General features: G+C 35.9%; 1 protein-coding gene and 3 long non-coding RNA genes across 4 annotated transcripts; all 4 read left to right on the forward strand.

Moving 5' to 3' along the window:
• Nucleotides 1-24732: 24732 nt before the first annotated feature.
• Nucleotides 24733-26398, forward strand: LOC131643017 (uncharacterized). The gene is made up of 4 exons (XR_009296114.1): nucleotides 24733-25464; nucleotides 25680-25805; nucleotides 26024-26083; nucleotides 26287-26398. It is a non-coding gene; the product is annotated as an uncharacterized LOC131643017 (long non-coding RNA).
• A 1344-nt stretch (nucleotides 26399-27742) lies between these two features.
• LOC131643015 (uncharacterized) lies at nucleotides 27743-30382 on the forward strand. The gene is made up of 3 exons (XM_058913166.1): nucleotides 27743-28537; nucleotides 28652-29398; nucleotides 29579-30382. The coding sequence occupies exons 1-3, from the start codon at nucleotides 27743-27745 to the stop codon at nucleotides 30380-30382; spliced, it is 2346 nt and encodes a 781-aa protein (XP_058769149.1).
• A 4289-nt stretch (nucleotides 30383-34671) lies between these two features.
• LOC131643016 (uncharacterized) lies at nucleotides 34672-35673 on the forward strand. The gene is made up of 3 exons (XR_009296113.1): nucleotides 34672-34709; nucleotides 34846-34933; nucleotides 35050-35673. It is a non-coding gene; the product is annotated as an uncharacterized LOC131643016 (long non-coding RNA).
• A 173-nt stretch (nucleotides 35674-35846) lies between these two features.
• On the forward strand, nucleotides 35847-36586 carry LOC131643014 (uncharacterized). Its single transcript, XR_009296112.1, has 3 exons — nucleotides 35847-36001; nucleotides 36105-36203; nucleotides 36289-36586. It is a non-coding gene; the product is annotated as an uncharacterized LOC131643014 (long non-coding RNA).
• Nucleotides 36587-61597: the final 25011 nt, after the last annotated feature.

Here is a 61597-nt window from a genome sequence, read left to right on the forward strand (position 1 = left end):
CGACAAGGTAGATTTTCATCACATTCCTCGCGAAGAAAACAACTTGGCTGATGCATTAGCCACACTGTCTTCCATGATTAGGATAAATCATTGGAATGACATTCCTCGGATCGATGTTATGCGCCTGGATAGGCCCGCTCATGTTTTCACAGTAGAAGCATACATCGACGACAAACCGTGGAATCACGACATCAAGAACTTTCTTCAAAAGCAAGAGTACCCTATTGGGGCGTCAAAGAAAGATAGAAAGACTTAGAGAAGGTTAGCTTGTAGATTCTTCCTGAATGAAGATGTTCTGTACAAGAGAAACTTCGACATGGTTCTGCTCAGATGCGTTGACAGAAAAGAAGCAGAAGTACTCATGAGAGAAATACATGAAGGTTCCTTTGGTACTCACACCAATGGACATACCACGACAAGGAAAATACTGAGAGCAGGATATTATTGGCTGACGATGGAGTCAGATTGCTACCAGTACGCAAAGAGGTGTCACAAATGTCAGATCTACGCCGATAGAATTCATGTGCCACCATCTCTTCTCAACATACTCTCTTCCCCTTGGCCTTTCTCCATGTGGGGAATCGACATGATTAGAATGATCGAGCCAAAAGCGTCCAACGGAAATCGCTTCATCTTGCTAGCTATAGACTATTTCACCAAATGGGTTGAAGCAGCTTCATATGCAAACGTTACAAGACAAGTTGTCGTCAGGTTTATCAAGAATCACATCATCTGTCGCTACGGCATTCCTAGCAAGATAATCACTGACAATGGGTCAAATTTGAATAACAAAATGATGAAAGAGCTTTGTGAAGAATTCAAGATTGAACATCACAACTCATGTCCTTACAGACCAAAGATGAATGGAGTTGTAGAAGCAGCTAACAAAAACATCAAGAAAATCGTTCAGAAGATGGTCATCACTTACAAAGATTGGCATGAAATGCTCCCGTATGCTCTTCACGGTTACCGTACATCAGTGCGTACTTCGACTGGAGCAACTCCTTTCTCCCTTGTATATGGCATGGAGGCAGTCCTACCTATAGAGGTTGAGATTCCATCAATGAGAGTCTTGATGGAAGCAAAATTAACAGAAGCCGAGTGGTGTCAAAGCAGATTCGATGAATTGAACTTGATCGAAGAAAAGCGCATGATAGCTTTATGCCACGGTCAGCTATATCAACAAAGAATGAAGAAAGATTTCGACAAAAAGGTTCGACCTCGCACAATCAAAGAAGGTGACCTTGTACTCAAAAAGATTCAATCTTTTCTCACAGATTCGAGAGGGAAATGGACTCCCAATTATGACGGCCCCTACGTGGTCAAGAGAGCTTTCTCAGGAGGAGCCTTAATACTCACGACTATGGATGGAGAAGAATTCACCCGTCCTGTGAATGTCGACGCAGTCAAGAAATACTTCGCCTAAATAATGAAAAGAACAGCTCGCTAAGTTGAAAACTCGCAGAGAGCAGCTTAGGCAAAAAAGAGCGTCTCAGTGAATCGAAAACCTGAAAGGGCGATTCAGGCAAAAGTTAGAGACATAAAAAATAACAATCAATCCCGGTAGACTTAAAACCCGAAAGGGGTAGTTTACGCAAAAGTTAGGGATATATGGCAAGTAACTGTGTTCAGGACAAACTTGATCATCCAAAAATCCATAGCGGAGTATTCATCAGCAGTAGGTCATCTTCTACGAAGCACGAATACAGCGCAACTCGGAGTGGAAGGGAAAGATAACGGTCGTCACGTTTCATCGTAGCCCTTTTCCCGAAAAATTACCAATTTTCAACTTTGTAAATACTCCATGGAATCAAGCATTTGGCTGATTACCATTCCATATATAATAATTTGAGCCTTGTGCCTTTCTTTGAAAATCGAGTCTTATTCAGTTTCTTGAAATGCATTTTAAGTTTAAACAGTCATTTTTCTTGAAACAAATATTTTCATAAAATAAAATGAGTTTACTTACAAAAATAAAGGTGAAATTTCTTTCTAAGGTTTACAAACAATAGGAAGAATGCAAACAGTTGCTCTGAGAACGGTTGAGACTCCGGGAACAAAGATTTCCCCATGAGGTCGCTTTGCGAACATCTCCCGATGACGGATCTTCACTTCAATTCATATTACTCATTTCGGACAGCGGACAACTGATAACCAGGTATTCCTAACAGAGTTCGAACTACAAGAAGAAGACATCTTCTGATCAACAAGATTCAAGTCGTATCATAGGATTTTACATCCGCGACAATTCTATTCACATTCACTTTACATTTTATATTTTTCATAATATTCATGCATGCATAGTCGAGTCAGGCTTTGATCATGTGAATGCCTGATTAATTAAGGCATGAACTCAAGTTTCCCCTGCAAGTTATGGAGGAACTTTTTCCTTCAAGACGACAGTTCATACGCAAGGATCTCCCCAAGCAAGTCAACAAATAGCAATCTCCTCTAAAGAGATAGTTTGTTCACTTTTGGAGTTCCTCATCCGAGATTCTCCCGCAGGGCGACGCTCGACAATCTTCTTCAAATAAGATAGTCTATTTCGCATTTTGGAATTCCCTACAGGGTCGATGAGCGGTTCTCTTCTCCAAGTAGTGTGGATTCCCTGACATAATTGACAAGTGTTAGTTTTTCCTCCTGGAAAACAGTTTGGTATTTCCCCAGCAGGGTCAAGAGATGCCACTTTTCGTCAAAAGAAAATATTTCAGAATCTCCCAGCAGGTCGACAAATGATTCCCCAGCGGAGTCAGTGAACGGCAGTCTCTTTCGGCAAGAGACAGTTTGCTCACTTTTTCGGGCAAAAATAACGAATAGCAGCCTTCTTCATGAAGACAGTTCGTTTCGCTTAAAGATTCCTCAACAAAGTCAGCAAATGGCAGTCTCTTTCAGCAGAAGACAGTTTGCTCACTTTCTTTCACGACAGGATCAACAAATGGTAGTCTCTCCCAGTAGAAGACAGTTTGTTCCCCTAGCAATTGACAAATGGCAGTCTTTCCCCAAGGAAAGACAGTTTGTCTGTTAAACACTCAAGAGATCGACAAATAGCAGTTTCTTCAAACAGTTTGTCTGTTTCTGGGATGTTTCATCCCCTTCAAAGTTGACAAATGGCAGTTTTCCTCCTAGAAAAAACAGTTTGTTAATTCCCCTCGGAGTCGACAAATGGCAGTTTTCCTCTTAGGAAAACAGTTTGTTGATTCCCCGGCATAAGTCGGTGAATGTTGGTTTTTCACCCCGAAAACAGTTCGTCCGCTTTCAAGCAAAGTCACTAGCCCCTCAAAAGATCATGAGGCCATATGACATTCTTTCAAAGACGTCAAGTCAAAAGGAAAGATGGTGAAGTTTCTCTACTACCATCAAATGGCGTCTCATCTCCAAGTGCTGATGAGAAGTTTGATGAGGAAACAAACCTTTGAAGTTTCTCTACTACCATCAAATGGCGTCTCGTCTCCACGTGCTGATGAGAAGTTTGATGAGGAAACGAACCTTTGAAGTTTCTTTATTACCATCAAATGGCGTCTCATCTCCGAGTGCTGATGAGAAGTTTGATGAGGAAACAAACCTTTGGAAATTTTCTCTTTATCTGAGATATTGTCCAAACACGGCTGAGACCAGTTTCGAGATATGGACATCCGAAACGAGGGGAGGTTGTTTACCTTTTTCTAAGTGTCAACACTTAGTTAAAGAAGATGGATTGCGCATCTTACATTGCCATCCATTCACCAGAGTCCACATCAAGTATTTCTACAGGAGTTTGTCTCCTCATCCCCCGCCAAGTGCGACAACGGGATCAAGTCATGCAAGGATTTTATCAATTACAACATCTCAGGAGCGCCCAAAATTCGGGCATTCTTTGATATTTAAGTCTCTTTCACGCAGGAGAGATCGAGATATCAATCTCTCTCCCTCCAGATAAAAGAAACTTAAATAGGGGCATCTGTCATACCCTAATTTTTGACCCCCCTGAGATGACATATCTTCAGGATTTTCATCAGGTCAAAGCAAGTACCCAGAACAATCACTTCTTCATTTGGCATTTAATCAAGGATGTTCAAAGACAAGAAAACTCAAGCAAAGGATCAATCAGTAGAAGGATTAGTCTCTAACATAATCATAGGACTCAAGAGCTTCATTTTTTTCACCTATGATTGATTAGACACCCAGTCCTCTGAGTACAGGTTTACTCAGGTCACCAGACTAGGGTTTTTGAGCCTATCAAGGACTGAAATCAGGGATCACCTTTGGGAAACCCTAAAAAGCTCCGGGACATCTATTAAAGACTTCAATCATCTTCAAATGATCCATACAATAAGATCCACTGGACATCACACCTCAATTCAAGATCCACAGCCACCAATTTCATCTGGTCGACAATTAGGGTTTTTAACCTAATTCATCTGGATAGTTGACTTTTAATCAGGGCATGGATCCAAAACTCAAGACATGATTCAAGAACCTCTACTACCTCAATATAACCCATTTACATCACTCATTTGAGGAGAAGATCTTGATTCTACACAAAAGTCCAAATTTTCACTTTATCAGAAAAAAGTCAACTATATGGGTTCACCTTTGACTTTTAAGATTTTTGGTCAAACCATGACTTTCAAAGATCAATATCATCAATATATGGATATTAAAGTCATTTGACCAAAGAAATTCAAGAAGAATCTTCAAGGAGCAAAAAGTCGGGAATTAGGGTTTTTGAGGGCATTGTGGGAATTCAAAATTTCACCTACACAACTCAAAAAACGTCCAACATGAAAGTTGTAGATCTTGCAAAATAAAACAACATCTTACAATGGAACTTTTTTCAAAAGATCAATCATTTAAGAGATTTGGGAATTTTGAAGTTTTAGGTCATAAACACTTAGAAAATTTTCTAAGTGTTTTTAACCTAGTTTTCTTCCAACTTTGGCCTCATTTTTCACAAATTTGCCAAAGGATTCTGAAGGAACAATAAACTAATGATTTGAAGTAGATGTTTAGGGCTTTCCAAATTGTGTTCAACCTTCTCCAAATTCATTTTGAGCTAAGAGTTATGCTTGTTCAAAGTTGGCCTCATGAAGTAAAATTATAGGTCATGTACAATTTTAAACTTTGCAATTTTGTGCATTTTGCTTCACTAAGTGATGCTACACGACCTCTAATGCATCTGAAAAACATGCCATGCATCCAAATTCATCATTGCATAAGGATTAGAGAAGAATCCCAAAAACAAAGGCATGTGATTATGTAATGATTGCATTTTTGAATTTATGGCAAATGATGAATCATCAAGGAATCTTGTTCTAAGCAAATTAGAACTCTCCTCTGAATCAGAAATGTTCCCTTAGATCATACAAGATCAATGGTTGGGGAAGCTAGCCCGAAAATGCATCAATGCATTTAGGATCTTTTCAAATTTTCTTCTTGGCTAAGAAACCAAACTCACTACACTAAGCAAGCTTGCTATGTTCAATTGCTCTGAGCCATTTGCCTGTAAATAGAGGGCTCTTTCTCATTCAAAAAACACACCAAAGCAACCATATTCCTTGCTTTCTCTTTCTCTCCTCTTGCTTATTGGTTTTTCAAAGTTCTTTGGCAAGAAGAATCGTTTTCTTCAAACCAGAGCTTTTCTTTGGAAAGTAAGCATTCTAACATCTCAAAGGGGTTCATTTGAGGTGATCCAAGCACCTGGATCACTTCTGTAAGTGGAGGAACACCATTGTTGCTTTCACTTTGGAGCACTTGCAGTTGGAGGACCACAGAGCAATTCAGGAGGTTCCAAGCAAGGTCAAGCATCCAGGCACATTCCTTAGGGTGTAGTGAAGCTAATCAGATGGTCGCAGCTCATCTGTAACTGCATATTCATCATCCTCCATGTTCACTTGAAGCTCAAATCGAGGGAGTCGAGTAGAGCAATTCTGAAGGTTTGAGGCCACAACAAGCATCCAGTTAGCATCACTGAGTCCCAAGGAAGCTTTTAGGATCATTCATACAAACCCAGGTGCTCTCTAACATCCTCACGATCTTCATTTTCAGAGGTAAGTTTCTCAACTCCACTTCTTTAATTCGTGTACCTTTTTAGTTAAAACTCAATACCATTTCATTCAGCATCATCAGAGGATTAAAAACCCTCTATCATTAGTCATTTATACTTCAGTATAGCCATTTAATTTGAATTTTCAAATTTTAGGGTTCTTCACGTATTTTAGATAATTCAGTAGATATAGTTAATATAAATTCATATTAGTTACATATCTGGAATCGTGAGTGAATTTAGAGCAAGTTTGGTCTTTACATCTTTGCAAATGGTTGAGAATTAAGAGAGTTCAGAATTTCAAAAATATGAGAGCTTGAGGTTGAAGATGACAATGGTGGTGGCGCGCAAAATTCAAATTCAAGGCTAAAGTTTATTTTATATTGAATGGTAGTTGTTTCATAAACGACTAAAACGTGATAGCCCAGTGGTAAAGAGTGTTTGTGTGTTGCGCGTGCCCAAGGTCTGGGGTTCGAATCCCCCTCGCCCCAGACCTTTTGATTTTATTTTCTTTTTTTTGCTTCTATACACTTGAATAACATATGTATTGCAACGAAACCATTACATTGTCACCAAGTGCGCGTTGGCTCAGTGGTGTTGTTTTGGGACTGGTAACATAAAGGGCGTGGGTTCAAACCATGGTGAGACCAAAACATTATTTTTACCACTAATTTCCTTCATTTTTCTCACAACTTCACACAATTAATTCACCTATCAAATTAAATCATTTTCACTTCATTTTTCACACACTTGTTATTTAATATACCTATTTCATGAATAATCAAAAAAATCATAAAAATATTATTTATTTCATATATTTTAATTAGGTTTAAAATAGTATGTTTTAAGTGTTTTCTTAAATACTTTAAATATATATTTTCATTTTTGTTTAACCTAATTACTTTGTGAATAATTTTATGATAAAAGCCTAATTATTTAGGTATTAATTAGGTATAGATTTCATCTTTGCCTTAATTAAGTTGACTTTTGTCAATTTGCAAAACTGTTTTCAATCTCCGATCAAACAGACGATTAAGGTTTTCAAACAACAAAACCTTATATCATTCCAATCATTTTCAACTGTTTCTCATAAACAGTAAATCATTTTTTTAACTGGGCCTCTAATAGAGTGTAAGTCCCAACACCTTCTTCTCTTCTTAGCTTGTTTTCAAAACTGTATTTTCAAAATCTTCTTTCTGTTTTCAAAACATTCTTCTGGTATTTGAAGGGCATTATTCCCGGTGAAACTCTTCAGATACCTATGTGACCTATGTCCATCTTCACTTCTTCTGTTTTCAAAAACCATTACTGTTTATCATATATATTCAACTGTTATCCATCAACTGTTGGTGAGGCTTTGTACATACTTCTTCAAAGGCCTCCACTCCATCCAGGTTAGGCTTTACAAGCTTTCAATTTACAGTCTTTTATTTAAATTACTGTCAAATATAAACTGTGCATATATATTAGTTTAGAACTACGTTTGAGCATAAACCTTAGGACAGTTAAACTATATATATATATATTATAGGAATATGACCTAGGATTGAGAATGTCTTCCCGGTGAAGGCTCTTTCCTAATTAGAGATCTGTAGTTCAAACCCCCAAGATGAATTATTCCCGGTGAAACATCTTGGCAAAAACCTTAGAACCCAAAATAGGACACATCCACCCAAAGAGGAATTATTCCCGGTGAAACCTCTTACCCATTTGCTTAATGCCAAAAATAAGTTCAAAACCACATAGCTTTCTCTTGTGCTATAACAAGGACCCTCGATGACCCTCGATGACCCTCGATTAGCCTCCTCTTGGGCTTTGTACAAGGACCCACAGGCTTCTTAAAAGCATTTCCAGCTTCCTCTTGAGCTTGTATACAAGGACCCATCAGGTTTCTTATAAACATAGGAACAAGTCTTTAGTCACCTTTTAACATACCCTGGTGAGTTTCTTCCAATTTAAACCAGACTTTAAACAAGCTAAGTTTGTCTCAATTTTACATTGAGTACACCTTTTGGAATGAGAGACATGGACAGTCTCTGTCACCCTTATCTTCATCAATCTTCCTTAGCAGAGTCTAGGATCCATGTTTGCTTATCCTCAGCAAGTGTCAGCCTTCATCTTGGGCTTTAAACAAGAAGTCTCCACTAGATAATCTTTCTGCCTTTCATCTTAATAAAAACCCCTGGAAAGGGTTAGCCTCCAAATCATTCTTTCATCTTAATAAAAACCCCTGGAAAGGGTTAGCCTCCAAATCATTCTTTCATCTTAATAAAAAACCCCTGGAAAGGGTTAGCCTCCAAAATCACTTCAAAAACCAAAGATTCATTCTCTTAGGAGATAATTTCCCTAAAAGAGTCAAAACCCCTGGAAAGGGTCAGCCTCCAAAAACATGACAAAAATCAGTCTTTTAACAGACAATTTCTCCAGCTGAGTCAAAATCCCTGGAAAGGGTTAGCTTCCAAAAAAAAAATCCGTCTTTTAATAAATAATTCCTTCAATAGAGTCAAAAATCCAACAAAAACAGTTAGCCTCAACCTTGGGCTTCATACAAGGCACCAAAACAATAAAACTCCCCTGTTAATAGTCAGCCTCAACCTTGGGCATTGTACAAGGCAGATAATAGAGTCTCCCCTAGTGAGTCCTTCATTGTTCAGTAGCCACAACCTTGGGCTTTGTACAAGGCAGATAAACCATATGTCGTGTGTCAAAGATTCCTAACATCTAGGATCTTTTCCCATAGAGTCATCCATACTCAATTTATTTAAGAGTCAGCCACAACCTTGGGCTTAATACAAGGCAGAAAATAATATTTCCCCTAGTTAGAGTCAGCCTCAATTCTGGGCCTTGTACAGAACACCAAATAAAACCCATCAAAATAGATTTTCCCTAAGTAAAGTCAGCCTCAATTCTGGGCTTTGTACAGAACATAAAAAAATCCCTTGTAAATTAATCCCCAGTGGAGTTTTCTCCCAGAGTCATAATAACAATCAATCAATCAAAAAGCCTCAAGCTTGGGCCTCATACAAGCCAGCTAAAGTCAAATCTTTTATACAATAGATAGACATAGCTTATCTCTATAGAGAGATATTTTTACTACTCTACCACATTCAAACAAACAAACATTTCAACATTTCAATTTCAATTTCAATTTCAATCAAAGTCTCCCATTTAGGACTCTGAAAGACATGCTCTGGCACATCCCCAGACTTGTACACTTTCCCTAATTTGGACGAGCATCTTTCTTTCATTCAAGAGATACTAGCATACTTGCAAACACACAAGTAAGGTCACTCTCTTAATGAAATGAATCCAGTTATTCTGTCACTCTTTCAAAATGTTTGTGGTGGAATAGTAGAAATACCTCTCTATAAAGATGACTTCATGTCTCTTTACCGTAAACAGAGATTTAATTCAAAGCTTCAACCTTGAGCTTCAAGCAAGGCACCCAAATATAATTAATAATCAATTAGTTCCCCGAACTACATTAAGCTCTGACTTCCATTAGGGATATGTAGGCATGAGGTTCACAAGGAATCTCAGCGAGCTAATAAAATACCAAAAATAGTCAGTCTGTCTGTCTGTCTTTCTTTTATTCAATTCAATTCCTTCTCCTAACACAAAGGAGAAACTTTCCCAATAATCATTAGCAGCACAAACACATTTAGACACAGAGAAGGTTCCTGTAGAGTACTACAGATATGTAGGGTGTTTAAACACTTCCCAATGTATAACCGACCTCCCGGACTCCAGAATTTCTAGTCTAGGTGAATCCCCACACTTAGCAAACTCCTAGGGTTTAGTTGAGATCTTTTTTCCCCTTTCCTACTCGTAGGACAAATAAGAAAGTTCGTGTGATATCGTAGGAAGAACTGAAATAAAATTCATCCCACCACGGGCGCATTCTCCTTCCAAATTTCGCGTGAAGGGTCTAGCGTGCCGTCCTCCCAAGTGAAACGGGGAGGTAAAAAAACGACAACCACAACGTGCCGTTTGTAAAAACGTGACATCAACTTGGCATTTATGGTAAACCTTAAGGAGTCAGGATACCCTTTTGGTGACAATATGCTTTCGAACTAACCATGCTTCAATTAGGACTTTCAAGGGTTGTAACGTGGCTTGGTTCACGGTTTAAGAAACAAAGGATAAAGGCTCAAAATTTGATTGTACCCGCCCCTCTTCGTGATGATCTTCAATCCTAAGCTCAGTTGATTCAGCTTTTGCATTCAGATTCCAAGAGACTTTTGGATTTGCACCTTTGATAATGATGATGGTTCACAAGCGGAGAGAACTTTTGAGATGGCAGTCACTTCTTCCTTTTGGTAGTCACAACTTTGAGTTGTTCAAGAATTTATTGACTTCTTTTTTCATCTTTTTGATATCCCTAACTTTTGCCTGAACTGTCTCTTTTGAGCTTACAGTCAGCGGGACGCCTTGATTTTTGCCTAAGTCTTCTTTTTTATTTTTGACTTAGCAGGCTTTTCTTTGTATATATGTTTCTTCCATTTTTTTCCTTTTTGAAAGATATTGACTGCCTTGTTTGATGATTGATGAACCGTCATTGTCTTTTGATTGACATCTCCAACACTTCTTTGATGTGTGCGGATGAACGCTTGTGATTGAAACCTTTGTTGAAAGGTGTACTGAATGATTCTCTTAAAATAGAATGCACAACCAAATTAACTGAGAACTACCCTGCCCTAGGTTACGATCAAGGGTTTTAATTAGCACAAGAAAGAAACTTCTACTTCTTAGGCTCAAAGGGGTTAACGAGGGATTAACATCCTTATATCTCCACTGTTTAGGAATTGAAACAATGCCTGTACATCGTCAACATAGTCCGTTCAAAAGCATACTGTATAAGGTTGCGGTATCGTTTTCGTCATCCTCCCTTAAAAGGTATACAACTTTAGCAGGAGTTTATTATCATAAAACATATGCAAAGTAAAGATGCAATTTAGATGAGTGATAGCGAAATAATTTATTCAAGACAAACATATGCAATGCACTGATGATGATTATTTAAAACAGATAATGTCTATCATAATTCGAATGTTTAAACAAACAGAAAAGAAACTTGCAAATGAAAGTAGATCTAATGATCCAAAAGTTTGTCCGTCTAGACGCCCATCAGTCTTGTCATGACTAGGCATAGGAGCGGTGATCACCACAAGAGTTTCGGGAGGGTTGAATTTGATTTCCCCATTATCGATTAGATCTTGAATCTTATTCCTCAATGTCCAGCAATTGTTTTTGTAATGTCCAGGAATGTTGGAATGGTACGCGCACCTCGCATTGAGTTTATAGCCAGAGGTGTTAGAATTCTTAGGAGCATCCCTCAGAGTGATCAATCTGATCTTCAAAAGATGTTGTAATGTTTGAGCCGACGACATATTGATTTTGGTGAATTGACGCTTAGGTGCATCTGGCTTGCGTCGTTGTTGTGGAACTGGTGTAGAGATTCAGAGTATCTGAGGTTCGAGCTTCCGGAATGTGTATCTGACAAGAATGTTTCAGATTGTCCGGTGTTCGAGCTTCTGGAATGTATATCCGATTGGAATGTTTCAGAAGGATGTTCATCTGATTGGAACTTTTAGAATGTCCAGGGTTCGAGCTTCCGGAATGTATATCTGATTGGAATGTTTCAGAAGTCTGGGGGTCAAGCTTCCAGAATGTTCATCTGATTGGAACTTTCAGAATGTCCGGGGTTCGAGCTTCCAGAATGTATATCTGATTGGAATGTTTCAGAAGTCTGGGGGTCAAGCTTCCAGAATGTTCATCTGATTGGAACTTTCAGAATGTTCGGGGTTCGAGCTTCCGGAATGTATATCTGATTGGAATGTTTCAGAAGTCTGGGGGTCAAGCTTCCAGAATGTTCATCTGATTGGAACTTTCAGAATGTCTTGGGTTCGAGCTTCCGGAATGTATATCTGATTGGAATGTTTCAGAAGTCTGGGGGTCAAGCTTCCAGAATGTACATCTGATTGGAACTTTCGATATGTTCGGGGTTCGAGCTTCCGGAATGTATATCTGATTGGAATATTTCAGAAGTCTGGGGGTCAAGCTTCCAGAATGTTCATCTGATTAGGATTGATTTGTTGATGGTATTTTTCTGACCAGTTGGTCGACCTGAAAGGAAAAGTTAGTTTTATGAGATGTTATGAATGCAAATGCAATATTTTCAAGGATCTTTAGGAATTTAGTTAGCAACATTAGAAAATAGTTTGGTCGCGTCTTTGTCTGAAGAATTCTGACTTTTGTCTTTGAATGTCTTTCTTTGAGAATCAAGCTCACCATATCCAGTGGGTCATAGCCTCTGATTCGGGATACTTGTACTTTTGAATTTGAAAGCATATGGCTAGAGAAAAATAAATCCTCTTGCCCCTTGATAGGTATCGTGTCCCTGAACTGGAAGGTATACGACCAGAGGAAAATAAATTCTCCTGCCCCTTGATAGGTACTGTGTCTTAGAATTGGAAGACGAATGGCCAGAGGAAAATAAATCCTCTTGCCCCTTGATAGGAATTTAGTCCTTGATAAGGGCACCTGAAATTGTGCGCCCTAAATTCCTAGGATCCTTGAAAGGGTTAGTTAAATCCTGTTATGCTTATGATGTCATGATGTCATGAATGTTATGTGAATGCAGTTCATTAGGCAAAACGTAAGGTGATAAGGACAAACAAGTCCTACAAGAAACCTGCAAGGAAACGAAAGGGTTAGTAGCACACACAAGCAAGTCACACAAGTGTCCTTAGGTTTATGGGCTTGCATGAAGTTCGTAGGTAAGTACCCTCCCCACTGAAGTTTAGTTGGTTCAACCTGTCCTATATAAAGATTGGGTTCTAGGGAGCTCATATCATTGACCTTTCTCGAAGGCGCTTATCTCAGTTTGGCAATCGAATCACCAACCGAGAAGGTCCTGAAAGTCCAGTCCATATGAGTGTAGCTTTGAGTATCAACCAACTTCAGTCGGAACCAAAGCCAGCCATCTCGCTACTTTCTAATAGGCCAAAGTCAAGTTCAACTAGGGTTCTAGGGGCAAATTAGTGCTTAATGACACCACGCAGCAGCCAAGTGTTTCCTCGAGTCGGATCCCAAGGAACACCAGGACAAACCAATGTGTCACACTAACGATGGCCACCATATCAACCACATCAGTATACGCTGTGCAGTCTCCTTGGTCTCATGTCATTTACCTAAGGTTCTCAGATCCGGGTTAGGATCTTTCACACAAGTAAATACCCAAAACAGCCTTTGAAATATAAAGCAGACAAATCAAACAATTAAAGTGATCCTAAACTTTAAGGTAACCCTCTTTTAAATCGAAAGCATCCCCAGCAGAGTCGCCAGTTCTGTAATACGGTGAACTGACTTTATTTGAAATGTTGCGGTAAGCAAGAGTCGCCACCGACTTTTATTTTATCCAATTGGAAAGGCAAAAAGAACAGGAAAGACCTTTTGAAAAGATTTTGAGTTCGGGGGGTAAGTTATACAAAGGGAAGGTGTAAGGCACCCTTTGCATCCATGGTTATCCATGGGCTCTTAATTGCTTAGCTCACTTGTTTGTTTGAATTTGGAAGAGTGTCATGTGTGAATAGTAAAAATTTCGTTAAGGTCTTTAGCTTGTAAATAAGCGTAGCCTTGTTTTGAAATTGTTTTGAAAGGAGGTGTGAAAAGCATTTGAAAGTTTGATTTGAATTTTGAACTGAGCAAGCAATTAAGAACTACCTACCCTAAGTTGTCTTTCTTGTTCTTTAAGTCTTTCGGGCGAAAGGATCTATCCGTACCATGAGAGGGCAGGAAGTCTTTCAATTGGATGTTTAAGGGTCATCGAGATATCGTTCGCCATAAGACTGTCCCTTGCCATAAAGAGGGCAGGCAGTCTAAGGGAAGGATAAAATAGTCATTTAAGGCATCATGCGAGGATACCTTAGCAATGGGGACAATCATCATGTTTTTACCGAGGCAGCTTCGAGGGACAAGATCATTTGTTAAGGCAACTTCGAAGGGACTATGATCTTATGATGATGAAATGAGAGTAACATTTGTTTTGCTTAGGTATCCTCGGAATCGAGGGACTTTGACTATTTAGTACAATCAGAGGCAACAGGTAACAAGGCAACAAAATAAGGCAACAAGAGGGATTACCCTAAAGGTGTGTGGGTGCAACAATCATGTGGTTAAATTCAGATAATATTTATCTTATAGTTATAGTTATCTAATTTTGTTAAAGGCTTGCACTCCCTAAGATTACTAACCACGCAGTTTAAAATTGCAAAAAATTAAAGGCGGAAAGATAAATGTCCTACGCTATTACAATAAACACCTGCGGGGATGGGGGAAATTAAAAGGCAGAAGAAAAAAATATGGCATAATAATTAATACAAAATTCTTGGATGCCTCGGCCTTCCTCGAATCTTCGATTGACTTTGATCATCTGAGAATTAAAAAGAAAAAACAATAGGGGTGAGTGTAGGAGAAGTTCTTTAACAGATGAAGTAAACCCTAATTGAACCTATAAGGCAAAAGTAACAATAAAAAAAAAAATTAAACTTAAATAAGAAAAGGATCAGAACTTAGCTTTTTGATTGCGTGGCGCGTAATCGGAGAATCTTGATTAGTCCTGAAAATTTGAACAAAGAAAGAATTTTAGTGTATCAATTATCTACAAACCTTAAAGATCTATAAACCCTAAAGGGTTTACAAACCCTACCCCTAACATGTTTATTCAAGAAAACTTATTGTGACCTACAGGGTTCGTAAGGCTAAAATATGCGTTAGTGGATAATACCTACCATTGACAGTGATTGGTTATCATGCTAAAATCAGGGTTTTAAGGCATAAAAAAAAATTTTAATTAGCCTAAAATTAAATAATTATTAGCTAAAGAAAATGATTATTTTTAAGGTAATAAGAAAGAATCGGGTTTTCGATTAAATAATCAATAGTTATAATATTTATAAAACTAATTTATTAAAATAAGAAATATAATAAAAAGAGTTTAAAAAGAAAGAAAAAGAACATAAATGAAATTGTTTATAAAAAAAAAAGAATTAAAAATAAATACTTAGCTTGCAATTCAGTGTGGTGAGTCTGCAAAGGTGTATGGTGAAGCTTCTCATCTGGGCCATTGGATCTGTGTCATTAGAGATTTACTGGCAGTGATTTGAAGGCCCATCATGTACCCTCTTAGTACGCACGCACCTGATCTGCTGGCAAGGAAGTTCATAAAAAATATCAAAGCACACCTGGGATCGAACCCAGGTTATGTAGGCCACAGGCGTGTAATGATGTCCATCTGAGCTGCGTGCTCAAGTTGTTAAACTAACCAAATTCAATGAATAAATATTAAAACAAGTTAGTTAATGCAATTCAAATAGAAGAAGTCAAGAGTGCTGCGCGTGGGGCCCATGACTGGATTTGTTGTCCAATCAGCATGAGAGAGAGGAGTGAGACCCTTTGACCGGAGAATCACAAAACGGCACGCGTGGAGAGAGGAAGCGGAGAAGTTGACTGGCGAATGGAAAAGCTGGAACGTGCCACGCATGATAGTCACATGGCCCTGGTACTGTTCACCATCTTCAACCTTGACACTTGTGGATTTTCCTGCGGAAATTGCTATAGTTTTTCCTGCGGATTTTCCTCCAAATTCCTGCCATCATTAAAACTCAAACCAAACGCATTAAACAGACATAAATCGTGCCCAGTCCCACCAATTGACATGCTACGAACATGATGGCACGTTCGTTTTAGTCTGAAACCGCATGGAACCATGAGAACGAAGAGATGTCTTAGTTATGCCCTAGCCATGGTATCTCCTATTCCACACGTTCAAGATTCGTTCCAATGATTTAGACCTTCTTTAAATAGCACACAGAACTCAATTATGCAATTAGTTTGGATTAAAACACACGGTTATGCCAAATACGAAAAAAATAAATTATACATGAAGATGATGATCATGGTAGGCATCTTTTAAGTGAACTCATACCTGGTGGATGATCACCACTTACTCTTGGATGTCTTAGGAAGAAGATGGAATGGTTTCTCAGCCCCGAAAACAGCTGCATGAGGGAGCACGAGATCTCACTTGTTTTGAGATTTTTAGAACTTTGAGAACTCTTTTTGGAGGCTAGGGTTCGTTCCCCTAATGGCATGAATACATTCTCTACTTATAGAGTGAGAGATTAGGTTAACTTGTTTTAGAAAGAATCCATGATTGGAGAGAGGTGGAGATTTGATTCAAAATTGAATAAAAGTGTATATTTTTGCATTCAATCTTTCTCCATCAAGGGAAAACGAAATTTCCTTGATTTATATGAATATTAGGCTTAATATTTGATTGGAAAAATAAATCCATGCATATCTTTCATATTTTCTATTATTTATTTTATTAAATTTGACTTTTAATGAATAAGAAATCAAATAAATAAAATAAATAATATAATCATGCATAAATGGGCTTTAGGAGTCTTGGACCATGTTAGGAATGAGTTTAGAACCAAAGAATTAGGTCCATTAAGCAATAACTTAAAAATCATCACTTTGCCTTCCATGCATTTCCTCAAAATCGACCAACTTGTGCAAGCCATAACTCCTTCATTTTTTATTGATTGGAAGTGTTCTTGAGCTTTTTAGAAAGCTTAGAGTGTCTTCTAAATGATGCTTTTGGTTTCATCTCAATTGAGTCTACCATGTTCAAGTTATGAGCTTCGAGAAAAAAAATGCCTTTTGGCGATCTTTTAGAAGGACCTGTAATGTATTAGCTCATATATCTCAAATGAAGCATTTTTAGACTTGGCATGTGAGAGATAAAGTTGTAGAGAATTCAATTTCCTTCAAAATGAGCTTTGGATGGGAAATTTTTGATGTTCCATATGAAAGTTATGGCTGGTCAAAGTTGGGTTGACTTTCTCCTTAAAACCCTAATTTAGAAACTCAGGTTCTTGATGATTTTGGAGCTTTTCTTGATAAATCATGATCAACATTTGATAAAATGATGAATCTAACATTAAAATGTTGATGTTGACAAAAGGTCAGAAGTTTTGACTGTGGTTTGATCATAGTTTGACTTTTAGGTCAACTAGTCGACTATTAATCCTTTGAACTGTAGGCTGAGCAATCTTGTGAATCAGAGCTTGAAAATTGGCATGAGGATTCTTTGATGCATATGAGAGACCAAGGTTTCCATTTGAGGTCTTAGAACTCGATTTTTATTGAAGAGAAGCAAAACCCTAGTTTGAGGGTTGTTGTTTAGGAGAGTGTGCATCCACTTAGATCTTGAGTTGTTGATGCTTGAGTATATAAAATATGATGGGCAAATTTTGGGGTATGACAGACGTGTAAAAGCAGTTTTCTCATGGTCCGCCGGATTCACGGTTATTTGATTGTATCCTGAATAACCATCCAGGAAGCAATAGAAATTTCTTCCGGCTAACCTATCTAACATTTGATCCATAAAAGGTAATGGAAAATGGTCCTTTCTTGTGGCTTGGTTCAACCTCCGATAATCAATACACATACGCCACCCGGTCACTGTTCTCGAAGGAATCAATTCGTTCTTTTCATTTCTCACAACTGTCAATCCACCCTTCTTCGGAACTACATGCACCAGACTCACCCATTCGCTATCGGAGATAGGATAAATCATCCCCGCCTCTAATAACTTCACAACCTCTTTTCTAACAACTTCTTTCATGGTTGGATTCAATCGCCTTTGAGGTTGTGCCACGGGCCGAAAATCATCTTCTAACATAATCTTATGCATACAATAGGCCGGACTAATATCCTTCAAATCGGATAAAACCCATCCTATTGCTTCTTGATTCTTTATCAAGATTTCCTTCAATCGATGCTCTTCCTTGCTAGACAAACCACTATTAATGATAACCGGCTTAGTGGAATTGTCCCCGAGAAACACGTATTTCAAGTGAGACGGTAACACATTCAACTCCACCTTTGGCTCTTCAACTTTAGGCTCATCTCTCAATTCTTCAATTTGAGTTTCAAATGGATTCATCTCATCACAAGCCTCAAGATTTCTCAAGCAATCTTCAATTTCTTTCTCTTGGTCTTTGGTGAGCACTTCAAGAGCTTCCATCAAAGTTTTCTCAAGAGGATTAGACAAGTGCATTTGATTCTCCACTTTCATAATAGCTTTTTTTGTAGCATCGATTCTAAAACAATCATCATCATCACTCGGGTGCTTGATGGCTTCAAAGAGATCAAGACATAATTCATCGTCTTGGTACCGTAATTTCATTAAGCCATCATCAATGTCTATCATCATTCGGGCCGTCTTCATAAAAGGCCTTCCTAAGATCAATGGTATATCAGGATCTTCTTCCATGTCTATGAAGACAAAATCAACAGGAAACCAAAATTTGTCAACCTTGACAAGCAAGTCTTCCGCAACTCCATGAGGATGAGCTGTGGACTTATCCGCTAATGATAATGTCATTCGAGTCGGCTTCAAGTCATTAATTCCTAACCTTCTCACCATAGACAATGGGATCAAATTAATGCTAGAACCGGTATCCACCAAACCTTTGCCTATATGAACATTTCCAATAGACACCGGAAAGGTTACCCATCCAGGATCATTTGATTTAATCGGTGTAGTGCGTTGAATTAACGCATTACAACAAGAGCTCACCGTTACTACCTCCGGATCCAAGAATCTTCTCTTTTTGGTAATGATGTATTTGATAAATTTCGAATACATCGGCATTTGCTCTAATGCCTCGGAAAAATGAACATTTATTTGCAACTTACTAAAAATGTCCAAGAACTGAGCATAGTGCTTTGCATCTTCTTTCTTTGATGGACCGGGAGGGTAAGGTAATTTTTTCACATGAATTGAGTTCTCTTTCATCTTCCCCTTTTCACTCACACTCAATTTTTTTCTTCCTTTTTCCACTTCTATCTCCGGGTTTTCTTTTTCCACTAATTCTTTCTCTTTCTCATTTTCAACTAAATCACCCTCAACATTTTTTTCTACTTCAATCACTCTATCTTTTTCACTTTCAACAATTTCTTCCTCAACTATTTCTCCTACACCCATATCAATATTTATACCGCTACGAGTTAGAATGGACTTACAATGCTCACGAGGATTCTCTTGAGTAGTGGCCGGAAAAGGACCTTTATTTTGATCGGCAAGTTGTTTTGACAATTGCCCGACTTGAGTTTCAAGATTCTTTATGGCCGCGTCCGTGCTCTTTTGGCTTGCAATTTGCAATTGCATGAAATGGCTAAGAGTTTCCTCCACAGAAAGTTTTGTTTGTTGAGGTTGTTGATTATAACCACTTTGATAAGGATTTTGACGATTCGATGGACCCGCATCTGGCCTCCATCCTTGTTGATAACCTTGATTACCTCTTTGTTGGTAACCTTGGTTATTGTTGTAAGGTTGTTGTTGTCGCCCCACATATCCTTGATTAGGATTTGAAACATAATTCACTTCTTCACCAGGTGGAGGACAAAAACCAGTTTGATGGTCACCCCTACACAATTCACAACACATCACCTGTTGATTTTTAGAAGGGATCCATTTATCTCTTTGATTTGTTGAGGGAGTTTTGACATTTGTTGAGTAAGCAATTCTACTTGTTGAGTCAATAACTTGTTTTGAGCAAGAATTGCATCACTAGTATTCAACTCAAGAACTCCCGGCTTTCTTTGCGATGTACTACGCTTGTGTTGCCCTTGATGATCATTCAAAGTCATTCTATCAATGATAGCAATTGCTTCTGCAACAGTTTTTGACATCAACGAACCACCCGCGGTAGCATCTAAAAGTGTTTTTGGTTGAGGTTGGAGTCCATTTCTAAAGATATGGATTTGAGACAATTCATCAAGTCCATGCCCTTTGCATTTTCTAACCATAGACTTGAACCTCTCCCATGCTTCATTGAGAGATTCATTCTGACCTTGAGAGAACACCGCAATAGAAGTTTTCGCTTCCATGAACCTATTGTGAGGAAAGAACCGATCCAAAAATTTCTCTTCTAACTCGTTCCAATTAGTCATGACATTGTTTGGTTGATCAAGGTACCATTCCTTAGCTTTTCCTATCAAGGAATGAGGAAATAGTCTCCTGAAAACCTGTTGTTCTTCGGCCTCCGGAGCACCAATGGTTCCGGCGATCTCATAGAACTTTGTTAGATGAGTAAAAGGATCCTCGTGATCTTCTCCTGTGAAAGGATTCTGGTATAATAATTGAAGTAACCCCGTTTTCATTTGGGAGTTCCTTCCATTGGCTTGATCACAAGCAAATTGTGCATTCAGACGAGGGCTATTAACGCAAGGCCCTCGCGGTGGAACATTAGGATCCGCAGCCATTTCTTCCTCAACTAAGTTTTCAACCGGAGTTGAAGAAGAAGATGTTTCTTGTTGTTGTCTTCTTTCCCTAGATAGTGGTCTCCGTCTACGAGTTTTGCTATTCTCTCTACGCGCAGTCCTTTCAATCTCAGGATCAAAAAGGAGTTGATCTGCAGGTACACGTCCTTGCATAAACTATAATCTGAAAAACTAACCAAGCAAATTAACAAACACAAGGGATAAGAGCTAAGAAATAAGAGATTTAATAATAAGACTCAATTCAAAACAAACTATTGCAATGCTTGCAATATCTAAACAACAATCCCCGGCAACGGCGCCATTTTGTTGAAAGAGTATACTGGAGTAATTTTCGTTTATATCGTATCCACAGGGATTATTGCTATATCACCGCCGTTCTATAGCTTATTTTGTCTTGAGTTAAGGTTACTTTGGTTTTGGGTTTGCAAAAGATCATTCAATACTTTAGTAGCAAAGAGTAAATTAATGAAAGTTCTAAGTTAAAGAAAATGTATCAAGATTCGATTTCATCGACCTAACTTCGTATGTCAACCTATAAATATATATATATATATATATATATGAACTTCTTAACGATCAATATAATTACGTATCGACGTCTATACCGTCCGTGTCCGTAACGATATAGTTAGATTTATCGTATTGTTTAACCGCCGATTTCTCCACCGTTTAAACAATACAAATAACGTTTTATAAACCGATACTAAGTAAATATCAAACACTAAATCCATGTCTGCAATTTATAGTTTGATAGATGATGAAATTAGATCAAGGTACAAATATTGATGTCTCAAACATTTATACCATAGAAAAGCTTTAACAAACAAACTAAACCATCTATATTGATCATAACTTGTTCATACACATATATTCACAAGAAATACATACAAAAGTCAAGGAGGATTACATCTTATCGTGATACAAAAGAGATTTAGCTATCCATGAAAATGGTAGCTTGCTAAAGAAGGTAAGGATGAAGAATGACAAGCATCTACGACGATTAATCGACGATCAAGGCTTCGATTCTCCAATTCTTCAGTTGCTACAGTAGTTTAAGGTTCTTTGAGCTCTAATGATGATCAAGATGAAGGGAAAATATCTTATTTGCTCCTTAAATAGCAATTCTGTTTTCTGTACAGGGCGCGTCGCGCCCTCTAGCGTGCATCGCGCCATTACACTTTGACAGTTAAACCGCCCAAGCGCGCCACGCGCGCTTCTCTCTGCTGGAAGCTTCAGGAAAATATCTTGCCCAGGGCGCGACGCGCCCTATTACCGCGCCCAAGGCCAAAACAAGCTCAAAACTTCCCAAAATGAGTTAAGACCTACAAAATCATAACTAAAACACATATTAACATAAAATGAAAGTTAAAAATTATAAACTATAAATAATTATCTAAAACTTCAGGGAATTGTACGAATACTCGATAAAAACGGTCGAAAGGTGCCACTAATTAAACTAAATATTAACACAATTTGGCACCTAACAACTTCCTCTTGGCCCCACCACTAAACTCGTTATTACTTATTCCTTCACACGTTTCCCCCACATAGCTTCTCTCGTACGACTCCCCACCACAATCTATAATGTTTTTATCATGGGTCCACTTTGTAACCTTTATAGAAGCATTTTCAAAAGGTAGGACAGAAGATACCTCTTTGCTGCAAGACTCACCTTTCTTCCTATTACAAGCTTCACCCTACTTCTTGTCAGTCCTAGGTATCTCAACAGTAGACTTATCCCTTTCAGAGCCCTCAATTGTCCTAATCTCATTAATGAATGCCTCTTTATCGATTTGGTCACCTTCCTCGAAATCTTCACCCTCTTCCTCACCGTCCCCCTCGTCGGAGCTGTTCTCGCCGGACGAATCACTAGATTCATCCTCTGTCTCCGAAACCTTCAAGTGAGGCAATATTTTCGCCTGAACTGATAGGTCCTCAACCACAAAAACTCTGAATAACGAACCATTTATCGAAACCGGTATGACTTTGTTGATAACCGCCATGCACCTTGTTCTAATTCTGAGCCTAGCGACGTTCATGCTAAGTTTAGTGAAAGTGTTATCATCACAGTTAATAAAAGCTCCCAAAGACGATGATAAAGTCTCGAAGAATCCATTACTCCAAGCATGACAAGGGATCCCTGTACATTTAATCCAAGTCATTCTCTCCAAATCTACATCTTAAGGCTCCCAGAACCTAACCTCTTTGAACCATAAATTCCACCAATCTCTTCGCTCCTCTAGGAATTTTTCCATCTCACCTTTTATTAGATCTTCCAAAAGATACAGGTTAGCTCTAAGTGCAGTTACTCTAATAGAAAATATTCCTTCTTCATGGAAAACTTTCTTCATGTTAAATGCCAAGCCCGACTTCTTAACAATCCCTACATAAGCCTTCTCATATTTTCTTAATGTCTCTTCTTCTACCTTAAAGTTTAGATGGCCCCGCATACCTCTGTGGCTTCTATTTTCTAGAGTCTTTCCCCTAGCCATATTCATAGTTGCTTCAGCAAAGGATCTACCATCTATCTTCTCAGAGCCCCTTCTCTTACGAAAGTTAGATTCCACCTGATTACTATCAATATCTTGCTTTCTTCTATCCTTGACTAGATCTCCTCCCTCAACACCACCTCCTCCTTTCCTCTGAAATCGTGGGATATTGGCAAAAATCTTTATGCCCTCCTGAAACATATTATCTAACTTAGTAGACAACAACCCATCATCCTTGACGTTAGCAAACCTCGCATTGCCATACCTCCTACCTCTCTTATCCCTTTTACTCAGTATAAACACTTCGTCAATCTCTCCCATCTTCTTAAACTCCTCATAGACATCCTTAGCGTTGTGAAGAAGAATGTTGACAGAGCTTCTGAATCCTTCCCACCACCTCTCCCAGCTGCATCCCATTTAGCTCCCACAAACCTTCTATACGTCACCTTCTTCCATCCGTTTTCAGCCATGCTTAAAGTTAGAAGATCAACCACGAAAGAAACCAGATCAAACACCTAAACCAGAATTACTCACACTAAAATCAAGGCCCCTAACTCTAAGGTTAGGAATTTAAGTCGAAAATCTCAATGAAGTAAAACTAGTTCATGGATGAATCTCTTGAACGACTTATACTAAGATACTTTTTATTTTAGAAATGATTGTGGAATTTGGATGATTATCTTTGAGTTATTATATATCAAAACTCGCACTAAAATTTTTTTTCAAGTTACATTTCTAATTCTGACTATTGAACTCCACATTAGAAACATTTCAAATGAAGTTGTTAATCTGAATAGACCTCTTCGTTTCTTTTGGTAAAAAAAGCTAAACTAATAAAACAAGTTTTTTCGTTTTTGTTTTTAGAATTGTGAGTGCATATTGTAGTTTTCCCTCTAAAAAATTGGGTTGAGGCTTTGCTCTTGAGTTTAATTGTTTTCAAAATTGCTATATTTGAACTTCATTTTTCATTTTTATGCCAAGGAAATATGAAAAAAAAAACTGGGCAGATAATTTTAGTATAATTCTTTATGGACTTCACTTTCAAGATCAACCATATGAAAAAAACTGGGCAGATAATTTGAAGTATGGTGGGAGATATAAGATCATATTAATTTCAATAAGAAAAAGTACATACAATTTAATTAATAATTAAACAAGTTTAAGCAAATTTATGGGTTAAGGCATAAGAACATCATCGTTTATTAAAATTTACATGTATTGCAAATAAAGATTTTCCTTTTCTCGAATAGTCTTTCATGAAGGTATGATTTGTGGATCTTAAATCAACCCTTAAATTAATTATGGAAACAAATTTTTTCATATATATTTTATGGTTTAAAGTGATTTGAATTGTAAATATATATTTGATTTCTCTAAATTATGAGGTAAATTTTTATCCCCAGACATGCAGTGATAAATTCCGTTCTCTTTTCTCCCCTAGGCTTTTAGTAGAACCTGTACATAGTTAAGTGAAAATTTAATCTTCATTAGGATATATAAGTGCTTTCATTTAATGTAAATGACATTTTTTATACACGTAAAATCAGTGCTTTACTGGATATGGCTAATGTTATTGAATTCTTGCTATGGTGTTGCAGAGTTTTACTAAGAAAGAAAATGTCATGGATTTATCTAAGTTGTGTCCAATCACAAAAGAGAAAAAACACTGCAGAGATCTGAGTTTCTTTCTGTGATAGTTGTGTTTAATGTTTCTTTGTTGGTGATAATTATCTATCATATAAGAAGAGTTTACCATTTCCTGATCAATTAGCATATCCACATCAGCAACTCACTCCACAAAATTTCACGTCACTTTTCTCAATTTTGTACTCTGCCTCCATTATGCTACGGCAACGGCAGTTACAATTCTTTGCAGTTTCTAACTAGCCTCTTTCTCTTCCAAAACCCTTCCTCTTATTGTTCCAAAGACGTTTCCAAATCGTTTTCTCTTTCACACTCGGCTCTCTTCACATTTCAGAACGAATCTCCTTCCTCTCTCTCCAAGCCAAAACAGCGGCGCCTCCATTCTCCTTCTCCGACGAACTGCTCCGATTCATCTCCTCTGATAGTCTTCCGCCTCCGTTCATCGGTTTGATTATGTTGCCGAGCGGTTTCGTTCGCGTTTGAACCTGTGTTGTTCAGTTTTGAATGTTTGATGATGATGAACGTTGAGTTGAAACAACTCTGAATCAGCAAAGCTGGGTGAGATCTTTTCGAGTTTATGTTATTTTATCTTTAATCTCTCTTCTTCTCCTGCTTTATTTTCTCCATTCAAATGTGATTTAGGTGTATTAATGTTGCTTAATTTAGTTTTATTTTTGGAATGAATTAATAGGCCACCAAGTGTTTGTTATAATGATTGAAGATTGTTGGAGAATGGAAGAGAACCGATTCGAGATTGAAGGTGTTATGAGGTGAGTTTTCTGTTATGGAAGTTTGTTACCGATATTCTTATGGTTTTTTTTATTTCTTTATATAGATTGAAATCGGTGATGGTGATTATAGAGAGAAATGTGGAGATATGGAGGAGGATTCAGGAATCGCGGTGGTGAGAGAAAGATGATTTGAAGAGAGGTTGTTACAAATCTGTTAGAAGTGAATTCCTTTTCTCTTTTTCAGTTGCGGTTTTCTACAATTTCTGTTACAAACAGATTTTCTTGCCCTTTCAAAACTCTGTTCTCCGATTCTGTTATTCTGTTCCCGTTATAATTATTTCTTCTCATTGTCTGATTCAGGTACATATATTCATTTTGCGTGTAAGCAAATCTGAATGATGAGAGGCATACTCACATTCTGTTTATCATTGTCAGGTTTTTCTTTGACATAGTGGTGCCCATGACATAGAAGGAAATGAACTTCCAAGGTTGGTTTATGTTTGCAGAGAGAAAAGGCCAGTTTACACCCACCACTAAAAGACTGGTGCTGAAAATGCACTGGTATAGAAAAAAAATTATATCAATTGCTTTATTTTTAAATTTGTGGACACTTCAACGCACACGTTTGACACCTTGCAAGATTTCGTAAATATTTTTTATATCAATTTCTTTATTTATGCTTCATTATTTCATTAGTAAAATACATTCTTAAAATCGGTACTAAATTTCCCTTTTAACTTTGGTTTTTAGTTTGTAATTTCTGTTACAAATTTCTGCAGGCAACAATGTGAAATATGAGCATGTTGACCAAGTTTGCACCCCAAAGAGTGAAAATCAAGGTATGTCTATATTGAACATTACTTGGCCAGATGTTTTGTTAGCTTCAGATTGGCATGAGCAGTGCTATGGGCATGAGAAGAACATGATTGAGGGGAATGCTTCAGTATGCTTGGTCCATACATAAGTACTATGGACCTCTGACTCTCCTTAGAATTCAACGATTCATGTTTCATAAATCTAATCAGCTTATAATTGTTTATAGATAGATGATTGACCTCATGATGTGCTTATAAACAATCGGACATGGATACTGCCAACAAAATCCATAGGCTGGAAAACCATAAGTTGCCGAGATTATGGAGTTGAGGAGCAAAGGCTATAACACAAGGGGGAATCTTTGAATCAAAAGAAGATAAGCCGTTGACTTAATGTCGCTGTTAGGGACCAAATAGTACTAATTTTCATATAATGTTCTTGGTCCTTTTAACCACTTTTTACTCAATAATCACACTTTTATTCATACAATTTAATAATTTTGCAATTTTGTTAGTTTTAGTTCATTTGAATTGTTATTTTACATGTTTGTTAGTTTTGTAGTGTTTTGATTAGGTTTGAAGATCATGGAAAGGAAGATGAATTACATGAAGACTTGGAATAGCAAAAGAAGTGCTGATGAAGCCTGTTTGCCCCGCAAACATTGTTTGCCCCGCAAACACTGCGCTGCAGAATCTGTTGTTTTATTTGGTTGCCACTTGTCATGAGAGAGGGGCTTATCTTTTGAAGATTAAAAGTTAGTACGAATTAGGGGTTATTTAGGGAGATAAAAAAGTGAAATTAGATTATTCTATTCATTGTGAACCAAACATTGAGGGTAGGGTTTTGGGAGAAAAAAAGAACAACTTTGTGAGAGATTGATGTTCTTAGCTTCCTCTCCATCTCTTTTGCTGTCAACCATGGTGATGAGTAGCTAAATCCCACTTTGGCAAGATTGGAGGTAGTAGCTATTCTTGTTAACTATGTTTTTCCTCTAACACTTTTGTATGAACTTCATTAGTATTGAAATGGATGAATGTTGTTGTTTTATATTTCATATTTAGATTTGATTTATGATTGAGAAATATATTTCAAGTCTTGTTCTACAACATTTTATCAAGTAGTGGATAAATGCTAGAGATAGATTTATTTGCCACTTTTCTATTTGTATCAATCAATCAAGCTTAATATATTGATAGTTAGAGTGAGAGATCATCTAAAGATTAATATATTAACTTTCACAACCTTGTTTAGACATAAACATTGTTGAGAGGATACTAGAACATTGCATTGCTATTGAAGTATACTTTAGTTGTTAAAGTCACATAGGAGATAGGGATAGTGAAACCAAAACCAATCTTGTCAATCTTTTATCTTTGAACAAATCTTATTTTATTACTTGTTTTACCTTTTGAATAGAAAAATAGAAACTCACTCAAACCAACTTTGTTACAACTTAAACTTAAAGCGATAGTAACTATAGAACGGCGGTAATATCACCCAATCTCTGTGGATACGATTTAAAAATATTTGCCTTGAATATACTATTCAACAAATTGGCGCCGTTGCCGGGGATTGGCGTTTGATATTGCAAGCATTGCAATAGTTCATTGTTTTAAGTTTGTTACTTTATTCATAATTCTTTTGCGTTTCACTTGGTTTGCTAGTTTTGTAGATTCTTGTGTATGCGGGAAAAAGCTACCGAAGAGCAATTTCATTTCGATCCCGAAATTGAAAGATCACTCCGAAAGCTCAATAGCAAGACACGAAGAAGAAGGAAGTTAGCCCAAGAGAAGCGACAAAGAGAAGAGGCGTCTACTTCTTCTAACAATCAAATTGAAGAAGTAGTTGTAAAGACTTTTGAAGGAGACATGGCGGGTGTTGTTCCAACCGAAATGTCCGCCAATAGTCCAAGACGCACCGCCCAATTTGCACGCAATGCTCAAGGTGGAGCAAATACGGAGATGAAGACCGGAATCCTCCAACTTGTTTATGCAAATCCATTCACCGGAATGGATCATGAGGATCCTTTCGCACATCTCACCAAATTTTATGAGATTGCGGGTTCAACGGGAGTCGATGCGGCGAATGAAGAATCATTGTTCAAGAGACTATTTCCACACTCATTACTTGGGAAAGCCAAAGAATGGTATCTTGATCAATTACCAAATGTGATGACAGATTGGAATCTATTGGAAGAAAAGTTTTTAGAACGATATTTTCCTCAATCCCGATTCATGGAGGCCAAAACGGCAATCGCGGTTTTCAACCAAGGAAGCAACGAATCACTTAATGAGGCTTGGGAAAGATACAAGTCATTGTTGAGAAAGTGCAAGGGGCATGGTTTTGATGAGCTCACACAAATTCATCTATTCCGAAATGGACTTCAACCGGTTCACAAAACGCTTTTGGATGCTACCGCGGGTGGTTCTCTTATGTCCAAAAGTGTGGAGGAAGCAATCACTATCATCGATCAAATGGCACTCAATGATCGACAAAGTCAACATGATCGAAGTCCTTCCCAAAGGAAACCGGGAGTTCTTGAATTGAACACCAATGATGCCATCCTTGCTCAAAACAAGCTTCTATCACAGCAAGTGGAGTTACTCACACAACAAATGATGAAACTCCCACAACAAATGAAAGAGTTTCAAGGATCTCAAACTAGGCACCATGTGGCAGCTTGTGAACTTTGTAATGGAGATCATCAGACTGGTTTTTGTCCTCCCCCCGAAGGTGAAGAAGTGAATTATGTGAATAATGCAAACCAAGGCTATCAAAGTACACCTCCACCTCACAACAACCATTATCAAAGACACAATCAAGGGTATCAACCATCAAGATTCAAAAATTACAATTACCCTCAACAAAGTCCTTATCAAAGTCCAAATCCACAACATCAACAATCTCAAGGTGGAAGCTCAAACTTGGAAGACACTCTCACACAATTTATGCAAGCATCCATGGCTAATCAAAAAAGCAATGAAGCTGCCATCAAGAATTTGGAGAACCAAGTGGGCCAACTTGCAAAGCAATTGTCCGAACAACAACCGGGATCTTCTTTTTCCGCCAACACTCAAACAAATCCAAGGGAGCATTGCAAAGCCATTGTGACAAGAAGTGGTAAAGAGATAAATGGTGGAATAGATGGAGGTGTTATAGTGGAAGATGATGAGGAAATAATAGTTGAAAACCAAGAGGGTGAGGTGGTAGTTGAAGATGAGGGAGAAAAGAGTGAGGAGAAAGTGGAGGAAGAATTAGTTGAAAAAGAGCGGAAAGAAAAAGAAGGAAGAGAGAAAAATGACAAAAAAGTGAAGAGGAATAAAAAGAGAAATGAGAATGTGAGCACAATTCCTCTCCAACATCTACCTTACCCGCATGTGCAATCAAGGAAGGAAGACGCAAGGCGCTACGCTCGATTTATGGATATATTTAAACAACTTCACATAAATATTCCATTTTCCGAAGCATTGGAGAAAATGCCCAAGTATGCAAAATTCATGAAGCAAATGCTCACAAAGAAAAAGAAGTACACGGATGAAGAGACAGTTGTGCTTGATGCTCATTGTAGTGCAATTATTCCAAAAACTCCCCCAAGAAAGGAAGCCGATCCGGGACGAGTCATTTTACCGATCACCATTGGAGGTAACTACATTAGTAATGGTTTGGTTGATTTGGGGTCTAGCATCAATTTAATACCTTTATCCGTTGTCAAGAGATTGGGGAACATCGAAATGAAACACACCAGGATAACTTTGCAACTAGCCGATAAGTCTATCATTTCACCATATGGAGTTGTACAAGACATGCTGGTAAAAGTGGACAAATTTTTGTTCCCGGTTGATTTTGTGGTAGTCGACATGGAGGAGGATCGTGATGTGCCATTAATACTTGGAAGACCATTCATGAAGACCACCCGAATGATGATTGATATCGATGATGGGATTATGAAAGTGAGGGTGCAAGATAAAGAGGTAATTTTTAGTCTTTTTGAGTCTATGAAGCCTCCTAAGGATGAACATGACAACTTCCGAATCGATGATGAAAAAGGAGAAATCATTGAGGTGGAGAATCAATTTCACAAGGACAAGGACAAGGCAAATCATGAGGGAAAGACTCATCACAAAAACTTTAAAGTTGGACAAATGGTGCTTGTGTGCAATTCAAGACTCAAGGTGTTTCCTAGCAAGTTAAAGTCAAAGTGGTCGGGGCCATTTGTTGTGAAAGAGGTGCGAAATTATGGATCCATTATGGTGGAGGACCCTAAAACACAAGAAAGCTGGACTGTAAAGGAACGAAGACTCAAAGTCTACCACGATGGATAAGCAAGCCGCAATGGTGTGTCATTTCTCTCGTCGAACCTTGATGCATCATCAAACCGTCGAGCTCGAACGACGTTAAACAAAGCGCTTGTTGGGAGGCAACCCAACGTCGTAAGTAAATTCTATTATGCTTTTTGAGTTTTGTTTTCAAAGTTATTTAGTAACTGTTTTTGAAAGGAAGTGAAGGTTCAGTGTAAAATTTGGCAATTTTTAAAAATTTAAGTCTGTTTGCGCCGCAAACATTGTTTGCCCCGCAAACAGAGCACAAACAGAGAACAAGCCAATTTTGCAAAGAAAATTTCTCCTGTTTGCCCCGCGAACAGGTGTTTGCCCCGCAAACACTTCAATACAAAAAAATTCCACTTTCAAAAAAAAAAATTAGCTTTTAATTTAACCTAGTTTTTTATTTTTATCTTTTATTTTTACCTCTCTCCTCTTACTCTACCGCTCTCGTCCTCACTAAACTCATCTCCCATTCTAATACCCTATCTTCACCCACATTCCTTGGAAGCGGAGTATGATGCATACGCAAATTGGCCTGTGGGCAGGCCACTTTTCATGGGGGGGTGCAAGAGGCAGCGGTACCGGAAATGAGGATGACGCAATAAAAGATGTGATCGGGACAGTTGGTGGCGGTGATGATGAAGAAGATTGAAGTGGTGTTGTAGCAATTTTTTTGTATTTTTTTTAGTTTATTTTTACTTTATTTTAGTCTTAATTCTGTTTTGCTTTATTTATGGTTTCACTTTTTGGTTTTTAATTGTGTACTTTATGGTGGCTCTCGTTTCACCATTTGAACATCTTTAAAAATTGCATTTTTATTATTGTAGTTTAATTGTGTGTTTTGGTGGAAAGTGATTAACCCAACTTTTCAAAGTGTTTTTGTTTAATTGTTCTTATTCAAAGGGAGCTTGAGGAATCAATGGGCACAGACAAGAGATGATGTTGTGAACACTTCGAGTGGCAATGATGAGAATCGGTATCATGGAAGATTAAGGTACACTTTATCGCTCTCTAGACTTAACATGGTTAGTTGATGGTGTGTGCAAATTGCTTAGCATAAATTCCTTGAGTCACATGTCATTTTTGAATCAAAATTTAGAACTTAACCAATTGTAAGGAAACTTTCCATTGTACACTAAATGCGGGATACCGGAATTTATTTCCACTCATTTTTATCATGCTAAACCATGCATTATTCTTGTTTGTGAAAAGTGTGAAAGTGATAGAGGCATTGTTTGAATTTGAGAAAAACCACTTGTCCAAAAAGTTAAATCAATTAACCTTGTGAGGAGTGATTCTTAGTTAACCCCATTGAACTTATATTAGGATTCATATGATTATTGAATATGTTTTATATGTGAATCCTAATCTTTTTTGTTCATTGAAACCTTCAACCACTATGGTTGCAATTTTGCCTTGTGCCTATGTCTATGTAGGGAGCATTGTTGTATCTAATATGGTTTGAATCCTAAAGTTGGGGAGAGTTGATTGAAAAACAAATGAAAAAGTGGTACTTATGAGTTTTGTGGTAGTAAGAAAAGAACAACACATTTTGAAAGTATGGGGCAAGAAAAAGAAATAAAATTGTTCCCGTTATGTGTTGTTGAAAAATAATGAAAAAAGAAAAAGAAAAAGAAAAAAAAGGGATTCAAACAAGTGTTGTTGTTAAGTGAATTGATAGGAATGCTCCCTTAGGATAGGCGTTTTTGTTAATTTCCCTTTAATAAAACCCTTTCTTTGTAACCCAAGCCACATTACAACCTATGAAAGCCCTCTTGATTCTCACTTTGCACATAATTTTGAACTTGTTGTGGTGAAAGCATGATTTGAGTTGTTGTTGATTTAAATGCCCGGATGAGTGAAAGTAAACCCTCTTGTATTCATCATTACTATGATGTGTGTGTAGGTTTGATTCAATTTTGACATGTCTTGTTGGAATTTCTTGATACCACTTTGCACTCTACCATCATTCTTTCTCATGCTTTGTTTTAGCATTGTGGTGGGTGTACTTTGAAAGGACTTATACTTTTGAGCCATTTGAGTGTCCGGTTACCTTGTCATCATTCTCTTGTTGTGTTGCTCTTGCTACTCTTGTGAATTTTTGTTTAGGGACAAACAAAATGGTAAGTTGGGGAGAGTTGTTAGGGACCAAATAGTACTAATTTTCATATAATGTTCTTGGTCCTTTTAACCACTTTTTACTCAATAATCACACTTTTATTCATACAATTTAATAATTTTGCAATTTTGTTAGTTTTAGTTCATTTGAATTGTTATTTTACATGTTTGTTAGTTTTGTAGTGTTTTGATTAGGTTTGAAGATCATGGAAAGGAAGATGAATTACATGAAGACTTGGAATAGCAAAAGAAGTGCTGATGAAGCCTGTTTGCCCCGCAAACATTGTTTGCCCCGCAAACACTGCGCTGCAGAATCTGTTGTTTTATTTGGTTGCCACTTGTCATGAGAGAGGGGCTTATCTTTTGAAGATTAAAAGTTAGTACGAATTAGGGGTTATTTAGGGAGATAAAAAAGTGAAATTAGATTATTCTATTCATTGTGAACCAAACATTGAGGCTAGGGTTTTGGGAGAAAAAAAGAACAACTTTGTGAGAGATTGATGTTCTTAGCTTCCTCTCCATCTCTTTTGCTGTCAACCATGGTGATGAGTAGCTAAATCCCACTTTGGCAAGATTGGAGGTAGTAGCTATTCTTGTTAACTATGTTTTTCCTCTAACACTTTTGTATGAACTTCATTAGTATTGAAATGGACGAATGTTGTTGTTTTATATTTCATATTTAGATTTGATTTATGATTGAGAAATATATTTCAAGTCTTGTTCTACAACATTTTATCAAGTAGTGGATAAATGCTAGAGATAGATTTATTTGCCACTTTTCTATTTGTATCAATCAATCAAGCTTAATATATTGATAGTTAGAGTGAGAGATCATCTAAAGATTAATATATTAACTTTCACAACCTTGTTTAGACATAAACATTGTTGAGAGGATACTAGAACATTGCATTGCTATTGAAGTATACTTTAGTTGTTAAAGTCACATAGGAGATAGGGATAGTGAAACCAAAACCAATCTTGTCAATCTTTTATCTTTGAACAAATCTTATTTTATTACTTGTTTTACCTTTTGAATAGAAAAATAGAAACTCACTCAAACCAACTTTGTTACAACTTAAACTTAAAGCGATAGTAACTATAGAACGGCGGTAATATCACCCAATCTCTGTGGATACGATTTAAAAATATTTGCCTTGAATATACTATTCAACAGTCGCGTGAATTATGGCGTCGATTGTCTCCTTTGACAGATAAGTCATTTTACATTCTTTGTTGATTGATCATAATAGACTATTGTTTATTTGAAAATGCTTTATACTATAAATGCTTCATACTCTCAATTGGGTTGCTGCTTTGTGCGTAAAGCAGGATTTTGAACACGGACACCAAGTCAGAATGTTTGTTGCAGTCACTGTGTATTATGTTTATGCCATCAGTTTGCAACCAGCTACAACAACGACTCCACAAGATATGATGAGTAGTCGAGGCTGCAGTAAAACAGACTTCGGAGGGATGCTGTTGTCAACTTGGTTTTTACAAAATTGCATGGATCTCATTAAAGTTCATTGAAGAGTCACATTTTCAACGACGGTTCTGAAGCTTCATGGAGTCCTTCTCTTTGTTTTGGGGTGTTGTTGCTTCCGTTGGTTCTCGCAATACGGTTGTGGTGTCTGCTCTAGAAACATCGAGGTTTGTGCGTAGTGGCTGATTCCAGGGAATTTGGAGAGGTGATCTGACTTCTAGCATCGGATTCGCAGTGTCATATCGATATGTCAATGTATTTGTCGTGTTTCCGTTATATGTGTTTCATAGGTTACAACAAATGCCCAAATTTCTCCCAACTCTTCGTTCTTTCTCTTTTACTCATGTTTGTTCATTTTTGTTGTTGAGTTTCGAACTACTTAGATTTTGTTTTTGATTTAAGATTTGTTGTTTTAGGTGTGGTGATGTTGGCTCACGCGGAAGGGGGAAGATTCGTCGGCGGTGGTGAGATTTATTGGTTTGGTTGGCATCAGTGTTTATCTTCTTCGTTATTATTAATCACACTTTGCGGTCTTTTTCTTTCTCGCAAACTTAATGTAGCATTATGTTGAATTTTCTGGTAGTTGAAATTTGGGTTGAATTGTTGAATTTCCTGCTACCTAGCTCATGAAATGATGCAAGCTTGGCTTAGACTTCTTCTCTGCTGTTTTGATGCTGCAGGTTTTGATGCAAGCTTGGCAAAGGTTGTTGATTTCGGTCTTTCGAGGTCAGGGCTATGTACTACTCTTTCAAACATTGTTTCTACTATAGCGATTATTTAAATTCTATTTTATTTATGGATTACTACTATGAATCCAGCATATGCAACTCAGTTTCTTTGAATTAAGTTTCCTTTGTTTCAGATTTGTATTCACAGCTTTTGATTCTTGATCACAAGCTGCTGTTGGACGATCATGACTCGTGGGGGTTAGATGTTTATGGTGAATCAATGTATGATTAATGGTTTGTGATTATGTTATACTTAAACTTTCTTCATTGAAATAGTAATACTTTATTTAACCATCGCTGTCTGATGTCCGATAATGTTCAATCCCCAAACTTGACAGATGATGTTGCATGACACACTGTCCTCGCATTACGGTAAATAATATTTGAAAGATTTCTATATTGAAGGAAGCATGGATTTCTAATGCTTAAGTTTCCAATTAGATATGAAGGTGACAAGGGGCTTATGATAGATCAAGAGGAAACAAAATGAATTGGTAATGATATTTTTTATATTGTTGTAATCATGTGGCAGGAATGAAGAGTTTTTTATTCCTGACTGTCATGTTAATCCATTTCTGATTGTGAAAGCAGTTTATTTTATGATCCCTTTGCCAATAAAATTTATGATTATGCCAATGGAATTGCTGCTTTGAGGTCCTTAAAGGTAATTTCTTTTTTTATTTGTCAAAGAATTTTTTGCCTTCACTATTGAAAGTATGTTGATATATGTGTTATGCTTGGTCATATGTATTCATCTAGAAACCATGATCCTAACTCAGCTGTCATTTAAAGATTATCCTGGTAGGTAGGATCATACTTTAATCAGCATTTTAAAATTAGGAGCTCTGAACATATTGATAAACATCCACTATGAAAATGAAGTTGCTTTTGAAATCTCCCTACAGGGAGCATTTTGCATGGATTCAGAATTGCCGGTCATCTAGGTTTATCATTATCTAGGGTTTAGGGTTTTTATTCCACTTATGATTCTATATACTAACAGTATTGAGATTTATATACTACTATAAATCTTCCAGAGCTACAAAGGATTTCTCGTTGTGCTGTCAGAAATCTGCTAAATAATATTTAGTTACAAATTAGCTCCAAATTAGCTATAAATTAGCCATGTGAATTATTACAAATCTAACTGATGCTAACCCAATACTTGAATTGCATTGCTCTGATTGAAATGTTTATACAAGTTGTCAAGTTGTTGCCACTATCATATTTGTAAAGGGAGTTGGAGGAATTCTATTCGTGTCTAGCAGCACATTTGCATCCTTTCTTTTGGTAAAGCTATTTTTCTAATAGAGTTTTCAAGTTTTGAATCTTTTTATATTCTTTTGGTCCTAAAATATATTACAAATTAAGTTTTTCCTCTTTACTTTTGTAGCTTTCGCACCTGGCGCTTACTACTCCAGTTCTCTAGGATTTCTACAACTATAAACCTACTAAGCCCGAATACAATTTACTTCTTAATGAGTTCACTCGGGTAGATGCAAACTCTTGATATTCCCTGTGTGGATGCTGAATTTATCTTTACAACAATCTGATATATGTTTTCTCTTTTGTTTTAGAACGCAACTCTTTTTGGTGCATTGCTATTTTTCATAGGGATGAAGAACTAAATTCCTAGGAAACAGTTCAGGAAGAAGACGACCCCAAAAAGAAAACCAAAAACAAAAGCAGTCTAGAAATTAGAGAGATATGTATCTGTTTACTATGAACAGGCTATTGAATCGCTGTGTTGCCGTGTTTTGGAATAGTTAGTTAAACTTTTTTACATTGTGTTTTTTTGTTACTTGGCACATAACTTGGTTATGGATGAGCTTGAGGTTTGTTCACAGTTCTGTTGTACTTGCGGCTAAGAATAGCTATTAGAAAAAAGATTTGGTTGCTAATCTCATGGTTGTTTTATCAGTTCAGTTTGTTATATTTTATCAATTCAATTTGTTTTTTTTAAGTCTAGATGGGCAATATCAGTTAGTTTCAAAAAAACAAAAGGTTTAACTCATTTCAACTCACTGACATTTAAATTATTGTAATGGGTTGTATCCTTTTAACAATGATTTGACTTATTCAGGCTCATGTGCTTGCAGCAGAAAACAAAAAACTTCAATACCGTATAGTTCATCTTCTGCGATCACTTAAGAATGCTGATATGAAATTAGAGCAAGTTAGTATTGCCGGTTTTTTGTTCAATTCATCAAATATATATTGATTAATTTGTAAACGCTTAGATTGTAACTATGCACAATTGGAATAAGTGTGTCTTGAAGGCGGTTTAGTGATGAAAAAATCAAATAATTGGAAACTATGTTTGAGATTGAGACAAGACCTGAACCAAGGAAGAAGCTACAGTTGGCTAGAGAGATTGGGTTGCAACCAAGACAAGTGGCTATATGGTTTCAAAATAAAAGAGCTACATGGAAATCAAAGCAACTTGAAAGAGAGTACAATAAAGTTCAAAATTTTTACAATAGTTTGGCTTCAAGATTTAAATCAATGAAGAAGGAAAAACAAACATTACTTATACAGGTAAGAGCTTTACATCTGATATTTATCTGATACATATCAGATCAAAAAAATGGAGGAACAATCAAATGTGAGGCTGAGGTGAAACCAAGAACTTCAATGGAAATATCAGAACATGTTCTTGATGTTGTATCAGATGATGACACAAGCATAAAAGTTGAGTATTTTGTTTTCTTTACAACATAGTCATTAGTTTGTAGGAAATGAGTTTCATCTATGGAATTAGGCCATGTTTGGATAAATAACTTAATCAAATGCCTATGCCTACAGTATAAGTGCTTATACATGTGCTATTTCATATCTAATTAAGTTAAAATAATTATGGCGTGGAGACACAGACTATGAAATAAATAATTGATTGAATGAGAAGCAACTATTAAAAACAGAGTTTGGTTTTACACTGTCTCTATTTCTTTTGGGTTTTGGTGTCTTGAATTTCTAAAATGATTGAAATAGATATGGTTGTGAAACTTGGTTCTTTTGTTTTCTGATGTAACTACTATAATGCAATAAAATGTAAGCTTTTTTTGGAATTTTGGATAATACATGTATCATGGGATATTGGTGATTTGAATTGGATATGGATTATTCGAATGAAACAACCACTTTCTGGCCCTTTAACTAATCTTAGATCTATGACTCTAAGCAATCTTGCTGCCATCCCTCTAAGTTTATATATGTTGCCTATTATTTTGGAAGTATTCAATTTATTAATTTTGATTTATGTCACTTTCTACTTAATTTAAAAGTGTGCCTAATTATTTCTTTCTTGCCAATAAATTAAAAAATATATTATTATTAATTCTGTAATTCATGCCTTCGAACATTTCTTGATTTCAATACGTATTTCTTAACATTTTTTTACACATTTTATTTTATAGAATTTATCAATTGTATTAAATTGTAGATATATTTTAAATAATGTATGAATTCATATATGGACACTGTTTCAGGATGCAGATTCGTATGTAGTTTATCATCACACCTATGCAACAAATGCAACAAATACAAAGTAACAATATTATACATTATTCATTCAATTTTTATATATATATTTAAAGAAATATAGACACGGATGTATTATATCTTTTAAAAAAATCTCATTTTATTTTTATTATATTTTTGGAACAACTGAACGTATTAATTTTCCTTCATATCTTCATATTTCTTTTTTTATATAATTTTTATTTAACTATCCTATTTAATTTTCTATGTAAAATAAACCATTTAAAATAAATGAGTGTACCACACTGGCACCCGTGCGAATGCACGGATATCCCGTTAATATTCAAAATATTGAATATTAACGGGAGCACGAAATTATTGAATAAAATATTGAATACTAACGGGAGCACGAAGTTACTGACCAAAATTTTGAATATTATTGGAAACATTAAGTCACTGATCCAAATTTTGAATATTAACGGGAACAAATTTTTAATAATAACAAGAACACGAAATTACTGATAAAAATAATAAATATTAACCGGAACACGGAGTGATTAACAAAATATTGAATATTAACAAGAACAGAAAATTACTGATAATGTTTTTTGAATATTAACATAAATATTAGGTTACTGATAAATTTTTTGAATATTAACGGGAACAAATTTGGAATATTAACGGAAACACGAAATTATTGATCAACATAATGAATATTAACGGGAACACGGAGTTACTAATCAAAATAATAAATAAACGGGAATTAGAGTTATTGACAAAATATTGAATATTAACGAGAATACGAATTTACTGATAATTTTTTTTAATATTAACAGAAACATTAAGTTACTGATAAATTTTTTAAATATTAACGGGGACAAATTTGGAATATTAACGGAAACACGGAGTTATTGATCAAAATAATGAATATTAACGGGAACACAGAGTTACTAATTAAAATAATGAATTTTAATGGGAACGCGGAGTAATTGACAAAGTATTGAATATTAACGAGAAAACGAAGTTACTGATAATTTTTTTGAATATTAACAGAAACATTAAGTTACTGATAAACTTTTTGAATATTAATAGGAACAAATTTGAAATATTAACAGATTTGTTGGCTAAACACAAAGTTAGTGATCAAAATAATGAATATTAACGGGAAATGAAGTTATAGATCAAAATATTGAATTTTAACGGGAACATGAAGTTACTGAACAAAATATTAAATATCAACGAGAACACGAAGTTACTGTTCAAAATATTTAATATTAAGGGGAACATGAAGTTACGGGTCAAAATATTGAATATTAACGGAAAATGAAGTTTATTGATCAAAATATTGAATATTACTGGGAACACAGAGTTACAGACCAAAATATTGAATTTTAACCGGAGCACGAAGTTATTGATTAAAATATTGAATATTAACGGGAGCACAAAGTTAATGATCAAAATTTTGAATATTATCGGAAACATTAAGTTACTGATCCAAATTTTAAAAATTAACGGGAACAAAATTTGAATATTTAACGGGAACACGAAGTTACTGATCAAAATAATAAATGTTGACGGGAACACGGAGTTATTTACAAAATATTGAATATTAAAAGGAACACGAAGTTAGTGATAAATTTTTGAATATTAACTGAAACATTAAGTTACTGATAAATTTTTTGAATATTAACGGAAACAAATTTGGAATATTAACGGGAACATGAACTTATTGATCAAAATAATGAATATTAACGGGAACACGGAGTTACTGATTAAAATAATTAATATTAACGGGAACATAAAGTTACTGATCAAAATATTGAATATTAACGGGAACAAATTTGGAATATTAACGGGAATACGAAGTTACTGATCAAAATAATGAATATTAGCGGGAACATGAAGTTACTGATCAAAGTATTTTTCAATTAATTATGTATTTTGAATGAATCATTATTATAAATGGAGTTTGTAGTGGTTTCTCATTGGCATACAAGAGATAGCTGATAGTTTGAGATTGGGTTGATAGTTTGTAGTTATAATTGAGCCAAAATAATTAATTTTTTCCTTAGCTAGCCAAAAATAATCCATTGTCCTTAGCTGATAGTTTGAGATTGGGATAATAATTTGTAGTTTAATCAATTATATTAAATAGTTATCACTAATTGAATTATATAATTTGATTGAATATTTCTTCATTATAATTTATGAATTTGCGATTTTAAAACTTTTCCTTCATTATAATTTGTCAAATAAAATATTACTATTTTTATAACTTTTTCAATTTTACCAAAATTTAATCTTTTACTAATATTTTTTATTTTTCTCAATCACAATGCGCGAAAACGACGGGTACCCGTGCGAACGCACGGATAAGACACTAGTTAACTAATAACGAAAATATGATGTATGCTCTACTGCCGAGTTTTAGTAGGCTTGGTGGGAAAAGTCATTAAAATTTAAAAAAGTTCACATTTTCAGATGTTTTATTAGGTAGGTCATTCAATTTAAACGAGGGAACTGCAATTATAATTATTATATAGTATGAAAATTATAAATTCACACATTTTCAAATGTCACACTTTAAAATGTTTTATTAGGTAGGTCATTCAATTTAAAAGTGGAGTGTATGTATTTATAGTTACATTTCAATGTAATGACAATCTTTCACTTAGGCCTCTCTATTGCATAATTAATCTTCTGAGTCCCATGAATGAAATCAATTTTATTTTTTTTGAGTTTCTTATGTAACTCTTCATCATCCTTTCTTTCCCATTTTTTGTGGGCTTAAGTACACTTTTTGGATTCAGTATCCGAATTAAATTATAATTCAAACAAATAAAAATCTATTATTATGATTGAAATTGTCAATTCAGTAGTTAATTGAATATTGTCAATTCAATAGTTAATTGAAGTGATTTTGTTGTACATATTTATAACTTATAATAATATATTAAGAGTTAGAGTGAAAATCCATTTAGTCCCTCACAAAAATTAGAGAGTCCAAATATTCACTATTTCTTTATTTATAATTTTATTTAACTTAGACCTCTAATGACTTACGACTAAACTAATGTATTTTTCATATATTAACTTATAAATAATAGTTATATCAATCATTTTCTTATTACTTTTTAATTATTAGCAATATTTAATATATTTTAATAATAAATTTTTAAATAAAATACACCTACTAAAATCACATTTAAATATTTTTCAAAACCATTTTATACCAATTAAAATTAATTTATAAAGTACACCTACTAAAATATTATTTAAATAGGCACTTTTTTCTTAGTAATTAATTTGGGATCTCTAATTATTGTGTATTGTATTGGTGTTAAAAATAAATGGGTTTAGGTCCAAAATATTTCTTTTAAAAACTTTAATTAATTAATTTATAAAATAACCAATTTAAAATTATTAATTTAATCTAAAAAATATTAATAAATTAATATAGTCAATATTTCTACCTAATTATAAAATTATTAATTTAATCTAAAAATATATTAATTAATAAATTAATCTAGTAAGTATTTCCACATAATTTAAATAAATTTTTAAATCCTAATCATTATTGCCACCTAAGCTTCAAAACTCAAAGGTCATAAAAATTAAGGGACCAGAATAGCGGATTTTATAAAAAGACCAACGGTTTAAAACGCTCATATTAAGGGATCAACAGGGCTTGTGGGAGATTACTAATCGTGTTCATGAGTACCAATTACGATATTAAAACAGGTAGCTACATATCTTGTGCTACATATCTTCTTGCAATATAGTATAAATTGCAAAATAGATATTACGTTAACTGTTTGAAATTGTACGTCATGTATTTATTTCATAAATTATTTGTTAATTATTTTGTTTATTTATTAGTAATATTACATAAATCATGTTAATCACATTAATAATACTGGAATTTTTTTTTGAATATCCACTTTTTTTAAAAAAAAATTCAAAAATAACCAACTTTTCAAAAAAATTACGAAAATGTTTTTTTTTAATTATAACACGTTGTCGCCAGGGGGGTGGCGACAACGTTTTGGCCCATAGTGTGGTCGCCAGGCCCAGTGGCGCATTCGTTCTATCTTTAGGTGTTGTCGCCACCCCCCGGCGACAACACCCCCCTTATTTTTTTTTTCATTTTTTTTATGTTATTTTTTTTCTTTTCTATTTTTTCTCCATAATTTTTTTAGGTCCTTTTTTTCAACTATTTTTTCAACATTATTTTTTTATATAATTTTTTTGTTAACTTATTTTCCATTATTATTTTTTTAACTAATAATTTGATTCCATTTCATTGAAAAAATAAATTACAAATATCATTGCACCTAAATACTATGTTGTGGAGCTAGCACCACGATTGGGACATTTGTTCCTATTATGTCCTACCTCACGACATATACTACACTTCCTCTGCATGTTTTCAGTGGCATCCATCTCGGTTCTAATACGCCTGCTGTTTGGTCGACCGCTTTTATTACGACGCATTAAATCGTTATGCCAAACTGTTTCCCCCTCGTACACAGGCCAATATGCCCCCATTGCTACCACCAGAAAGTAATTGTCGTATACGTTGAGCAACGTTGATACCTTGTAAATTTCTGATACCAAAGATAATGCATCAAAGTGAGTATGTGAACATGCTGCAAGGACATGGGAGCAAGGCATGCGATATGCTTGAAATTGGCCACAGTCGCACCAACGACCTGGGATATTGACGCGATACTCTTGTCGTGGAAGCCCCTGGTTGTGGTCAATTGTTTCTTTTACACTGAAGGTGTGGCCATGACGGTCGAACTCGGTCACTCGATGAGTGTTACCCTTGGCAGATTCTTGTTGTATATATTTCATGCAGACATCGCTGTATACCTGTTGTGTTTGTAACACTGAATTCCACCGCTTACCTCTTAAGGCGAACAAAGTTGCCATCCGAAAATACGTAGCACTAACCAAGGCAGTTACAGGTAGGTTTCGAATGCCTTTGAAAACCCCGTTCATTGATTCCACAAGATTTGTAGTCATGTGACCCCACCTAGCCCCATCGTCGTATGACCTAGTCCATCTCGCTCTGTCAATGCTGTCAATCCACCTCCCTGCATCTGGATTTGTCAACGCTATTTCTCGGTGGTAGTATTGAAATCCAGGTTGGTTTAAGGCATACCCCGCGTTCACCAAGTGGTTCTTCAAAAATTTATCTTTGATCTCTCTCATAAAATTTTGGGCTATATGCCTAATACAGTAGACATGCTTAGACGGGGGGTTGTGCCAACCATTTGCCGGATTGTTGTATGCGCTGTCAATAGAAGCGTGCCTGTCCAAAATCAAACAAAGATTAGGTTGTGGAGCAACTCTAGCTCGGAGATTCTTCAGAAAGAAACTCCAAGCAGCAGCTGTTTCTCCTTCTACCAGAGCAAAGGCTATTGGAAAAATGATGCCGTTTCCATCCTGCGCGACCGCCCTCAGGAAAGTTCCCTTGTATTTCCCATACAGCCAGGTTCCATCAATTTGAATAATCGGCTTGCAAAAACCAAAACCGATGATGCATGGTCGAAACGCCCAGAACAGTCTATGGAAGATTCCATTACCTTCGAGAGGGGTTCCGTCCTGGGACTGTGCCGGCAGTGTCTCCAATATAGTAACAGTCCCAGGTGAATACAATAGCAGTGCGGCTAGGTAGCGAGGAAGTTGTTGGTATGATTCCTCCCAGTTGCCGTAGACTTTTTCAATTGCTTTCTGCTTAGCTAACCAAGCCTTTCTGTACGAAGGTCTGTATTTGAACACAGAAACGCAATGAGAAATTATTGTCTTCACCTTCAGTGATGGGTCAGTTTCGACAAGAGGAATGATGGTATGACATATCATGTCATGACTGAGTTTTCGATGATCTTGCGCCATATTAGTGGTGACGCAGGTGTGGCCTTAAGATATCGAACGTATCACCTAGGCATTAAATTTCTTTCTGAATGATGCCTTCCGCATGTATCCACACTCCGGGTTTTTGAACACAATAGTCACTCTCTCTGGATTTGAGCGATCAGCTTTAAAATCAACACAATTTGCTAAGTGCCAATTTTTTATAGCCAACATACAATCATCCTTCGAACGAAACGTGTCACCCTCTTTTAACTCCTCGTCTAACCTCATATATGGATTGTAGAACATATCGGACGATGGCTCGTCCTCTTCCAAATTAAGTGTTGTGAAATGTGCTGGAGGTGAGTATGCATGTGTATCTGGTACTGGATCCGGTACTGGAACTTGTTCGTCATCTTCGGAATCACGATTCACCAACTCATCAACAACATCTTCTATTTCAGTTTCTTCGTCCATGACATGTTCGGGCTGTTGTTCGTCATCAACAACAGGATCAATAACCTGTGACTGAGTATTTTGTGAAGGAACAATTTGTTCGACCACTATGTACAGTTCCAGATAATCATAACCAAAATACTCATGGGTAAGGAACATGTTTTGAACCTCTATGTCAGTTGTTATCTGTGATTGATAAAACTTGACTGAGTTGTTAGGTTCAACTAGGGGTTGTTGGTAAAATATTTGAGAGACTGGTTCTCTTATTTTGGATTCGATTTTCCTTTTTAGATAAGAGAAGTCCGCTTGTCTATTTAGAGCAAAATGTGTTGAGTTGGTGTTTCTAAAAAGAAAACCGTTTGTGTCGCAGTGGTAAGTCTCACCGTTCATATGAACACGAACTTTGTATTGCGAGGTGGATGCCATAATTTTGATATGTGTTTGTGAGAAATATGTGGGATGAATGTTTGTGAAGTTTAGGTGTGAAAGAAGAAATGTCTGGGAGAATTGTGTTGTAAATCTGTGAAGTAGTTCATATAATACATGCACCACCTCTTATCGTTAATGTATTTTGTGTTGTTTTTCATTTTATTGTACCTTTTTAATTATGATTAATGGCTAATGTATTTGGTAATTTTTAATTTATTGCTATTATTTTTCCAACTTAAAAAAAATAAAAAACAGCTAAAAAAATAATATAAAAAATTGGAAAAAAAAAAGAAAAAAAAAGAGCAAAAAAAAAAAGAAAAAAAAATGAAAAAAAAAAGGGGGGGGTGTTGTCGCCATGGGGGTGGCAACAACACATAAAACATTCAACGTATTCGCCAGTGGGCCTGGCGCCTCCTTTGTGGGCTGGGTGTTGTCGCCACCCCCTGGCGACAACGTTTAATTTTTAAATAAAAAAAATGACATTTTGGTAATTAATTTGAAAATATGGTTATTTTGGAAATTTTTTAAAAAAAAGTGAATATTGAAAAAAAAATCATAATACTGCATGTATTTATTTAGTTCATTAATAATACTGAAAAGGCGTTAATGCTTATTGTTTAATAATAGTATTAAAAATGTTATTTATAATAATTTAAAACATAATGAAACATTTTTAAAATTTCACATTTAATACTTATTTAATAAAAATAATTATTTGTTCTTATTTAATATTTTTAACAAATAATTGAAAATATTTAAACATATTTTAAAAAATTCAATCAAATTTTAAAAATATTAAAAAAATTTAATAAATATATATTTTGAAAATAACTATTGCATAATTTTAGTAAAAATAATTATATTTGAATTAATTTTTTTATTTCAAATTATTAAATATGAAATAAATATATTTTCTTAATAAATAAGTATTCAATCTCTTATATTACATTTTAAAAATATTAAAAATAACAAAAATTAGTATTAAAAGTATTAATTATGAAATAGTTTTTTGTTTTATAAAAACTTAGAGGAAAATTTTCAATAATTGGAATGCATTGCCTAGTGGATAGGTACTGAAATAAAATTGTGTAATTGCTGGATTCAACACTTGTTAGCTTTTTCTGTTATTTTTTTATACTTATATATATATATATATATATATATATATATATATATATATATATATATATATATATATATATATATATATATATATATATATATATATATATATATATATATATATAAAATAATTATTAATCCTAAAATTTGATTATTTTTGTGAAGGACGTGAAAACAAAATCATAAAAATAATTAAATATATGTTTTTGAAAATTCAATAAAAATAAAATTAATTTTACATATTGTATTTACTACATTAAATAAATAGTTAAACAATTCAGATGTGGAGTAGTTCATTATCATGATTGGAAAAAAATTCTCCCAGACAACTCTTAGTTTATATTTGACAAATATATCCTTCCTACAAACTTTTACAATGACAAATATACATTTTCCATTATTTTAACATAAATAATTTAACATTTCAGTAAAAAAAATTCTCTTTGTAAGAATCTGGTAGAATGAAAATATCTGGTAGTTTATTTAAAAAATTCGATATAATAAATTTTTTTGGCCCAAACAGGTTTTTTATACGTTTTTACCGGACTTTTAAAATTTTGGTATGCTATTTTATTCGGATTTTCTCGAAATATCCTAAAACTACTTAATTTTTACCAGATTTCCTGAAATAATTAGTATTTCCTTGCAATTTTTCTGGATTTTATAAAAAAATTCGGAAATCCTATGCAGTTTTACTAGATTTATTGAGAAATGGGAAAAATCCCCTGAAAATTCATCGGATTTTTTTAAAAAGACCGGAGTGTTTTAATGTTTTACCATTTTTTATAAAAGTCCAGAAATATCTTTGTTTAAGCGTACTTATTATCGGAGATTTTTAAATATACAAACTATTTCTTAATACTAGATATTTTAAAATATCCGGTACCGGATTTTTTGTGTATACATAAAAATGCAGTAGTTGAGAATGCTCCAATTATGCGGTCTTGTTTCTGATGGTTCCAATGTTGCTTTTGCTCATTTTTTACCACTAATGCGGTATATCATACATAAATGTATACTTTGTACATAATTGTGCATTCCTTATTTATGATATCTCATACATTGATAATGTTTTGGTATATGTTATCTATGTCAGATATTTCCCTCTCAGGATGACGTTTTGGCATGGGCGTAAGCCATTGGTAAACAACATGGTATTGTTGTTGTTACTATTTGTTCGGTTACTCCTAATGGGATGAGAGAGAGGAAAGATAAATTGATTATGGGTTTTGAATTTCATAATCATATGCTAGCTAAGGACTTAAATATGAATGATGTACTAGGTCATTTAGAAGATTATAATATAAAGTTTGTGAATGACATGACCAAATACAACTTGGCTCCCAAATACATAGTTGCTGCTTTGAAAGATAGAGATCCAGAAAATCTAATGAGCGTTAACCAGGTTTATAAGGCTAGGTCTACATACAATGCGAGCAAGAGAGGTCTGTTGACCAAAATGAAACATCTGATGAGTTTAATCCATGAAGATAAATACACGTACCAGACAAGAAATAGAGATTCTTCTGATGTTATTACTTATCACTAATTATCATTATTTGGTTAAAAAGTTATCGAACCTCAACATTCAACATTCAACACCTAAAGGTTTGTGAATGGACAGCTATGGAACTTACTACCCAACCAAATAAGGATTCATAGAACCCTAACAAAAAAATATAAGTTCCATCTAAAACTAGGTTTAGGCCAGTCTATTTATGGGATTAGTATATACTAGGTTGGGCTTAAAAAACGCAGCAAAGAGGTTGCACCAAGTCTGCTACTTGTTCTCCAAGAAAATAGGTCTTCAATCCAAACTTTCCTAAATTGTCTCCAATTATAGAAATCGTAAAAACCAACATATATCTCTAATTGAATCGATCTTGGATGGCACATAAGCTAACTAAATATTTCAAAATATTATGTAGCTAATAAAACGGCTGATACACATGACAGATCAGCTCCTGCAGACACGATGTCCAACCCACCTTGTTGGAGCATCTTTATTTGACATGTTGAAACCTGTATGTTAACATTTTATTCAACATGTTTCTGCTATGTTGGTTTAACCAAAATGCATTCCAATCTTAGAGAAACTAGAATCTCCCCCTTTGGCACATTTTGGCTAAAATAACCAATTAAACCTTGCATCAGAAGTAAAACAGCAAAAAATCTAGCAGTGTTGGCAGTAGCAGCATAATAAAGTCACAAACAACAGAGAGCTTTCAGGTGTTGAGTCATGTTGAGACATCTTTCTCCAACATCTCTTCAGCTTAGCAATGGCTCCCCCTTAAAACATGCTAGCATACACTAGAAAGATAAATATCTCCCCCACAAAGTACACATATTGTAACACCCATTTTCTAACCCCAAATATATCATACAATCTCAGAGTAATCATGCTTAAAGGAAAAAGGGCACTACATGTTGATTTCCACAATATGAAAATCCCAAACAACATATAAACATTCATAATATGCAAAGATCATATTGTAACACAATAATGTAAATCTCATACTTCCATACATTATGCACAAACGCTTGCGGAAAACAAAAGAATTGCTATCACAAAAGTTTAGTGAACATGTCCCATACCATATTCATCTACAAATTCAAAATAACATTATTATCCATGCTACTTGAATTCCCAAATCTAAGCTACAAGGCCTTTAAAACAACATATCCAAATGTTAACACATACATCCAAAATATTCAACAAACATAAAGATAGCAAGGTTCAAAACATAAGCATAAGTCAATACAAAAATCCCCCTCCCCACAAGTGTTACATGACCAGAGCATATGACTCGCTACCTAATCAAATAACAAAACTCAGAGCTCTTAGGCTAAGCCACGAACAAGCAACTACTCTTCGGAACCTGCACGTTACCAACAAAGGGTAACATTCAAACAGAAGGGTGAGAATTCAAATTATTAAAAAAAATATAATAAGGGGAACTACAAAACATAAACATGCATACATTTCACAATTCATCACTCTTCTCAAAATAGACAATTCATATACCATATATCAATCATCAAGCAAAGCAATCTCATAGATACAAAAACAATCACATAGCACACAATGTGACACGAATGTATAAATGTGACTCAATGCATGTGGTACCATGTGAACCCAAAGTTTCACCATTTTTCGATTCAATATCTAGAATCCAAGCCACGATTCCGATCCGGACAAGATCAAAGCCAATACGTCTATCTCCAATTAAGGATCACGTCTTCTACGCCTATTTCCATTCAAGGATCAACGTCTCTTACCATGTGAACCCAAAGTTTCACCGCTTCCACCATAAAGCCGACCATGGTATGAATGTATGTATAAATACCAATATTATATGCAATTAAGATTATCTCATCAATCTTAACTTACCGTATACCACAGTAATCCAACTCTATGAATTATCCGTCAATTGTACAAAACTTTCACAACACAATTAACAATTACTACAAAATACTACTACCATCATATATCTAATCATAATTATCATGAATATATTACCACACATCATACCAACAATTGTTATTCGCCACATACCAAAACATAACGCACACAAGACAATTACATGTTATTTCACATAACAACATCATAATCAATCAATCAAGTGCTAATCAATCCTATTCTATCATATATAAAATCACAATAGCTTCCTAACGCTTCAAACTGCGTATAAAAAGGAGTTACGGATCAAAAGATACAACATTTCAAAGTTTGGAAAAAGTTTTACAAAACAGGGTCCGCTTAGCAACCTTCCAGCGGGCTTATGGAAACTCAAGTTCAATAACCCAGCTTGAAGCGCGCTAAATAGAACTAAAAGCAGTAACTTTCAGTTTTCGCAGCTCTGCTTAGCGGGCTAGGTCCGCTTAGTGAGCCTGCACATTTTTCAAATTTCACTTAGCATCCGCTTAGCGAGCCAGGGGCCGCTTAGCGCACATGCGATTTTGCAGAAAAAATCCAGAAAACTCAGAACTGCAAAAATGATTTTCCACTACTAAAAAAACACTTCCAGTTACAAATAAACAGCAAAAGCAACTAATATTCATCATCATTTAACAACATCCATCATCAAAATCATGTTTAATCATACAAATCCATAGAAAAGCATAAACCCTAACTTTTCTATGTTTTCATGAAATTTCAAAGATGAAGAGAATACATACACAAACATATTGTCCAATCATATAATCTATAGCAATTTGGATTCTAACCCTTACCTCTAGTTCAAATCCAACCTCTTGATAAAAATTTACAAATCCTCTCTTTGCTCTTCTCTGGCCTCTTTCTCTTCTTTCTATCTTTTCTCTTATAATTTTAGGTTATATCACAAAATCCCATGTTAGCTCTTAATTGTTATTGGGCTTAACCCATCCAACTATCCTTTCTAATTCATTTAGGCTCAATAGTTAACTTACTATATTTCTACAAACTACTAATTAGCTAAATTAACACATTAGCACTTAAATAAATAATTATCACTCAAACAATAATTAAATAAATCAAACAAACATCAAAACATCAAATAATCCTAATTAAATAAATATTTAATAAAAATAGGATGTTTTAACTCTCCCCCACTTAAAAGATTTTTGGCCTCGAAAATTATCTCAAACGAACAACTCCGGATACGATTCCCTCATCTTATCCTCGAGTTCCCAAATGATATTGCCATCGCCCACTCCACCCCATATCACTTTCACCGAAGCAATTTCCTTACCACGAAGCTTCTTCACCTCTTGATCTTTAATTCTCATAGGTGATGTATCAGCCGTCAAATTATCTCTTACTTGAACATCACCTAATTGAACAACGTGTGATGGATCCGCAATGTACCTCCTCAATTGAGACACATGGAACACATCATGAAGATTAGAAAGCAACGGTGGCAATGCAATCTGATATGCCACTTCACCTACTCTCTCTAAAATATGATAAGGACCAATGAAATGAGGCGTCCACTTACGCGACTTCAAATCCCTACCAACACCCGTTATTGGCGTAACTCGAAGAAACAAATGTTCATCCTTCTCAAACTCAAGAGCCTTTCTCTTATTATCATGGTAAGTCTTCTGACGACTCTGAGAAGCCTTCATCTTCTCTTGAATCATCTTAATTGTATCCATAGTCTCTTGAATCAACTCAGGTCCAACCACAACACTCTCTCCCGATTCATACAAACACAAAGGAGTTCTACACCTTCTACCATAAATAGCTTCAAAAGGTGCCATTCCAATACTAGAATGAAAACTGTTGTTATACGTAAACTCAATCAAAGGCAAGAAACCATACCAAGATCCTCCTTGTTCCAAAACACAAGACCTCAAAAGATCTTTACCTGACTAAATAGTCCTCTCCGTTTGACCATCAATTTGCGGATGATACGCCGAACTCAAACACAACTTCATACCCAAAGCACTTTGCAAACCTTCCCAAAATCTAGAAGTGAACCTTGGATCTCTATCCAAAACAATACTCGACGGAATACCATGCAAACACACAATCCTCTCGATGTATAACTTAGCAAGTCTCTCCATCGAATAATCCATCCTCATCGGAATAAAATGAGCACATTTCGTCAACCTATTCACAATGACCCAAATCGCCTCATAATTACTCGATATTCTCGACAAACCCGAAACAAAATCCATAGAGATACTATCCCACTTCCACTCGGGACTAGATAACGGTTGCATCAAACCAGACGACTTTTGATGTTCAATCTTTGACTTTTGACAAGTCAAACATGAATACACAAATTCCGCTATGTCTTTCTTCATACCTTGCCACCAAAACATTTTCCTCAAATCTTGATACATTTAAGTAGCACCAGGATGAATACTGTAACACCCCGTTAGTTCTTGTTTATTAATTTAATTATTTTTTTAATTAAATTATTAGAATTAATAATTTTGGGAATTATTTGGAAAATGATGAAGTATTTGGCATTGGGCTAGAGTGGTGGTTAGCAGAAGGGGGGGTTAGCTAAGCAAGCCCATTATAATATTTTATTTTATTTTTCATAAAATAAAAGGAATTGGGAAAAGAAGAGGAGAAGATAAGGAGACAGACTCTAAGAAAGGAAGAACACGTGAAAGTGAGAAGAGCCAAAGGGGAAGAAGACCTTCGAAGATTCGACTCTGAGGTAAGGGGGGATTCTTCGAGTTAGTAATCCTTATGCGATGATAGGTAGTAGAATTGAATAGGATTATTGTCTATTTCAATCGTACGTGTCGGGTTTGGGAATTTGTTAGGTTTTGATGAAATTGTATGAATTACATGATTCTGTTAATACTCATGATATATGTAGTTAATACTTGTATAAAACTTGTCTGAAATATGTGATGATGTGAAAATTGATGGTATTTGTGTGCTATGTTCGTATGTACCTGAAATTGGGGAAATGGGATAGGGTAAATGCTGCCAAAAGGGTGAAATTGGCTGTGCAGGTACGTAGGAACCGGTTCCCATGTGGGACGAACCGGTTCCCCCTTATAAAAAAATAGAGGTGTGGATTCTGGGTTGCTGGGAACCGGTTCCCAGATAGGGACAACCCGGTTCCCCATAGTAAAAATCAGAGGCGTGTTTTTGGAAGCAGCCAGGAACCGGTTCCTACGTAGGGACGAACCGGGTTCTGCAGCATATTTTCTAAAAATCTTTTACCTTTAAAAACCTGTAACTTTTGATCCGAATATCCGATTTATGTGCCGTTTTGAGCATTGCGAAGCTGAGTTAAAGGCCTATATGATGAATAGGTAGTGTGGACGTAAAGTCCGAGTTTTACATTCGTGTTTATACTATTTATTGGATGATGTCTTTCATGTATGCGTGTGACATGTTTGTATGAATGCTAAGAATATATATATACATGCTTATTGGTGATGAATTGGTGATGATAATGAAACGATGTGATACATCGGATTGGTGATGTTGTAAGCATGTTATATGTTGCATTCATTCGCATACATTTTTGGTGATGGATCCCGGTGATGAAAGTGGATCAAAATAGTGGGCATAATTCCCGTTGTGTGGAATTTGTGCTGGTTAAAACTGTATCTTGGTGATGAAAAAGATCGGTTGGATGGGTTTATCCCATGGATGGTACCACATGCATTAGTGTCAGTTCATTCATTGCATTATATTATGATATAACTGAATGATTGTGTGGAGTGATAGAATATGCTTATGTACTGATGTTTGGTTGTTATAATAATTTCTGATTTTATGTATGATGAGTGGATGATAATTGCTATGAGACTTTATTGCTTATGATTGTATAATGGTTATTAATTCGAATGAAACTCACCCTTACTTTGATGATTTCAGATTAAGGATGTAGCGGCGTCTTGACCGGGTGAAGATAGCTTGTAGGCTAGCCCGTAGTTCGTGTCGAGTCATGCTCTGATTGTAACACTGGGATTGATTAGTCTTAGCGTTACTTATTATACTTTGTTGCCATTTTGGCTATGGATTATGTATTGAGTATTTGTGTGGAGTTGTTTCATAATACTGATGAATTAAGTTCCGCTGTGCTAAACACCTGTTTGATATTGGTTAATTTCTAATAAAGCATGACAATCGACTTGATGTTTTGTTTATTTGATAATTGTAGCATCCTTGCTGTTTATTTACTCTGATTATAATATATTTCCGCGGGGGTTTAGAACGGTGTTACAATAGTGGTATCAGAGTATAGTTGGTCGTTAGAGTCAGAGTCTTAGTGTCAGTGTTCCCTTGTATGCGACTAGTGTAAGGTAAACACTGTCGATACTTCTATTCTGATGAGATTGTTTTGTGATTTAGCAGAACAATGGTTGGAAGAGGTGGAAGGAACGATGACGCTATCGCAGAGGCTCTAGGTATGATTGCTGGTGTACTGGGAGAGAATCCTAATGGAACTGCGATTGGTGCTGACAGGCAGTTGAACAGCTTTCAGAGGAACAATCCTCCACTGTTCAAAGGCACTCATGACCCTGATGGTGCTCAGAAATGGTTGAAAGAGATCGAGAGGATCTTCCGAGTGATCGATTGTGTAGAAAATCTAAAGGTGAGGTACGGTACTCACATGCTATCAGAAGAAGCTGATGACTGGTGGGTTACTACTAGGACTGAGTTGGATTCAGATGGGATTGCGATTACTTGGGCCATATTCAAGAGAGAATTTCTGAGGAAGTACTTTCCTGAAGATGTGCGGGGAAGGAAGGAGATTGAATTCTTGGAGCTGAAACAGGGTAGTATGACAATGCCGGAATATGCTTCCAAATTTGTGGAGTTGGCTAAGTACTACATACACTACACCAACGATGCAGCTGGAGAATTCTCTAAGTGTATCAAGTTTGAGAATGGTCTTCGTGACGAGATCAAACAGGGTATCAGGTATCAAAGAATTCGCCGATTTGCTGATTTAGTAGACTGTAGCAGAATCTTTGAGGAAGGCAGTCTTAAGCTGAAATCATCTCACTCTCGTGAGTTGGTTGATAAGAAGGGTAAGAAGCCTATGGACAGAGGTACATGTCATACCCTAATTTTTGACCCCCCTGAGATGACATATCTTTAGGATTTTCATCAAGTCAAAGCAAGTACCTAGAGCAGCCCGACATTCAATCGAGGGTGTTCAAAGACAAGAAAACTCAGGCAAAGGATCAATCAATAGAGGGATTAGTCTCTAATACAATCATAAGACTCAAAAGCCTCATTATTACACCTATGATTGATTAAGACACCCAGTCATCTAAGTACAGGATTACTCAGATCAACAGACTAGGGTTTGGAACCTATCAAGGACTAAAATCAGGGATCACCTTTGGGAAACCATAAAAAGCCCCATGAGACCATTCAAAGACATTAATCATCTTCAAATAACTCTTATGACAAGATCCACTGGACATTACACCTCAATTCAAAGTCTACACTCATCATTGTCCTCTGGTCGACAATTAGGGTTTTTGACCTAATTCATCAAGATAGTTGACTTTTAATCAGGGCATGGATCCAAAACTCAAGATATGATTCAAGAATCTCTACTACCTAAATATAATCCATTTACATCATTCATTTGAGGAAAAGATCTTGTTTCTACACAAAAGCCCAAAAATTCACTTTGTCAGGCAAAAGTCAACTGTATGGGATCATCATTGACTTTTAAGGTTTTTGGTCAAAAAATGACTTTCAAAGATCAATATCATCAATATATGGATGTCAAAGTCATTTGACCAAAGAAATTCAAAGAAATTCATCAAGGAGCAAAAAGTCGGGAATTAGGGTTTTTGAAGGCATGGTGAGAACTCAAAATTTCACCTACACAACTCAAAAAAACTTCCAACATGAAAGTTGTAGATCTTGCAAAATAAAACAACATCTTACAAAGGAACTTTTTTCAAAAGATCAATCATTTATGAAGTTTTGGAAATTTTGAAGTTTTAGGTCATAAACACTTAGAAAATTTTCTAAGTGTTTTAACCTAGTTTTCCTCCAACTTTGGGCTCATTTTTCACAAATTTCCCAAATGATTCTGAAGAAGACATAAACTAATGATTTGAAGTAGATGTTTAGGGCTTTCCAAATTGTGTTCAACCTTCTCCAAATTCAATTTGAGCTAAGAGTTATGCTTGTTCAAAGTTGGCCTCATGAAGTAAAATTATAGGTCATGCATCATTTTTGAACTTTGAAATTTTGTGCACATGACCTCAATTATGGATGCTACACGACCCATAACACATCTGAAAACATGCCATGCATTCATTTTCACCATGCCATGATAATTGAAGAAGATTCCTAAAACAAGAACATGTGATTATGTAATGATTACATTTGTGAATTTATGGCAAATTGATGAATCACCCAAGGAATCTTCTCACCAACCAATTAGAGCTCACTTTGCATCTGAATTGTCCCCTAAGATCAGATAGAATCAATGGATAGGGGAGGTGGCTCGAAAATGCAATGATCACACTTGGATATTCTTTGAAATTTCTTCATGGCTAAGAAACCAAACTTGCTTCACTAAGCAAGCTCACTCTCCCAATCAGTACTGAGTCATTTGCCTATAAATAGGAGAGCATACTTCAGTAGAAAAACACACCAAAGCAACCATATTCCTTGCTTTCTCTTTCTCTTCTCATGTTCATTGTTTTTCAAAGTTCTTTGGCAAGAAGAATCGATTTCTTCAAACCAGAGCTCATCTTTGAGAAGTGAACATTCTAACATCTCAAGGGAGGTCATTTGAGGTGATCCAAGCACCTGGATCACTTCTGTAAGTGGAGGAACACCATTGTTGCTCTCACTTTGGAGCATTTGCAGTTGGAGGTCCATGGAGTAATTCAGGAGGTTCCGAGCCAAGCCAATCATCCAGACACACTCCTCAGGTCATAGTGAAGCTAACCAGATGGCTGCAGCTCATCTGTAACTCAAGAATCAACACCCTCCATGTTCACTTGAAGCTGAAATCGAGGGAGGTCCATAGAACAATTCAGAAGGATTCAGGCTACAATAAGCATTCAGTTAGCATCATTGAGTCTCAGGGAAGCTATTGAGATCATTCATTCAAGCCCAGGTGCTCTCCATCATCCTCACGACCCCCATTTTCAGAGGTAAGTTTCTGAACCTCACCTCTTTAATTTAAGCATTCTTTAAGAAATAGCTCGATTCTATCTTGTTCCGCATCATCAGAGGATTGAAAACCCTCTATCATCATTCATTTATCTTTCAGCATAGCCATTTAATTTGATTTTTAAGTTTTAGGGTTCTTCACGATTTCTGGTAAATTAGTTAGATATAGTTGATATAAATTTATGATAGTTACATATTTAGAATCGTGAGTGAATTTAGAGCAAGTTTGGTCTTTACATCTTTGCAAATGGTTGAGAAATGAGCAAGTTCATAAATTTGAAATTTGAGAGCTTGAGGTTGAAGACGAAGATGGTGGTGGCGCGCAATTTTCAAACTCAGGTCTAAGTTTATTTTATTTTGATTGATACCTGTTTCATTAACGACTAAAACGTGATAGCCCAGTGGTAAAGAGTGTTTGTGTGTTGCGCGTGCCCAAGGTCTGGGGTTCGAATCCCCCTCGCCCCAGACCTTTTGATTTTATTTCTTTTTTTTTCACTTCTATGCATTTGAGTAATATATGAATTGCAATGGAACCATGCATATGACACCAAGCGCGCGTTGGCTCAGTGGTGTTGTTTTGGGCTGGTAATACAAAGGGCGTGGGTTCAAACCTCCCAAGGGCCAAAACTATTTTTTTAACACCAATTTCTTTCATTTTTCTCACAAACTTCACACAATTAATTCACCTATCAAATTAATTCATTTTCACTTCATTTTTCACACACTTGTTATTTAATATATCTATTTTATGAATAACCAAAAAAATCATAAAAATATTATTTATTTCATGTATTTTAATTAGGTTTAAAATAGTATGTTTTAAATGTTTTCTTAAACACTTTAAAATATATATTTTCATTTTATTTTAACCTAATTACTTTGTGAATAATTTTATGATAAAACCCTATTTATTTAGGTCTTAATTAGGTATAGATTTCATCTTTGCCTTAATTAAGTTGACTTTTGTCAATTTACAAAACTGTTTTCAATCTCCGATCAAACAGATGATTAAGGTTTTCAAACAACAAAACCTTATATCATTTCAATCATTTTCAACTGTTTTTTTCAACCAGTACTGTAGAGTACTGGGCCTCTAATAGAGTGTAAGTCCCAAAAACCTTCTCTTCTTAGCTTGTTTTCAAAACTGTATTTTCAAAATCTTCTTTCTGTTTTCAAAACATTCTTCTGGTATTTGAAGGGCATTATTCCCGGTGAAACTCTTCAGATACCTATGTGACCTTTGTCCATCTTCACTTCTTCTGTTTTCAAAAACCATTAACTGTTTATCATATATATATTCAACTGTTATCAACAAAACAACAAAAATTACTGTTGAGGCTCTGTACATACTTCTTCAATGGCCTCCACTCCATCCAGGTTAGGCTTTACAAGCTTTCAATTTACAGTCTTTATTTAAATTACTGTCAAATATAAATTGTGCATATATTAGTTTAGAACTACGTTTGAGTATAAACCCTAGGACAGTTAAACTATATATATTATAGGAATATGGCCTAGGATTGAGAATGTCTTCCCGGTGAAGGCTCTTTCCTAATTAGAGATCTGTAGTTCAAACCACCAAGATGAATTATTCCCGGTGAAACATCTTGGCAAAAACCTTAGAATCCAAATAATAGGACACATCCACCCAAAGAGGAATTATTCCCGGTGAAACCTCTTACCCATTTGCTTAGAGCCAAAATAAGTTCAAAACTACATAGCTTTCTCTTGTGCTATAACAAGGACCCTCGATTAGCCTCCTCTTAGGCTTTGTACAAGGACCCACAGGCTTCTTAAAAGCATTTCCAGCTTCCTCTTGAGCTTGTATACAAGGACCCATCAGGTTTCTTATAAACATAGGAACATGTCTTTAGTCACCTTTTAGCCTACCCTGGTGAGTTTCTTCCAATTTAAACCAGACTTTAAACAAGCTAAGTTTGTCTCAATTTTGCATTGAGTACACCTTTTGGAATGAGAGACATGGACAGTCTCTATCACCCTTATCTCCATCAATCTTCCTTAGCAGAGTCTAGGATCTATGTTTATTTTCTCCTCAGCATGTGTCAGCCTTCATCTTGGGCTTTAAACAAGAAGTCTCCATTAGATAATCTTTCTGCCATCCATTTTTCAATCATAAAATCCCTGGAAAGGGTTAGCTTCCACACATTCTTTCATTTTTTCCCTAGAAAGGGTTAGCCTCCAAAGTCAATTAAAATCATTCTATCATTTCAATAAAAACCCCTGGAAAGGGTTAGCCTCCAAAGTCATTTAAAAATGTCAAAAAAATAAAGATTCATTTCTCTTAGGAGATAATTTCCCCAAAAGAGTCAAAACCCCTGGAAAGGGTCCGCCTCCAAAAACATGATAAAGTCAGTCTTTTAACAGACAAATTCACCAGCTGAGTCAAAATCCCTGGAAAGGGTTAGCTTCCAAAGAAAAACAGTCTTTTAATAAATAAAACCTCCTCAGTATAGTCAAAACCAACAAAAACAGTTAGCCTCAACCTTGGGCTTCATACAAGGCACCCAAACAATAAAACTCCCCTGTCAAGAGTCAGCCTCAACCTTGGGCATTGTACAAGGCAGATAATAGAGTCTCCCCAGTGAGTTCTTCATCATTCAGTAGCCACAACCTTGGGCTTTGTACAAGGCAGATAAACCATATTTTCATGTGTCAAAGATTCCTAACACCTAGGATCTTTTCCCCATAGAGTCATCCATACTCAGTTTATTTAAGAGTCTGCCACAACCTTGGGCTTTGTACAAGGCAGAAAATAATGTTTTTCCTAGCTAGAGTCAGCCACAACCTTGGGCTTTGTACAAGGCACATAAAATAGAGTCATTCATTCAATTATCCTCAGCAATCAGCCACAACCTTAGGCTTTGTACAAGGCACATAAATAGAGTCTCCCTAAGTAGAGTCAGCCTCAATTCTGGGCTTTGTACAGAGCACAAAAATACCCTGTAATTAATCCCCAATGGAGTCATCTCCCAGAGTCAATAATTAATTAATCAATCAAAAAGCCTCAAGCTTGGGCCTCATACAAGCCAGCTAAAGTCAAATCTTTTATACACTAGATAGACATAGCTTATCTCTATAGAGAGATATTTTTACTACTCTACCACATTCAAACAAACAAACATTTCAATTTCAATTTCAATTTTAATCAAGTCTCCCATTTAGGATTTTGAAAGGCATGAGCTGGCAGTAAAACCCAGACATGTGGTAACTTTCCCTAATTTGGATGAGCAACTTTCTTTCATTGAAGAGGCATTTGACTGGTATACTTGCACATACACAAGTAAGGTCCCCCTCTTGAATGAAATGAATTCAGTTATTCTGTCACTCCTTTAAATGTTTGTGGTAGAATAGTACTAATACCTCTCTGTAGAGATGATTCCATATCTCTTTACTGTAAACAGAGATTTAATTCAAAGCTTCAACCTTGAGCTTTAAGCAAGGCACCAAAAATATTTAATTTCCCTAGTTAGTTCCCCGAACTACATTAAGCTCTGACTTCCACTAGGGATATGTAGGCATGAGGTTCACAAGGAATCTCATCGAGCTAATAAAATACCAAAAATAGTCAGTTTGTCTGTCTGTCTGTCTTTTAAAATCAATTCAATTCCTTCTCCTAATACAAAGGAGAAACTTTCCCAATCATTAGCAGCAAACACAATCACAATGACACATAGAAGGTTCCTGTAGAGTACTACAGATATGTAGGGTGTTTAAACACTTACCTATGTATAACCGACCTCCCGGACTCCAGAATTTCTAGTCTAGGTGAAATCCCCACACTTAGCAAACTCCTAGGGTTTAGTTGAGATCTTTTTTCCCCTTTCCTACTCGTAGGACAAATAAGAATGTTCGTGTGATATCGTAGGAAGAACTGAAATAAAATTCATCCCACCACGGGCGCATTCTCCTTCCAAATTTCGCGTGAAGGGTTTAGCGTGCCGTCCTCCCAAGTGAAACGGGGAGGTAAAGAAAATGACCACCACAGAAAAATGGCGACTCTGCTGGGGATATAAGTGTTAAAAACCTTGGTTTTTCATCCAAACCAATGGTTGACCTGTTGCTGGTCCAGCCCCAATGAGGAATTAGGGATGCCAAATTCCCCCTCAAACAAGAGAGGTCCTGCCTAACCTCTGTGTCATTTCATGTGTTTGTTGCATATATATTTGTTTATTCTGTTTATTCTGTATCGGGAAAGGGCTTGATTCCCCCTTGTGGTGAGAAATCCTATACCCGAATTTGAGTGCAACATAAGATAGGATGGAGGATGTCTTCCCGGTGAAGGCCCTCTAATCTTGGTTTCCAAGTCTACTCTTGGGATTTGCCTGGCTGGTTGTGATTAACTGCGCCACTGCATTCCGAGACTGATTTGTACCAGGAGGACCTAGAAACACATTAACCCCACTTAAAGCCTTTTTTTAGGACGTAGAGCGGTGATTACGGAAGTAATTGTCACGCAGATACTACACTCAGAGAAAACTCTCTTATAGATACCAATCAACGTATCTTTAAGGTTGAGCAAAAACTCTGAGACCCCTAGAACCCGTTCTACAGGTACAAAAATCCTTATCCTTAGTTTACCATTGGGGCGGGGATTGCGTTTTGACTTCATGACCACTATACCCTTCAACGCCATGTTTGTTTAAAACTCTTGTGTGTGCATTCATGCATTCATGCATCATTCATTAATAAACAACTAAAAACAAAAAGAGTCTTTTTCGAGTCGTTTTTCAAGGAAACTAAATAACGAACGTTTTGAACTTCATAGAAAGAGAGAAACGGAGAAAGGACTTAAGGATCTATATTATGGATTATGGAAGAAAGAGAGCTAGGAAATACACCTTCAAGATTCCCCAGGTCGAGGAACTGGGAAAGCTCGGAAAACTGGTGGTCAACCCCCA

The sequence above is a fragment of the Vicia villosa genome, unplaced genomic scaffold (assembly GCF_029867415.1).
Source record: "Vicia villosa cultivar HV-30 ecotype Madison, WI unplaced genomic scaffold, Vvil1.0 ctg.006575F_1_1, whole genome shotgun sequence".
NCBI lineage: Eukaryota > Viridiplantae > Streptophyta > Magnoliopsida > Fabales > Fabaceae > Vicia > Vicia villosa.

Excerpts from the sequence above, each read along its gene's own strand:
- LOC131643015 (XM_058913166.1), top strand. The coding sequence starts at position 27,743 with ATGCGGGAAAAAGCTACCGAAGAGCAATTTCATTTCGATCCCGAAATT. Across the intron at positions 28,538-28,651 it reads TCACTATCATCGATCAAATG|CAAGTGGAGTTACTCACACA; the intron begins GCACTCAATGAT and ends CTTCTATCACAG. Across the intron at positions 29,399-29,578 it reads ATAAAAAGAGAAATGAGAAT|AAAAAGAAGTACACGGATGA; the intron begins GTGAGCACAATT and ends ATGCTCACAAAG.